General features: G+C 36.9%; 1 protein-coding gene across 1 annotated transcript; it reads right to left on the reverse strand.

The window, feature by feature from the left end:
• Positions 1–34561: 34561 nt before the first annotated feature.
• LOC111883217 (protein LATERAL ROOT PRIMORDIUM 1) lies at positions 34562–36507 on the reverse strand. The gene is made up of 2 exons (XM_023879560.3): positions 35203–36507; positions 34562–35109 (listed from the first exon to the last, which is right to left on the reverse strand). The coding sequence occupies exons 1-2, from the start codon at positions 35840–35842 to the stop codon at positions 34799–34801; spliced, it is 951 nt and encodes a 316-aa protein (XP_023735328.1). The 5' UTR covers positions 35843–36507; the 3' UTR covers positions 34562–34798.
• Between the last annotated feature and the right edge of the window lie 35582 nt (positions 36508–72089).

Genomic DNA, 72089 nt, shown 5'->3' on the forward strand with positions numbered 1-72089 from the left:
TAACAATGACTATCCATTCGCATTTATCCGCACAGATTAATGAGGCTCGACTCGAAGTCTTAAAGCCTGAGAATGTGACGGGAGAATCCCTGTGTGGAATAGATAAGAGTTTGGAGGTCAAGGGTGACGGAGCCTATTATCTCATGGACCGAATTTGGACTCCGCGCCACGGAGGTTTCGGAGACTTGGTCATGAAGGAAGCACACAACACTCGATACTCTGTTCAACCAGGTTCAGATAAGATGTATCTAGATCTCAAAAAGCTATATTGGTGGCCTAACATGAAAGCAGAGATTGCTACCTTCGTGAGTAAATGTCTTACTTGCGCAAAGGTCAAGGTTGAATACCAGAAGCCATCAGGTCTTCTCCAACAACCGGAGATACCGGAATGGAAGTGGGAGCGGATCACGATGGATTTCATAACCAAGCTACCCAAGACAACGGGTGGGTTGGATATCATATGGGTCATCGTTGACAGACTGACCAAGTCCGCGCACTTCCTACCCATCAAAGAAACAGACAAAATGGAGAAACTCACAAGAACGTACATTAAGGAGGTAGTACGACTGCATGGTGTCCCTGTATCTACTATCTATGATAGAGATAGTAGGTTTACTTCAAGATTTTGGCAATCACTACAAAAAGCATTAGGGACGAGGCTGGACATGAGTACAACCTATCACCCGCAAACTGATGGACAAAGTGAGAGGATAATCCAAACCTTAGAGGATATGCTACGAGCCTGTGTGATTGACTTTGGTAAATCGTGGGATACCCACTTGCCCCTGGTGGAGTTTTCCTACAACAATAGTTATCATACAAGCATCAAAGCAGCTCCATGTGAAGCCCTCTACGGCCGGAAGTGCAGATCCCCTCTATGCTGGGCTGAGGTGGGTGACACTCAGTTAGCTAAAGGACGAGTTCTTGATAGCACCCTCACGGGTCCGGAGATCATTCGAAAAACGACCGAGAAGATTGTATAGATTCGCGAACGATTAAAAGCAGCTAGGGATCGACAGAAAAGCTATGCAGACAAACGAAGAAAACCTTTGGAATTCCAGGTGGGAGACCGAGTCCTTTTGAAAGTCTCGCCCTGGAAGAGCATGATACGCTTCGGAAAGCGTGGAAAGCTGAACCCAAGGTATATATAGTGCCTTTTGATATTCTTGCTAGAATCGGCCCCGTAGCTTACAAACTCAACCTACCCCACGAGCTAAGTAACATACATCCTAACTTCCATGTCTCAAACTTGAAGAAATGCCTATCCGACGAGACTCTCGTTATCCCACTCGACGAGATCGAAGTCAACGAGAATCTCAACTTCGTGGAAGAGCCTGCGGAGATTATGGACCAGGAGATCAAACGAACGAAACAAAGCCGCATCCCAATTGTGAAGGTTCGATGGAACGCCAAAAGAGGACCAGAGTTCACTTGGGAGCGCGAGGATCAAATGAAGCTTAAGTATCCCCATCTTTTCGCTTAACTATATTATAATAACTTTATTGTTTGAACTCTAATTTCGGGACGAAATTCCCTTTAACAGGGGGATGAAGTGACAACCCACAACTATTCCGTCACCATAACCCGTTTTCCGTTATTAGAACTCGTACTTATTTAACTTTTCCGTTAACATTGTGATCAAAAAAATAAAAGTTTGTACTTTTATAATGACTTCGTAAGGATAGGAATAAATTAAGAATACGGGAAACACCCTAAATATCCTTTTAAGAAGTTTTAGTTACAAAAACATTAAATTGCGACAATTTAATCGGGTACGACCATAAGCCCCGTTTAACGTCGGTATCGGCTAGAATCCACCGTGTGTCAAACCTAAACCATATTTAAAGTTGAAATAACTTCATTATGAAACTTCTCACCCTCTGTCTACTCTCTCTCTACTCTCTCGCTAGAAAGCCAAGTTTGATCCAAAAATCATCCAAATCAAGCTCCAAATCGGTAAGATAACTATCCTAGCTCATAGTATAATATCTTTAGCATTCAATTTCGTATTTGAATCGTGGAATAGGGCCATAAACATGTGTTTACGGCCCTGGAACAGCCTTAGGCCGTGAACACATGTAAATGGGGGTTTTTGAGCCTTAAAACCCTTCCAAACCACCTTTAGAGCTTTGATACGACTTAAGGACTTATTGGATTGGAATTGGAACACCTTGAACTCATCATTTAGTGAGTAAACATGAGCTTACTGCCCAAGAATATGCTTGGGCCGTAAACACCCTTTCATGGGTAGTAAACTCCTTTTAAGGTGTTAAAATGCCACTTACACACCTCATAAGCCTTGATCTAATATCTAGAAGCAACCACAAACGAATTAGAAGCCTTAAACATGATGAAAGCAACTCCCGTAGGATTTCACGGCCGTAAACCCCCAAGGATGGGTTCCTGGGCCATAAACTCCTATAAATGGGTTAAATGATGCTCTAAATTCACCCCTTTGCTTGTAAAATGAGTTGGAATCATATGTGATTGACTTAGGACCACCAAAGCACACTTTGAATGGACACATAAGATTTTACGGCCGTAAACTCCTATGTTACTGCCGTAAACTCCTCAAATAGTCCTTAGAATGTCCAAATTACTTTCCAATGCCCTAGAACCAAAACTAGCATCACCCCTCAAATGTTATAAGGCCATTTGGCACCCTAGAATGCTCCACCATGATTTTACGGCCGTAAACTCATGGGGAGTGGGTTATTAGGTCCGTAAACTCTCTTGGGAGTTTACTCTTGAAGAGTAAACTCCATATCCAAGCCTTATACGTCCATAGATGTCACCCGGGTCACTCCAAACACTTGAAATGAAGTGTTTTCGCGACTAGAAGTGTATATCCTCAACTAATTAGTAGTTCAAAGTCTAATTAGATACAATTATATATCTCTTCATATTACATAGGAACCTCGCGTGTTCTCCAGTCCCGAGCTGACACTTAACCCTATCTGACACTTCCACCCGATCTACACGCTGCAGGTGAGTTCATACCCCTTAATAAACCTTTTTAAATGTTTTTACATGTTTTAGGGGGGGATACAAGTATAAATTCTACAAGTTTTTATTATTAAATCATATGTGATTCACAAATTATCACCAAAAAGGGATTTTCTACACTAATATATTTATATAAGTAAGGCTTGAAGGACTTAGGACCGCTAGCGCGCCTTATTTCCTGTTCTTGTTTGATGTTGTCTTAGGGTAGCGGTTATCCGTCCGACTGTCGTTGATTTCTTAGTTATATATCATATATATTTGTGTTAGATATGAAAGTCTTCATCTCACTCAATACCTTTGTTATTCAAAGGCAGGAAATCATACACTCTAGTTAGCTATAATAGGTATACCTAAGACTACTACTCGTTATCTCTACTACTACTATGCTCGCTATAACGGCTATTAATATAAGTTAATACTCGTACATGAGAACACTCTAAGAACTATAAAAAAGACTATTATACTAAAATACCGAAGAATACACGAATCCATAGTATAACACACTATCCCTCTATAAGACACTCTACTACGCTTACACCATGTGACCAGGGCTTTCTGGTTGGAAGGCAACACTACATGTATAGATCTATACGGGGCAGACATTACATCTCGTTTGCAAGCTACAGTCCGAGCCGACTAGGCTCAGGGGAGGCACTGCAACACTACACTACGCATGACCCGAAAGGTCATCGGGTTCTCTATTAACACTTCAGTCTGGTCACCTGAGGGGTTACACCTTTATCCAACCTAATACACTAAGACTTAAGTCTAATGCTAACATCCCGAAGTAAGTAAATATCTATTACTAATGGAAGTTTGTACCACTACTACTGTTAACAGGCATAACTTTTCTTCACCTATGTTACTCACATGAGATTTATTATTGTACCTTTACAACTAAAGGTTTTCAATGATATTGCTTACACACAACTCAAAGGATTTAACTTACAAAGTAATTTTCTAGAAAATGTAGGATTTTCTAGGGATTTCTACTACTTATAAACATAAATTTCAGTTTTTATTCTATAAGTTTGAAAAAAAAATTATACAGCAAAGACACCAAATTCTTATGAACTCACCAGCTTTATGTTGATATTCGTTTTCAAAATAACTTGTATCCTCAGGTCAAAGGTAGACAGGTACAGGTGCAGCTTTTGGAGAAGATGGAGCACATACAAGACCCATCTTTTATTTTGTTATACTTTTGGTGTGTATGAAATTTTACAGAACACGTTGTAATTAAATTTACTATATATATGTAATGGTTGTTGTCGCTTGTTTTTACTATTATGCAATTATTATGATACTGTACATGACGTCCTCCACCCTAGAACGTATTCCGTCGTTACCGGTTTTGGGGTGTGACACATAAAGAGTTTGATAATTTTCAAAAGCACAACACCCTAATGATACTTGGTACTACTCCTCAGCTTACATGTTACCTGAGAATGCAAGTTATTTTGAAAACGGTCAACATATGGAATGTTGGTGAGTTCATAAGCAAGTTTCATATGAAAAATGTTTTGTGTAGTTTCAAAGGAAACAACCCAAAAAATCCAATATTTTCTGAAAAGACCATTGTGTATATAAAAGTGTGAAGATCCGTAAATATATGCATGATGATTTCCAAACATGTATAGTCGAAAAGTTTCGTATTAAAAGTACTAGTGAAAATTGTTGAACTTCCCCGGAAAACCCGATGTTTTCCGACAATAAAAAAAATATCGTATAACTGTTCGAATTGTTATTCCATCACTTGAATGATTTTTGATTTGCCTTGATTACTTGATTATTATTGGATTTATTTATGTGAGTCGTTATAACCATGCATGATAATGACTAATTCGTCTGTCTTGGCACTTTGGTGAACGTCGGAATTGCTCTTAAGATTTTGTCACTCTAGACTGACCGAGTCTAACTGTAGCGAACAGCTGAGGTGTGGGGGAGTCACCCCCATATAGATCTATACACAAACTCTCGCTCTCCCTCCAAGAGACTTTGATTATAACTACAGACTACGACCGACACATGCTGGTGTCACCCGTTACTACTTACTAAATCCCAATTGACTTTGATTACTATTGATTATCGATCCGTATTTGTTTACTTGGATTGAAGATAGGCCTAATAAACGAGGAGAAGAGGATTACAAAATCCTACTAATCCCACGTATTATTTATAGCTATTGGATATACGAAGGACACGCTGGCCCATTTCGCATTTGATTCACTTGGACCTTACTAGCAATGCTAATGGGCCACTAAGGCCCAATAGCACTTAAAAGCCATTGAGGGTCCCTTAAATATGAAATTGAGTCATAGAAGGCCCAATAACATTTATTATTATCCTTTGGGCAAAAAAATCATGTTAATGGGTCACAAAGTCCCAACAAGCATGATTGGAACTTTCAAGCCCGAAGAATTTCATGTTTACTTGTTTTAGGTATAGTTTAATTGTTAGAAAGTTTGATTGTGTGATTGTTAATTTCGCACCGGAACAAGGCCGGTCGGTTATTTTTAACGATGTTGGAGTTATACGTATTTTCATCTTTTCATTTTCATGAAATTGCAGTTTGGTATTTTTATTTTAACTCAAATACCTTAAAATAAAATAATTGACTCAAAAATCTTGGTTTGAACCCCTTTCAGCCCTTCTTTGGTAAAATTGACTATTTTAGTCCTTTTATATATAAAAAGACATTTTAAACCCTTAAACCATTTTCTTGACACCTTTGACCCAAAGACTTGTTCAAGTGATATTTTTAGCTCAAAACTTATTCTTTGGCACTTTCAGCCCTTACAGAAAAGTATTTTTCAGTTAAAGCCCAATATTTTTGCAACTTTTACAATTTTGACCCGAAATCCAAAAAGTTTACAGTTTTGATCCTTATTTGGAAATTACAACATTATAACCCCTGAATTTGTTTTATTCACCCTTTTACCCCCTGTTTTGAGAAGTTTACCATTTCAACCCCTTGAAAGCTGTAATTTTCGCATGTTTTGGCTTAATGGTGTTGGGTAGCATAGGAATTATTTTGTATTGCGTCATTGGACTCGGTTTATAGTCCAGTTTTGCACTCCGGTTTGGGCCTGTCCAACCGTGAGCTTGTAGGGTTTACTATATAATAATGTGCTTGCATGTATATTAGTAAAAATGATCTAGAATACGATTTACAGAATTCCGATAGCTTTGGAGATTTCTTTATCGTTCTTGTAAACCTTTAATCCTCTACAGTTGTAGTTCTTCATCGAGCTCTTCTGAGGATTGTTTATAATCATTCGACATTGTTCGATTTATTCTTGAGTTGTTTGCTGTTTTCGTGTTCTAGCTGTTTACTCTTTATTTTACCTGTTTAAGATCTAATCGATCTTCAAGTTAGTTTTTAACTTATCAATTGGTATCAGAGCAGGAGGCTGTGTAATCGATACACTTCTTTTCTGAAAAAGGTTTTCGATTAGGATTGTTCCGCAATTACTGATATTTATTGAGCCGTCATCTCATTATTGATGTATCTCGATATTTATTGTTTTGCCCTTATTTGATTTATTACAAGTCTGATCTTTGAACAGGTTATTCGATCATTATGGACGAGTCGCAATCGAATCCCATCAAAATTTCAAACAGCATTGGATCAACAACGAAGATTCCCATTCTGTACACCCATGATTATGAAGTCTGGGCGCATCACTTTGAAGATTATGCTATAGGATCTGAGGATAATGGATACCTCATCTGGGAAGCAATCATTAATGGACCGTTTTCTCATTCTGCAACTTCAAGGATTATTAAAACTCAAAAGGAGTATAATGATCTTCTGAAAGATGTTAAAGATATTGCACAAGATGAAAAGGATAAATTTCAGTGCAATATCAAGGCGTTAAGATTGATCAGATTCGCCCTTCAGTCCGACACTTTCAGGCTGGTAAGTTCATGCACGACGGCAAAAGAAATATGGGACAGGTTACGTGAACTGTACTCTACAGACGAAGATCTAGAACACTCCATTCAAACATTACTCTTGTCTGAGTTTGATGAATTTAGGCAAGGAACTGAAGAAACCGTGACCCAAACGTTCGATTGCTTCAATCATCTTCTTAGCAAGATGATCAAACATGACATCGAAAGAAAGCTTATTGAGCATAAGGTTACATTCTTAAATGGTCTAAGATCAGAGTGGAGGGCAATCGTGTCCACAGTTAAAGCCCACGAGCAATTTAAATCATATTCCTTGGCGAAACTGGTGGGCATTCTCAAATCTCAGGAGAAGATTGTGTTGCAAGAGAAGAATGTGGTTTCAAGCCTAGGTTCGTTAGCCCTACTGTCCAAAAGTAAAGCTGTGATGGAAGACGAAGACCTCAACTTGGAAGATTATGACCTCACGTCTGAGGATTATGCTATGATGGTGTCTAACCCCAAGAGGTTCATCAAGAAGAGATTTCCCTCCAACAAAAACCGAAACTGGCAGGGGAGTTATAGTTCTGAAAAGGTTAAAGATGAACCGAAGGTTGAAGAGTCTAAGAAGGAACCGAAGGCAGAAGGTGATTCTGGAATAAGCTGTTACTATTGTGGTGGAAAGAACCACTATGCAAAGGATTGTGTCCTTAAAAGATGGCTGAAAAGGATGAGGAAGCTTTGCTGCAGAAAAAGCTTGATGAGATAAGGAAGAAGAAATCTACCGCTAACCCTTCTATGAACGCTCTAATTGTGCAGGGTTCATTTGCTGATGACGAGTTCGGTAGCGTGGAAGTTTGGTCAACCGACTCTGAAGACGATGAAGTGAGGAAGCCTTCTCATGGAAAGGCATGTGTGGCTAAAGAAGAAAGCAGTGGAGGAAGGTGTTTGATGGTGTCCGACGTATCTCAGATGAGGGGATACAACACTGATGGTGGGAGTAATGAACCGAAGGAGCAACAGGATATGTGCTTTACAGCAAAGGCGCTCAACGTGCAGTTCAACGAGCTCGACGAACTGATCAAGAAGGTACAATCCATCTTTGTCTCATTTAAAGTCCCACAAAGCTCATATGAAAAAGAACTAAAAAGTGTTAATTCAAGAATCTCTCATCTAGATAGTAGTTTAACTCAAACTCGAGTCACCAATTCTAACCTAACTGACCAATTAAGCAGGGTGTCTTCGAAGAGTGAGGAACGGCGCATGTGGATTGAACTAAAGGAGTCGGAATTAATCAAAACAAAAGATGAAAACATTTATTTACAGAGAGACAATTTAAAGTTGTTGAAACAGCGAAATGTTTTTTGTTTAATTGCCAAACGTCTTTACACTAATATTACTCAGCTTCATTTGGATTGTGAAATAGGACAAAAGATTCATCGCATGATTTTACCCTTCCTTGAATTTAAGGAGGATGAAATTGATGCTGAAGCGTATAATTGTGAGAGTGTTATTTCATCTGAGGATGTTAATCCGACGGACATGTATGGACTGGACAAAATAGAATCTTTCATTAAATCCAAGGACCATAAGGACATGCTTAAAAACCTTTTGGATGAAAATGATAAACTGAAATTGAGAACCGAAACCATACAAAAATTTGATTCTTTAAACGCCAACTTGAGCTCAAAAAATAAAATTGATGTTGAAAATGCATCTGAGCTTAATGAGGACGATAATATGAGTGAAATTTCTATAGAGGACACGGTTGACTGCTCAGAATTTGTAAAAAGCGAACCCGAAAACCACAAGAATCTAATTTCAGAAAATTCAGTAGAGTTCGCTCGTTTGTCCCAACAAAAGTCCCCGATTCTTGCAGAGAAGGCCGTAGTATATCAAAAGGTTAGAACCACTCCAAATCAGGTATACAAGGTCACAGGCGTAACCGAACATCAGACTGCTGAACTCACAACTATTGTAAACGAAGACAATGCTGATGGCTGCGATGAGTTCTTCTGGTCAGCTCCAATCGATAATGCTGATGAAACAGTAGGTTTGTCTGAAAGGACCTCATGGAAAAGCAAAGGGAGATACGGACCAGAACCCTTGAATAAACTTGATAACTTCGATGTGCCAAGCACAAGCGGTACGAAAGACATTCCTCAAGAAAAAGGAATTCCAGCAAAAGAAGTCACAACTTCAAGTGAAACTTCCTCAGTTCAGAGTGAACCAGCCATAGAAAAACCGAAACTGAAAGCTAATATCCATCATCAACCGAAGCAGATGAGAAATCAGAAACGTCAAAGGAATCAGAGATACAGGAAGAATCTCTCTGAAAGAAAACAGTTCTGGCAATCCCAGAATGCTTATTTCTCTCATCAAGACAAGAACCTAAAGTCTGAGAAAAATCCTATCGAATCGCAAGAGAGACACAACAACCGAAAGCAGAGGTTCGGTTCAGAAAATGATTTCAACCGAAAGCAGAAGTTCGGTTCAGAGAACTACACCACCCGAAAGCAAAGGTTCGATTCAGGAATCAAAAGAGATCAAAGCTCTAAGGTAAGTCCCACCAATGATCAAAAGCAAAAAGGTCACCTAGAGTCTCCAGCCAAGAAGTCATCTCAATCTAAGCTCTCTCATTCTATCTTATCTAATTCTGCTAATTCTTCCAACTCTTCTTCACCTCATTCTAAATCCCATTCTGCTCTTTCTCAAAAATCTCAATCATCAGTAGAACAAAAGGGAAAATAGAAGGTTTCAGCGTCTGAACCAGAGTCAAAACCAAAAGAACCAAATCCTAATAAAATTAAAGTTTTTACCATCAAAAAGATATATGAAACAACTCTAATTAAACGAACATATTTTGTTGACATCTCTCTTACTATTCCTATTCCTGTGAAAGGCTCACGAGGACCCAAGAAACTTTGGGTTCCTAAATCTACTTAATTTTTGCAGGTTATCAGTGACGAGCAGTTTGACGAAGAATGGTACATTGATAGTGGTTGCTCACGTCACATGACAGGAAGGAAGGAAGAGCTAAGGGAATACAGGTCTCTTTCAAATGGTGGAAACGTCAAATTTGGAAACAACTCCTTCGGCACCATAAAAGGATATGGAATGATTACTAACGGTGATTTCACGATAAGGAAGGTTGCATACGTGGAAGGGCTACAACACAACCTCATCAGTGTATCTCATCTTGTTGGAAGTATCGGTCTCAAAGTCTCGTTCGATGATGAGGGTTCTGAAATAATTGAGAAGAAGACGAAAAGAGTTATTCTCAAATCTGAACGCAAAGGTGAAATGTTTCCTCTAAACCTCAAACCCATCAAAGGAAACCCAGCTATCTGCTTGTTATCAAAAGTGCAATCTGACGAAAGCTGGCTGTGGCACCGAAGGCTCTCTCATCTTAACTTTAAGGACATCAACAAACTTGTCACTGGAGGTCACGTTCGAGGTCTTCCACTGCTCAAGTTCGATAGAGACCATCTGTGTGCTGCATGTGAAATGGGGAAGCAGAGTCGTCAAAGTCACCCATCTATAATAAACACTAAAGTTGTTGAACCACTTGAATTACTTCATATTGATTTGTGTGGTCCTTCATCTATCAAAAGCATCGGTGGTAGCAAGTATATTCTTGTTATTGTTGATGACTTTTCGTGTTTTACATGGGTGTTCTTTCTGAAGCGACTCCTCAGCTAAAGGTGTTCATCAAGCAGATTGAAGTACAGCTGAAAAAGGTCGTTCGCAACATCAGGAGCGACAATGGTCTGGAATTCAAAAATAGAGAATTTGAAGAATTCCTGGCGGAAAAGGGAATTAGTCATAACTTCTCAGCTCCCTACACTCCTCAACAAAACGGGATTGTCGAAAGACAAAACCGATCTTTGTGTGAAGCCGCCCGAACCATGCTAAGTTTCGCTTCCTTACCTCTTTATTTTTGGGCTGATGCTATTTCTGCTGCTTGTTTTACACAGAACAGGTCATATCTCAACAAGCGACTCTCGCTCACTCCTTATGAGATTCTCAACAACAGGAAGCCCAATGTGAAGTTTTTCCATGTGTTCGGTTCTAGGTGTTTCATTTTCAATTCCAAAGAACACTGAAACAAGTTCGATGTCAAAGCCGACGAAGGGATATTTCTGGGATATTCTCTCACTTCTAAGGCGTACAGGGTATTAAACAAGCGTTCGAGGAAAATCGAAGAAACTTACTACGTGACTTTTGATGATAGCTATGTCAAAAAGCTAAAGGCCAATGAAGACACAGCTGGGGAAATCTTTCCTCAAACTGGCCAAGTCACAATCTCGATCGCTAATCTATTCGAGAAGTTCATGGAGCTCTTTGATGAACCAGAGAAAGCCACTCTATCAGAAGCAGGCGCAGCAGACAACAAGGTAGATCACATGAAGCAAGTTGTTGAAGACGCTGCAAGAAGAATGAATGAAGGAGAATCAAGTTCTGACGAACCTCCATCACTTAATACTTCAGTCGAGGGGGAGGATCAACCATCGTCAACTCAGCCGACCTCACAGGTTGAGGGGGAGCCAAGCACTTTGCCAACCGAAAGCACTTCACCAACCGAAAGTGCCACACCATCCGAAGGTGCATCAACGCCTGAAAGCTCCACACCTCAAGAAACCTCTGAAGCTCAAAACATTCCTGAAAGCTCATCTATCGAGGGGGAGCATGCTGACATGTCTTACGACTATGAAAGCCAGTCCGAACCAGAAGAAATGATAAACGCTGAATTAGATCCAACCTTTGATCCAAACTACCCTCCTCTCACCAAATGGACCAGGGATCATCCTATTTCTCAAGTTGTTGGTGATGTATCTGAAAAAGTTCTGACTCGATCACAACTCAAGGCAAAACAGACTTCCTTGTTTTCTAAAGTCGAATTTTGCATGTTTAACTCATTCGTATCAAAAGTTGAACCAAAGACAGTTAATACTGCTCTTGATCACTCTGATTGGGTTCAAGCTATGCAAGATGAACTGAACGAATTCGAGAGGAACAAAGTCTGGCGTCTTATTCCAACTCCTCCAGATGCCTCGGTTGTTGGTCTTAAATGGGTCTTTAGGAACAAAATGGACAAGGAAGGAAACGTAATTCGTAACAAAGCTCGTCTGGTCGTGAAAGGCTATTGTCAGGATGAAGGGATTGATTATGAAGAAACGTTCGCTCCCGTAGCTAGGCTGGAATCTGTAAGAATATTTCTAGCCTATGCTGCCCACAAAAACTTTGAGGTTTACCAAATGGACGTCAAGTGTGCATTCCTCAATGGTGAACTCGAAGAAACTGTGTATGTGGAGCAACCTCCTGGCTTTGTAAATGAAAGGTATCCTAATCATTGTTATATTTTGGATAAAGCCGTGTATGGACTGAAACAAGCTCCGAGAGCCTGGTATGAAACGCTGACTAAATTTTTAAAGATGTCCAAATTCAAGCAAGGTTCAGTTGACCCAACCTTCTTTCGCAAGAAGGAAGGTAACCACCTTATGATCGTTCAAATTTATGTCGATGATATCATCTTTGGCTCCACGAATCCTAGCCTAACACCTGAATTCAGAAAGCTAATGGAGACTAAATTTGAAATGAGCTCAATGGGTCCTATTAACTTTTTCCTTGGTTTAAATATTAGACAGGGACCCGAAGGCATCTTTATCAATCATGAAGCTTACACGAAGACTCTCCTAGCAAAGTTTGGCATGATGGGACATTCCAAAGTCGAAGTTCCAATGGCGTTCGGCACCAAGCTCACCCCATCCCTGGACAAACCGGCTGTTGATATTACGCTTTATCGACAGATGATAGGCTCACTAATGTATCTCACTGCTAGCAGGCCTGACATAATGTTTTCTGTTTGTTATTGTGCTCGATTTCAGGCAAATCCACGCGAACCTCACATGCTTGCAGTGAAGAACATTCTACGCTATCTCAAGCGAACCACCTCTCTAGGTCTATGGTATCCTTCCAACTCAGGCTTCTTCGTTCAAGCCTATTCAGATGCGGACCTTGGAGGTTGTGGACTCGACAGAAAAAGCACAACTGGTGGCTGCCAATTCCTTGACGGGAAGTTGGTTAGCTGGCAGTCAAAGAAACAAACGTGTGTGTCTTTGTCCACTGCAGAAGCTGAATACATTGCAGTTGCATCCTGCACCTCTCAAGTGATTTGGATCCAGAGTCAACTCAGAGACTATGGACTCAATATGAAAAAGATTCCACTATATTGCGACTCTGAAAGTGCAATTAGGATCTGTCATAACCCAGTGCAAAACTCCAAAACCAAACACATGGCACTGAGGTATCACTTCATCAAAGATCATGTGGAAGATGGAAATGTTGAAGTACACTTTATTAGAACCACTGATCAACTGGCTGATGTCTTTACCAAAGCTCTTCCCGAAGCCTCATTCAACAAAATTCTACAAGGGCTAGGTATGATGGAATCAGAATCAGTACCACAAACTACCTCTCGATCTCAAACGTAAGAAGCGAAATTGACCGAACGTTCGGGTTCGGTTGCATCATCTGCACTCGCTCATCATTTCAAAGGTAGTTTTCTTGGTTGTAAATTTCTTGTACAAAGTTGTTTATCTATTCGTCTAAAGTATTACCTACTTGAATGTCAAAATTCCTTGGTTTCTAAAAAATTTTCAAAACCGAAACCTACCGAAGGTTCGAGTTCGGTTTTTCAAAATTTTTCAAAATCGAAGCCTACCGAAGGTTCGGGTTCGGTTTTCCAAAATTTTTCTCAACCGACACCAACCGAACGCTCGGGTTCGGTTTTCCAAAATTTTTCAAAACCGAAACCAACCGAACGCTCGGGTTCGGTTTTCCAAAATTTTTCAAAACCGAAACCAACCGAACGCTCGGGTTCGGTTTTTCAAAATTTTTCAAAACCGAAACCAACCGAACGCTCGGGTTCGGTTCCTAATCTTTCCAAAGTTTTTTTTTAACTCCTTTTAATTTCTTTCTGAATCTTATTTTTTTACTTTGTTATTTTTAATTTTTTTATATATATCCAAAATTCCAAAAATGTTTTGTTCTTTATTTACTTTTTAGTCTTTCATCTTATATGAGTGTTCGTTTGATTATGGGAAATTTTTTTTAATAAATTACTTGAGTGTCCCTAGTAGCATGCTGCTGTATGCGACCAAAGTCTCATCAGATTTTGAATAACAGCCTTAATGACTTGGTATACACAAACCTTGTCTTCCCAATTAGGCTATCACATTTATTCTAATCAAGAGCTACCTAACTCTCTTCTCACATGAGATAAGAGTTTTCTGCTTGGTCCTTCGTTTATAGCAGAGGTAATTTGATTTCTCACACCATCTCCATTACTTTCTCCATTACATTCATTTCATCAATGTAACCCTTGAGACTCTCAGAAATTACCACTGAGGTTTATGGTTACTCAAAATCTGTGTTTATGATCTTAGTTTCGTGCCACTACGAGCTGAGTGAAACCCAAAATTCAATACCAAATCTGAATTGACGGTCGTATCCTCATGAAATCTCAAGTTTTTTTTGTGTGATTCCTATGAAACTGTTACACACCATAACATTTCTTCCCTTGGGATCCAGTTTTAATTTTTTTTTTGTTAAGATTTCTATTTGCCAGTCACTTTAACATTATTTCATGCCTACTTATTCAATAGACTACACCGGTCTCACAAGTACTTTGTTCACTTTCTATCTTATTTCAAGAATAGAACTGTTGAATCAAAGCTAAAGCCACCCTAAGGAGCCTAATTAAAAGAAGCCTTTCAACACTTCTTCATAAGTGTTTGATCATTATTCAACGGGAAACCACACTAACACTTTAAGGTCTCTCTTGACTTTGAAGGAAGAGATTCGTGCCCGGGATCATTTGTTTCGTGTCATTATTGACATCACATTTATTCCTAAAAAGATTTGCTTTATTTCTTTTCTTTTTACACCCTTAGCACGAAAATCTATGATTTTCCAAATTCTGGTACTAATAATTACAGGCTGTTTTACTGAATTGGTGGTTAATTAAAAGACGTGGTCAAAATTAATCCACGTGGGCGTATCATTCAAAAGATGCCGTTACAAGGATAAGATGAAGGGTTGCTGACTCAGGCGGGAGTCTAATGGATTGAATTTCAAACGGCGGTAAATCGGGGACGCATGCGAAATTGAAACGTCCATTCTTTAACTGACACTATGGATGCGTGTGCGAATTTGAAGCGATTCCAATCTGGCACATAAAGGCGCGTGTGGATTTGAAACGGTTTCTTCAGAAACGGCGCTTGTTGGGCGGCGTGTTACAAGGAATCTGACATTCTCTCTCATGGTGATCATCGCATTCCTTAACTGTCACGCATCAGTCAAATTCCGGAGAAAACCTTTCGTATTTCGATAGAAGATTTGAACAGATTTTTCTCTCTCCTGCAAACCACTATAAAAGGCGACCTCATCTCCCTTTTACCTCTTTACCGCATCCAAATTTCCAAGAGAGCAAAAATTCCCTGAAAACCTAACTGTTCATCATCTTCTTCCCCACTTCAACAATGGCAGAATCATCGTCAGTTCACGCTACTTCCCACATCCTTCCCATTCGCCCTCAACAGTGTTTGGTGATCGATTTAACCCCTCAGGCGTACGATTCCTACATGTTCCCGATTATCGAGTGCCTGAAGTATTCCCCTATCGCTCCTGCACTTTCACGGGTGGAAACAGTGCCCATGGTGATATTATCGCGGATCTATGCGACTGCACATTATGACAAAGCAGTCGATAGAATCTTCTTCGAGGTTGCTGATCACAAAACCTCGATTTCCAGGCAACGATTTGGCTCATTGCTTGGGTTTGCTGCTGACCCTTCAAGGGTTAATCCGGAGACAATTCCGTTGGGCCATCTCTACAATATGTTTTATAATATTGGATACACGGAGGTGCTCACCTCCGTCGCGAAGTTCAAAAATTCATGTTTGCCGCCACAGTGGAACCGTATGTTCACTGTCCTCTTCAAGGGTCTTTCAGAACGGAGCTCAGGTTCAGACGGCTCCAGTCGGCTCTTTCTCTCTATCCTGTACAGGGTTTACAACGGATTCAATCTTGATTATGGGTTGGTTCTCTGGCAACAACTCATCCAGAGTTTATCCTCCTCTTCACGACATTTTGAGGTGTCGTATGCCAGGTTCTGGACCATCGTTACTAAATGGGCGATGGATAAGCACGATGTTCCCACTGCTGCCGGTGCATCGATGTCTTCAATTGGTACATTCCATACCACGAAGATTATCGTCTCAGATGCATCGAGGTTCTCTTTCATTGGCTCCATCCCGGAGACCATGTACGGTGATGTTCCAGGTAACAGCAGGATCATCCGGACTATCAAGGAGTTCAAGCAGTCTGGACCGAGGGAGCTCACACAGGAGATGCTCAAGTCTATACATGATGCCGATAAGCCTGTTTCAAGAGGCAAAAAGGCAGAAAAAGGAAAGCAAGTGGCGAAAGGGGCTAAAGGCCCTTCTCCCAAAAAGAGGAAGGCTATTAAACCTGCTTAGTCCCCGCAGCAGAAGAGGCGAAAGACAAAACCAAAGCGAAAGCTCATTATCGCTTCCTCTTCCGACGAGTCGGAGGGTGAGAGTTCGGATTCGGACGGCTCTCAAAGAGGCAACACCCCACCCAGATCACCTACTCCTGACATGGAAATCCATAACTCACCAATCCCCTCTCCTACTCAAACAATTCCCACTTCCATTCCCACCATAATCCCCACTACCAACATTCCTAAAACCTCTTTCCCTATACCACCACCCATTTTCACCGATGCAACAACTGCTACTGCAAAGGTTACAACCAACGTATCTGATACGGGGGTTCATATTGATGCAACCGAACCACCACCAGTAACCGAACCCAGACACACAACCGAAACCCAACAACCAACCGAACCTACCCCTCCTTAAACTCAACCTGAACCCACTCACACCACTACACCACCAGCTTCACCACCACCTCCATCTCTCGGTCATGCCTCTGACGGAGATAACCCTTTCCTTGGCGGGGAGAACATGCAATTTGATTCGGTCTATTTCAGTCCGTTTCAGGTCCAAAGCGACGATGATGAGGAAGCTCCAGTAACGAAGAAACATCTTAAGGAGTTGCATGAGAAGGTTGACCTGCTTATTGCTTCATCCTCCAATTCTCAATCCTCTCTCTCTGAAGCTGCTCTTCAGAAGATCGTTGATGCCTTTTCCCGGGCTCAGCAAGCTTCAGTCGCTTCAGCCACTGCCGCCATTGACGCCTCGACGAAAGCATGTGAGGCTGCGACCGAAAAAGTCGATAAACTATTCTCTGACACCTCTTCCCTGTTAAAGTCCTTACAGGAGAGTGCCGATGCCACAAAGACAACGTTGGAACCAATCGTTCAACAATTGGCCACGTTCGTCTCCACGGAGTTGAAGTCGTTCGCTACTCTTCGCCAATCAATTAGTGACGACAACTCGGCCCTTCGTGCCTCCATTGACGAGCGCCTCTCTAAACCCCAAGAGGATCTCGCTGCAGAAAACTCGTTGATGGACGCCCTTGCAAGCAAAACCACTACTGTCAAGGTCAAGAGCGCTCAGCTTTCCAACTCTCAGCAACAACTTGATGCTCTTCGATCCGAACGGGAGGTCATCAAGACATGTGTTTCGGATGTACACTCTGCCATATCCAACATCCTAGAAGCACACGATCCGATTCTCAACCACTCTGTGAGGCGAACCCTTGCAGAAAAACTTGCTCCTGCCCTGGACCTGCTCAGTAAATTAGAAGGGCTACCTAGTTTCGTGTCCACTCCGAAACAAGGGGGAGAAGTGAAGTCCGGATCGAAACCACCTCCTTCCTCAAAAGCTGCTCACACAACCGAACCTCCTCCTACTGGTCAAACTTCGGGTTCGGGTGTGAAGGATAAAGGAAAGAAGATAGCTGAGGAAGAAGATGAAGATGATCAAGAAACCATTGCTGACTTGATGAAACGCAAAAATAGTCGCAATGTTGATAATGACAACATTCGTGTGGCGCGAGAAGCTGAAGAAGCTGAACGCAGACAAAAAGAAGCCCACGATCTCCTCGAGAGCATGAAGACTCTTTTCCCTGGTTGCACTCGAGAGAGAATGATTAAGGAGGCTATCAATACTCCGAGCATCCTATGGCTCGAACCGGTGATGTCCTTCGACTGCTACAACTCTGTCGACTCGCAGTTCGACATGCCCTTAACCCGAAAGGCGTTCATCTTTCACGCCTTCGCCTACGTTGCCAAAGTCCCTCATCCTCATCCGGAGGTTGATCGGGAATTAATCGAGTTCTATCTGAAGGCCGCTCAACCACAGTATCAAACATGGAGCGCTCAGAAGATAGTCAACGTTCGGGTTTTGAAGCCATATACCGAAGGTAGATTCATCAACGTTCGGTTCAGGGTGATCCGAGGGTCTGCAAGAACCGAACATCTCATATCTTTAGCAGATCTACCGAACCTCAACCCCCATGACTGGATTGTTTTGCACAACATCCTCTTGACGAATGAAGCCGAATATGGTCCGATCATAGACCATCTCAAAAGGATGTTAGTATGCTATATCATGGAGGTAGCACTGATGGATCAGGAGATTGCCACTGTCTTCAAGAAGAAACCGAAGATATCTCCTGTTGGCTCGGCCAATGATCTGAACCAGATGAAGATGGGAAAGATTGACCCAAGGCGTAATTCGGTCATGTTCACTAGGGCTGAAGGACAGAAATGTCTCTTTGCCTTAGCGGATAAACATCTTTATACCACTGCTTGTCTTGAGCATGTGCTGGGGATCATCCATCGGTGTAAAGAGAATGCAGCGGATGATATCAAATACTTCAACGATATGATTCAGTGGTACATCCGATTCAGACAGACGATCCTTGCTCTTATCTCTCGTATGTTTCAGACTGTAAAGAAGAAGGTTCCTGCTGCTGCTGGCCCAAGCAAGAAGTAATGATCTCGCTCCAATTGACGCAAAGGGGGAGATTGTTGGGTAGCGTAGGAATTATTTTGTATTGCGTCATTGGACTCGGTTTATAGTCCAGTTTTGCACTCCGGTTTGGGCCTGTCCAACCGTGAGCTTGTAGGTTTTACTATATAATAATGTGCTTGCATGTATATTAGTAAAAACGATCTAGAATACGATCTACAGAATTCCGATAGCTTTGCAGATTTCTTTATCGTTCTTGTAAACCTTTAATCCTCTACAGTTGTAGTTCTTCATCGAGCTCTTCTGAGGATTGTTTATAATCATTCGACATTGTTCGATTTATTCTTGAGTTGTTTGCTGTTTTCGTGTTCTAGCTGTTTACTCTTTATTTTACCTGTTTAAGATCTAATCAATCTTCAAGTTAGTTTTTAACTTATCAAATGGGCCGAAAGCCCAAAATTTAGCCCATTAAGCTACAAATTACATTTCTAGCCCTTAAAACAGTATGATATTCATAAAAACATTTATTTTTACTGCTTTGACTCTTTTAGTCCTTAAGAAAACCGTGGATGGCAAATTTTCAACCCAACTTTTGTTTATTTGACAATTATGGCCCAAAAATGGGTTTTATGTTGCCATATGTTTGTTTTAATCTTAGAGGGTAATTTTCTTAATTTTTTTAGTGTAAGATGTTCTATATCATGTTTATCTTCCTCTCAGATCCATAGATCTCGAGATTTCCATTCTTTTTGTTACATATTTATCACATAAACACATGAAATCACACATAACATACACTTACACATAGATCTACACATTTTACTTGTATTCTCCCCCATAAAACATATGAAAACCGAAAATAAAGGGGTATGAACTCACCTTTCTTAGTTGTTCTCGGTTTGAAGAAGAAATGGGAAGAGGTAGAGGTGATTCTCGGCCCTAGCAAGTTTCTTGAGGTATTTAGGCTTAGATGGGTTCTAAGAAGCATGATCATGAATTTTCATGAGTTAAGATGACATGTTTGATGAAATATAGAAGTTAAGCCATGGATTCAAGTAAAGACCTACCAAGAATGATGATATTAATTGATAAACTCCTTGAAGACACACACCAATGCTTGAAAATTTGGAGAAAAAGGGAAGAGTTCTTGAGAGTTTTTCTTGTAAGAGTTTGATCATAATGAAAATGGTAGTGGTGTGTGGTGCTCTCGACCGTAGATAAGGAGAGGGGGAGGGGGAAATGAGCTTGCCTTGATACATGAACTTGGCATGGATACATGAGGGATATAACTTAGAGGTATGTTGGATAATCATGAGTTGTCAACATAAAAGTCAACTCTCTTAATCTCCTTCCCTTTTTTTTATATATATCTAGATGAGCCGAGAGGGAGAAAGAAGAGGGATGGAATGGGCCTTTAATGCTTGGTTCCAATAATAGGAGGCCCATTTTGATAGTTTTCGGCCCATTGGACCCTTAGAGGTGTTTACGGCCCAATTAGAATGAAAGAATGGGTTTCATAGCCCATTTAAGCTAATTAGGTTAGTTATGGCCCAATAAGGTCCATTAGGGTAGTTTATTCAATTCTAGGCCCATTATGGTCCAAAATGTTAAAATAAATGAAAGTGGGTCCAATTAGGGCCTATTTAAGAGTCTTAAGCCCAGAATAGTCAAATTGGGAGCTTATTGGCCCATTAGGCCCAATAAGGAAATCCTGGTCCAAAATGGAATTAAACCGGGATTTCTAGGGTTTCCAATTCTTTGTGGACTATTTGAAATGCTTGTATAGAGTGTTTGATGGAAAATTTGTTGTTATTAAATAAGCATCATACATGCTTTCACATTTTTGGTTCACTAATGTTATCATTGTTGTTGTTACATGGTATAGAATTCCTAGTTGTGACATCATCCCTCCGTTAGAGGGAATTTCGTCCCGAAACTCTTTTTAAAGCTAGATTTAAGAATGCGAGAATAGGTGAGGGTACTTCTGCTTCATCTGGTCTTCGCATTCCCATGTGAATTCTGGCCCACGCTTCACGTTGCACCGTACCTTCACATTCGGATTGCGACTTTGCTTAGTACGCTTCACCTCCTTGTCCATGATTTCGACTGGTTCTTCGACGAATAGGAGATTCTCGTTGATTTCTATTTCTTCGAGTGGAATGACGAGGGTTTCGTCGGATAAACACTTTTTCAAATTAGAAACATGGAACATGGGATGTACACTGCTGAGCTCAGCGGGTAGCTGCAGTCTATAAGCCACTGGACCGATTCGGGCAAGAATCTCGAAGGGTCCAATATATCGTGGGTTCAGCTTTCCCCATTTTCCAAAACGAATAACCCCTTTCCAAGTAGAGGCCTTTAACAACACCCGATCCCCGACTCGAAACTCCAAGGGATTTCGTTGTTTATCAACGTAGCTATTCTGTCGGTCACGTGATGCTTGTAGTCGAGCTCTGATTTGAATTATTTTCCCCGTTGTTTCGCGTATGATCTCCGGTCCCGTTAACGCATTGTCTGGTGTCTGTCCTCTTGCTAGTTGGGTGTCACTTACTTCAGGCCAGCATAACGGGAATCTACATTTACGTCCATACAATGCCTCGAAGGGAGCAACTTTGATCCTCGAGTGATAACTATTGTTGTATGAGAATTCGATTAAGGGCAAGTGGGTATCCCATGACTTTCCAAAGTCTATCATACACGCGCAAAGCATGTCTTCAAGCGTCTGAATGGTTCGTTCACTTTGACCATCCGTTTGCGGATGATAAGCAGTGCTCATGTCGAGTTGTGTTCCCAGCGCTTTCTGAAGTGATTGCCAAAAACGCAAAGTGAATCTACTATCTCTATCTGAGATGATAGATACTGGCACTCCGTGGAGTCTCATAATTTCCTTGATGTACATCCTCGTTAATCGTTCCACTTTGTATGACTCTTTGATTGGCAGGAAATGAGCGGATTTTGTTAACCTGTCGACTATTACCCATATGGTATCCAAACCATTTGTCGTCTTGGGTAATTTGGTCACAAAGTCCATGGTAATCCTTTCCCATTTCCACTCAGGAATTACTTGTTGCTGTAGTAATCCCGAGGGCTTCTAATATTCCACTTTTACCATAGCACAAGTAAGGCATTTGCTAACATAGGTGGCAATCTCTGCCTTCATGTTGGGCCACCAATAATGTTGCTTGATATCCAAGTACATTTTATCTGAACCCGGATGAATGGAGTATCGTTTCTTGTGGGCTTCATTCATGACCACCTCTCTAAATCCCCTAAGTTTAGGGATCCAAATGGCGGTTCATAAAATAATATGCTTCATCCTCCTTCACTTCAAAATTCTTTTCCATCCCACGTAACGCTTCGCTTGCTTTGTTTTCCGTCTTCATGGCATCGGACTGGGCCGCTCTAATTTGTGAGGTCAGGTGGGATTGAATAGTTATGGAGAGTCTTTACATGACGATTCAAGTATTCTTTCCGACTCAAGGCATCAGATACCACGTTAGCCTTGCCTGGTTGGTACTTCATCTCGCACTAATAATCGTTTAGCAGTTCAACCCATCTTCGTTGCCTCATGTTCAACACTTTTTTATTTAAAATGTGTTGGAGACTCTTGTGGTCTGTGAAAATGGTGCACTTTGTACCATAAAGGTAGTGCCTCCAAATTTTTAAGGCGAAGACCACAACTCCCAATTCTAGATCATGGGTCGCATAGTTCACCTCATGTGTCTTTAGTTGTCAGGATGCATAAGCTATCACCTTCCCACGTTGCATGAGTACACAGCGTAAACCCTGATTCGACGCGTCGCAGTAAACTACGAATTCTTCTGTTCCTTCTGGTAGCGATAGTACCAGTGCATTGTAGAGTGCTTGCTTCAGAGTTCGGAATGTAGTTTCTTGCTTACCTGTCCACTCAAAGGGTACACCCTTTTGTGTAAGCATGGTAGGTGGCTTGGCTGTCTTAGAGAAGTTCTGGATGAACCTCCTGTAATAGCCTGCGAGACCTAAAAAATGGCGAATTTATGTGGGTGTCGTTAGGATCGCCCATCCTTCGATGGCTTTGACCTTAGAAGGATCCACGTGTATCCCTTCTTGACTAACAACATGACTCAAAAAGTTCACACTATGGAGCCAGAACTCACACTTAGAGAGTTTTGTGTATAGCTTTTCGGTTTGCAGGGTTTCCAGGATTTATTGGAGATGTTGGCCATGCTCCTCTTCGCTTCGAGAGTAAACTAGAATGTCGTTAATGAAAACGATAACAAAGTTGTCGAGGAATGGTGGCAGATTCGATTCATTCGGTCCATGAATGCGGCAGGGGCATTCGTTAGACCGAAGGGCATTACGACAAATTCATAATGTCCATAACGAGTTCGGAAAGCAGTTTTGGGGATATCCTCTTCCCGGAACTTGAGTTGATGGTATCCAGATCGCAGATCTATCTTGGAGAAATAGCTTGTGTCTTGAATTTGGTCAAATAGATCATCGATTTGCGGAAGTGGATAGCGATTTTTGATAGTGAGCTTATTTAGTTCCCTGTACTCAATGCACATCCTAAAGGATCCGTCTTTCTTTTCAACAAAGAGAACCGGAGCTCCCCAGGGTGAGAAACTGGGTCGGATGAATCCTTTGTCCAAAAGCTCACTTAGTTGGCTGGACAATTCTTGCATCTCCGCAGGAGCCAATCTGTAGGGCGATTTGGCGATGGGCGTAGCTCCTGGCACAAGGTCAATTCGAAACTCAACTTGTCTTTCTGGGGGAATCCTCGGAAGCTCTTTAGGAAAGATATCCGGGAACTCACAAGCTACTGGAATGTCTTGAATATTAACCTCTTCCTTGGATTTATCCACTATATGAGCCAGAAACGTCAAGTCTTTCTTTCGTAGATACTTATGTGCCTTAATGCACGAGATAAGACGAAGGTTTATGTTGGGTTCGTCTCCGTATACAATCAGGGTTTCGCGATTTGGAAGGTGAAGGCAAACGACCTTCTCGTGACATATAATTTCAGCATGGTGGGGGCTTAACCAATCCATGTCAATAATCGCATCAAAACTCCTAATGGAAACAGGCATTAAGTTTATTTGAAAGACATGTTGGTTCAAGGTTAGGGTACATCCGATGTAGATTTCCCCATTGGATTCTGTTTTCCCATTGGCCATTTCCACCATAAAGGTTTCATTAAGCTTCTGGGGTTGTTGCTTTAACAAGTGTGTAAATCTATTGCTCACAAAGCTTCGTTCTGCTCCGGTGTCAAATAGGATGCATGCCTAAGTGTAGTTTAGGAGAAACGTACCGGTGACAACTGTGGGGTCCTGAACCGCTTCTCCCTGACCCATGGTCAGCACTCTTCTTGTTCCTCCATTCCCAGGGTTGTTGTTGGTGCAGTTTCGACAGAAATGCTCAGTCTTTCCACATCCATAGCAGGTGTGGCTCGGTCCTGCATTGTTGCCACTGTTGTTGGTGTTGGTGTTGTCTTTGCGGTTGTTGTTTCTTTGCTGCTGGTTCTGGGGAGGATAGGTCCTGTAATATTTTGCCGTGTGACCCTTTCGATTGCAACTGGTACAATGCATCTCCCTGCATTCGCCATTTTGATGGAGAGTGCACTTGTTGCACTTTGGGAGATTTCCGGAATATTGCCTAGGAGCACTTGGAGCAGCTGAGACTGGAGCATGTGGTGTGGAGGGAACTTGGGTGGTTGCAGCATTAACTGTCACTGTCTGTTGCTTCTTTGACGACTCCGAGCCATGTCGTCCCTTTCTCTTGTTATTCTTTCCTTTCTTGTTGTGACTCTCCTTTTTACCTTCAGCTTCCCCTGGCTTCTTGCACTTCTTGTTTTTGTGGTCATACAGTTTCTTAGCCAACCTCTTGGCACTGTCGAAGGTTTCAGGATTTGCAGCTATCACATTTCCTTGAATTGGGGAAGTTAATCCCCAGATGAATCGTTCGATTTTCTTTCCCTCCGAAGTAATCATGCCAGGGCACAACAGAGACAGTTCGCTAAACCTTGATATGTATGCGTCAATGTCGGAATTTTGGACGGTGAGATTCCACAACTCCTGTTCCATCTTCTGAATTTCACCTCGCGGGCAGTACTCGGCCATCAGCATTTCTTTCATCTCCGCCCACGGCATAAAGTTGGCTACGGGGAGAGTCATGGCTTCCACGTGTCCGTTCCACCAGGTGAGAGCTTGATCAACGAACGTGAATGCGGAAAACTTCACCTTCATCTCCTCAGGGAACTCGCATATCTCGAACACTGATTCCACCTTCTCAATCCATCTTTTTAGGGTTATCATTCCCCCAGTGCCATTAAAGGTTTGTGGCTTGGCATTAGTGAAATCTTTGTAGAAGCATGTCTTGGTAGGTCCTTGATTTATTCTGTTGTTCGAACTTCCAGCCCCTTGTCCATTGCCTACTCCATTGTTCCTTTGGTGAATTTTTTGCCATGGCTACGGTGACCGCAGCAGATACAACTGCTTGGAATGCAGCTGAATTGACTTCGGGTGGGGTTGGCCTAGGGTTTCCACGGGTTAGTCGTTTAGGCATCTTTCTGTCATGGAACAGAAAGATGTTGAGTGTCTAGGATTTCTACGAGTTTGTGGTCACACATATTTTTCACTGATAATATCCGTACTTTGATACATGAAAATTTGCTCACAAGAGCATACATAAGTGGTGCAAGTTTAGCAGTGTAACGACTCTATGAGTATTGTAATCACTTAAACATAGAGTCGACGGTACATACCATAGATCATAGTACTAGTAGGGTAAGTCTGATCCTAACACTCTAAGGAGTGCCCGATGACGGCAGCGAGGTAATACACCGAAGTGTTGTGCCAACAACTGGGCCATCTCAGTCATTTCTCCAACGACTTCATCTCTTTCTTGTTCAGACTGCACCGCTCGTGCTTCCATGTCGAATAGCTGTTGCCGTAGAGTAGCAATCTCAGCTTCTGGAGAGCGATTCTCCCTCACGGGATTTCCTGGTGGGGCGGGGTGGTCCTGCTACACCTCGCTGGCAGGTGATGTGGCAAAATCCTCGTATGTGTCTTGTTCTTCCTCAATGTCGTCATCGGTCCCATCAAACTCGTATTCAGTGTCCGTGTACTCGTCAGGCCCAATGTCGTGTGCTTCTCCCTCGGGCTCGTCCTCGATCATCCCGTGGACCACTAAGACCTGATGAAACTGAATGCCCTAGTGCTCTCCTTCCATGGTGACTAAGAGAAGGTATATGAATAGACTATCATTACTCCTACGACGTTTTAATTGCTATATGATTTGAGTTGATGTTCTCTTCTTGGTAATAAAGGGGTATGTTTTTAGGTTTACCAACCATCGCGATTTCCTCGGGGCATGTGATAGTTGTACTTCGGAGTAAATGTAGTTGATCAGGCTACATTCACTCCTTAATACGACTATGAACAGTCCCGGCTTAACCGAGATGCTAGCATTATCTTATTTGATTTGGTATTATGTTATTTTTCCTATATCGTACAAGTATAGTTGTTTTATCGTTGTGTTTTATTTGTTTTGTTTTGTTCAGAGTTGTTTTTGGTCCCTCTTTGGTTTATAGTTGAATATCAATGTGTGGTTAGATATGCTAGTTCACTATAAACAGTGTTCTCATACCAACATGTCACACCCCCGAACCAGACGGCGGAAACATCCGAGGGCTCACGTGACTTAAATTGAATATCATCACAATGAATATACATGAATCATAACATAAACATCACCATGCATCAATATTTTACAGCTGACATTGTTCACGTCAAGTACATTGTTTTAACATTACAAATTCATAACATAAAGAGTTTGATAGTTTTCAAAAGCACAACACCCTAATCATACTTGGTACTACTCCTCAGCTTACATGTTACCTGAGAATGCAAGTTATTTTGAAAACGGTCAACATATGGAATGTTGGTGAGTTCATAAGCAGGTTTCATATGAAAAATGTTTTGTGTAGTTTCAAAGGAAACAACCCAAAAAAATCCGATATTTTCTGAAAAAACCATTGTGTATATAAAAGTGTGAAGATCCGTAAATATATGCATGATGATTTCCAAACGTGTATAGTCTAAAAGTTTCGTATTAAAAGTACCAGTGAAAATTGTTGAACTTCCCCGGAAAACCCGATGTTTTCTGACAATAAAAAAAAATATCGTATAACTGTTCGAATTGTTATTCCGTCACTTGAATGATTTTTGATTTGCCTTGATTACTTGATTATTAGTGGATTTATTTATGTGAGTCATTATAACCATGCATGATAATGACTAATTCGTCTGTCTTGGCACTCTGGTGAACGCCGGAATTGCTCTTAAGATTTTGTCACTCTAGACTGACCGAGTCTAACTGTAGCGAACAGCTGAGGTGTGGGGGAGTCACCCCCGTATAGATCTATACACAAACTCTCGCTCTCCCTCCAAGAGACTTTGATTATAACTACAGACTACGACCGACACACGCTGGTGTCACCCGTTACTACTCACTAAATCCCAATTGACTTTGATTAATATTGATTATCGATCCGTACTTGTTTACTTGGATTGAAGATAGGCCTAATAAACGAGGAGAAAAGGATTACAAAATCCTACTAATCCCACGTATTATTTATGGCTATTGGATATACGAAGGACACGCTGGCCCATTTCGCATTTGATTCACTTGGACCTTACTAGCAATGCTAATGGGCCACTAAGGCCCAATAGCACTTAAAAGCCATTGAGGGTCCCTTAAATATGAAATTGAGTCATAGAAGGCCCAATAACATTTATTTATTATCCTTTGGGCCAAAAAATCATGTTAATGGGTCACAAAGTCCCAACAAGCATGATTGGAACTTTCAAGCCCGAAGAATTTAATGTTTACTTGTTTTAGGTATAGTTTAATTGTTGGAAAGTTTGATTGTGTGATTGTTAATTTCGCACCGGAACAAGGTCGGTCAGTTATTTTTAACGATGTTGGAGTTATACGTATTTTCATCTTTTCATTTTCATGAAATTGCAGTTTGGTATTTTTATTTTAACTCAAATATCTTAAAATGAAATAATTGACTCAAAAATCTTGGTTTGAACCCCTTTCAGCCCTTCTTTTGTAAAATTGACAATTTTAGTCCTTTTATATATAAAAAGACAGTTTAAGCCCTTAAACCATTTTCTTGACACCTTTGGCCCAAAGACTTGTTCAAGTGATATTTTTAGCTCAAAACTTATTCTTTGGCAGTTTCAGCCCTTCCAGAAAAGTATTTTTCGGTTAAAGCCCAAACTTTTTGCAACTTTTACAATTTTGACCCGAAATCCAAAAAGTTTACAATTTTGATCCTTATTTGGAAATTACAACATTATAACCCCTGAATTTGTTTTATTCACCCTTTTACCCCCTGTTTTGAGAAGTTTACCATTTCAACCCCTTGAAAGCTGTAATTTTTGCATGTTTTGGCTTAATGGGCCGAAAAGCCCAAAAAAATTGGCCCATTAAGCTACAAATTACATTTCTAGCCCTTAAAAGAGTATGATACTCATAAAAACATTTATTTTTACTGTTCTGACTCTTTTAGTCCTTAAGAAAACTGTGGATGGCAATTTTTCAACCCAACTTTTGTTTATTTGACAATTATAGCCCAAAAATGGGTTTTATGTTGTCATATGTTTGTTTTAATCTTAGAGGTTAATTTTCTTAAGTTGTTTACTGTAAGATGTTCTAGATCATGTTTATCTTCCTCTTAGATCCATAGATCTCGATATTTCCATTCTTTTTGTTACATATTTATCACATAAACACATGAAATCACACATAACATACACATACACATAGATCTACACATTTTACTTGTACTCTCCCCCATAAAACATATGAAAACTGAAAATAAAGGGGTATGAACTCACCTTTCTTAGTTGTTCTCGGTTTAGAGAAGAAATGGGAAGAGGTGGAGTTGATTCTCGGCCCTCGCAAGTTTCTTGAGAGGTATTTAGGCTTAGATGGGTTCTAAGAAGCATGATCATGAATTTGCATGAGTTAAGATGAGATGTTTGATGAAATATAGAAGTTAAGCCATGGATTCAAGTAAAGACTTACCAAGAATGATGATATTAATTGATAAATTCCTTGAAGACACACACCAATGCTCGAAAATTTGGAGAAAAAGGGAAGAGTTCTTGAGAGTTTTTCTTGTAAGAGTTTGATCAAAATGAAAATGGTGGTGGTGTGTGGTGCTCTCGACCGTAGATAAGGAGAGGGGTGGGGGGAATGAGCTTGCCTTGATACATGAACTTGGCATGGATACATGAGGGATATAACTTAGAGGTATGTTGGATAATCATGAGGTGTCAACATAAAAGTCAACTCTCTTAATCTCCTTCTCTTATATATATGTATATATATATATATATATATATATATATATATATCTAGATGGGTCGATAAGAGAAAGAAGAGGGATGGAATGGGCCTTTAATGCTTGGTTCTGATAATAGGAGGCCTATTTTGATGGTTTTCGGCCCATTGGGGCCTTAGAGGTGTTTACGGCCCAATTAGAATGAAAGAATGGGTTTCATAGCCCATTAAAGCTAATTAGGTTAGTTATGGCCCAATAAGGTCCATTAGGGTATTTTATTTCATTCTAGGCCCATTATGGTCCAAAATGTTAAAATAAATGAATGTGGGTCCAATTAGGGCCTATTTAAGAGTCCTAAGCCCAGAATAGTCAAATTGGGAGCTTATTGGCCCATTAGGCCCAATAAGGAAATCCTGGTCCAAAATGGACTTAAACCGGGATTTCTAGGGTTTCCAATTCTTTGTTGACTATTTGAAATGCTTGTATAGAGTGTTTGATGGAAAATTTGTTGTTATTAAATAAGCATCATACATGCTTTCATATTTTTGGTTCACTAATGTTATCATTGTTGTTGTTACATGGTATAGAATTCCTAGTTGTGACAAGGAAGAAAATGGAACTTCTTGAAGAGTCATTGTTTAACTTGGAGCTTTTCGATCCAAGCTTTGTACACCTAGATCTATCTTCTGGAGGTATAAAGTTTCAACTTGAGACATATATCTAGCTTGTTCTTAACCTCTTACTATTCTTGAACATCTATAACACATTTAGAAATATTAGTTTAACACTTAGTATCAAGTAATCGAGTATTAGATGAAAAGTAAAGTTATATCATATAAATGCTTGAACAGGGCCGGTCCAGATGGTGGGCAACCCCGGCGACCTCCCAGGACCCACGCCTCCAAGGGGCCCAAAAATTCTGGGCTATGTAGTGTATATATATAAAAAAAATTATATCCTAAATGATTTTTTGGGCTTAAAGTTGATTCAAACTCAAACTAGTTCAAAAGATAAACAATTTGGTTTGCTTGTTATTGCTAATTAAACATGTTTATAGTGAAGAATAAATGATATTTTTTTTAATCTTTATTATATTTGTCTTTAAGGGACCCTTTTTTTTCTTTTCGCCCTGGGCCCCATGTACGTTTGGACCGACCCTATGCTTGAAGGGCCAGTATAGGCATATTTATTGTTAAATATGGGCCCAGTATAAGGCGTGATACATCGATTGAATCCTTAAAATGTTTCGACCATGTTTTATAAGCTTCTATATATGTGAGAGGGGATCAACAGGAAGTAGATGGATAAGTATATATAACTTCCCTTGTGTCTGAGAACCATTCTTAACCTTCAGTGTTAAGTAAGAAAGTTGTTAGTGTATAGTTTTTTTTATTAAGGATGGATCGTACGCGTAAGATATTCAGGGTATTAGCACTTTGGGACATATAGAAAACATTTACAAAATTCATATAGTATTTTTAATATTTAAATCTTTAACGATTAATACTCTTTATGTATCTAAAACATTAATTCTTAAAGTATAGGACCCAAGTTGCAAAATAAATAAATGATTAGGTATCTTTTATCTCATTTATTTAATCTGACAAGATAGATAGCGGTTATCAATTATATTCCAATATAATTCATAGGAGTATGTGATCGCTAGCAACTTTTGTTAATTAACATGTTTGATCTCATATATGCCTCGTGTCTCTTAAAGTTAGATGTCCTTTATCGTAAAATAATCATAATCAAATCATCCAATTAGAAAAAACATTTGAAAGTGACACATAACCAATAGTTAGGTATCATTTATCTCACTAGAAACACCAAAACCGCCTCGACCATCAAAAGATAATAAAAGCAGTTAGGTGTCATTTATCTCACAAGTAATGTACAATTGGCGTGCAAGTGTTTTTGAAAAAGACGGAACAAATTTGCATTTTGAAAAATAGATTTTATATGTTTTATAATTATAGTTTTTTTAAACTATGTAATACCATGGTTCTTGCATGCATTCACTAAGCAATGATATCTTTTTTTTTTAAATCATATTTTATTGTTAGGTTCTTTATAAAATGCAATTTTATATTTTGACGCGTTAAAATTTTACAATTAATATCTTATATTAAAATTTGACGATTGAGTGCGAAAAACCCAATTTTAAACCTTTGGGTAAATGACACTGTAGCCCTACAATGTTTTAGGTTTTGATCGAATCAGTCCCTTAACTTAATTTATTATTTTTTAAGGGAATAAAATGTATGTTGACCTGTTTATTTGGTCCCCTTAACTTGGAATAACCGGTTCTATCTTCCAAACAATCAATCGAAGATGACGTGGCTTGTAAGTCAAAATTAAAGAATTGTAGAATGGAACATATAAACATACATACACCATTACTGTTCACACCGACTTATCAACTATCAAGCTTCGATCATCACGTCATGAGTTTAACCCCCCCCCCCCCCCTCTCCACTGGAAATTGTTACAACCGTTTAGCTGCTTTTGTTCTCAGACATGCTGATCTCCCCTGTTTTTGAGCTTTTACCATTTGCATATGTTCGTAATAAAAAACCGAGAAATTACAACACAAATTGTCTTAATCTTCCTTCAAGCAAATAATAGCGCTACTGTTTCGAAGATTTTCTATAAAACACACTTACAAACTTCCCTTGATTTCAAGTTCAAAAGCAAATACAAAAAGAAACATTACAGACACACACACATGCATAAATAATACGAGAATTATGAAGTCGATAGTGCTTCAATACACAAGAAAAACATTACAGACACACCCTACTGGCACCCAATTCACCTCCAACAACCACTATCGGTACAAACTCAAAATCAAACTAACACAAACCTCATATATGCAATTCAAACCTCAAATCACAATTACAAATTAGAATATACTTAACACAAACCTCATATGGTCATATATTTGCTTAAAATATGATGAGAAAACTAATCACAAACTAAATGCTTCATCATGGAGTTTGCAATATTGATGCTGGTCTAAAGGTTGGCGATGGTCAAGAGGCCGAGGAGTGTGGTGGATCCCTATGGACCCTAACACTACCTCATTAAAGATATCTCCTCCTATTGGAGAACTGTGATGCATGGATTGAGAAACAACTTAGAGACCTAAACATCATCGATGATGGTGAACAATCAAGGGAGGCGTCGAAGGCAATCTGCAACCACCGCCGCCAGTCCGACATGAAATGTGGAGGTTTCAAATGTCGCTCCATGTCGTTCGATTCTTTTTTAGGTTTATGGAGGTTGGAGATATAGGAAGTGGAACACAGATTTGGATTTGTTGAAGAAACAATTTTGATAGGCGGAGTTGTCGAGGGTGGAGGGAATTTTTCAAGGGAGATAGTGTTCTTTTTGAGATAAGGACGATGGACCCAATGAAAGACAATAACAGAAGATAATAAATGGAGTAATAAGGTGAAAATGAGCTGGAAAACATATTTGATAATTCATTTAACGAGGTGGCAAGGGGTAACCGGTTTACCCCTTCATATTTTACAAAATGGCCAAAAAGACCCGACAAAATGGACTTTATTCAAGTTAAGGGACTGATTCGACTAAAACCCAAAACATTATAGGGCTACAATGTCATTTACCCTAAACCTTTTAATAAAACTTCATTTTATTATTTAAGGTTTGGCGTTTGAATAAGTCTCTAAAATCATAAATTTAAAATTATAATTTTAATCATCAAAATTTGTCATTATAGAGTTTTAAATGATAAAACTCATTTTGTTTTAAACTCATTTTATACATCTTATGTACAAAGAAAATTTTATTAAAAAAAACAAACTCGATGTGATTACTTTTTATGTTCAATGTATTACCTATCAATCATTATTTCTTTTATCAACCAAGCATAATATCAATATAAAAAAAAAACATCAAAAGCATAATATGTGTGCATAAAGCAAGCTATAAATTAGTGAAATTTTTTATAAGACATCACAAAATGTCAAGTCCGTTTTTAAAGTACATTAACAACACAATTTCATGCTTCCACTTGCTTAAACTAGTAGTAGCAAGTTCTTGAAAACTCCATGAAGAGTTCTAAAAACTCTTTTAAATCGTGGACATGGTTGTTTGCTTGTACACGATCTTCAATCATATTATACTTTTAAATAATATGAACACTATTTATTTAATTATTACATTCAATATAAATAAATAAATATTTCAACATACTTAACAACTCAACAAAATCAATCACAAATGGTCTATGACTAGTTTATGCATTTTAAATAAAGATCTAGATAAAAGCAACATTTTGTTATTTTAAGATAACTTTTATGATCAAAAAATATATGTTAACTTTGGTCACATAAAATAACAAATATAAACATTTTAAAATTTTTATAAAAAATATGTACGATATTTTCTTACAAAAAGAATATCATTTATGTTTTAAAAAAACAAGATTATCTAAATAATCTTATAATCTAACAATGCATAAAAAAATGATTAATAATTTATAAATTTCGGTTTCTAAAACGATAAAATTAACAATAGCAATATAAGTTCAAATAACATAAAACTATTTTATTTCCACCGAGATCATTTTTCATGTATAGAAAGATTAATACAGCGATAGGAATCAATAATAACAACATTTGAAGTCTTTGATTATTCGAGGGATGTTTGAAAGTTTATGGAGTAATGACAAGAGCACAAAATGAACTCCTCTAGAAGTATTCGCCAACAATTACCAAATTGACTTGGATGCTATTGAAAGATTAATACATCAATGCCTTATTTGGATGCTATTGAAAGATTAATACATCAATGCCTTATCTCCCATCACTGATCAGAAGAATCCATGACATTTGATCCAACAGTGAGATTAATACTTTTTTCGATTCTCTTGAATTTAAAAGTTTCTTTACCACACATAGAAGATCTATCATATATATACACAATCCTTAGAAAATACTAGTAGATTAATTGAAATCTATCTATCATATATCATATATACATAATCCTTAGCAAATACTAGTAGATTAATCGGAATCATGAGTACGGATGTCTCTCCACCTTGTTAACTTTACTTCTTTGATGTGGTATTAAGACGACCTCTTCGATGTCGTATTAATGGTGTGCTCCGCAAAAATAGCTAGTAACGGGTAACCTGTAGCGAATTGCAGATAGCATTTTTCTAAACACCACCTGAAATAGCATTTGTATTTGGAACTTTTTATTTAAACTAAAATATAGATAATACTAACAAACGAAAATCAAACATTTTGTCAAACACTAAAAACTCTAACCGCTCCTAAACATTCCGCGCCTAACAAGCCTTAAGACATATGAATCAAAAATAGTAACCTTACCAAAAACTAAAACTATTTCACTGGAATAGGTTGCGTGTAGCAACATATACAAAACAAGTCGCAAATTAACGTGTTTTGCGGGGATTTCGCACAAAACATGCACACAGGATACCCGGATTTTGTCACAAGCAATTTGATTGGACAACAAATAGTACAAAGACATAGGGATTCCATGAAACTTTGGGCTTAACTAAAAAAAATACATGATAAGATATCAGTAATTAATAATGGTGTCAACCAAGCAATCCGCCACCGGAGGAACCGTAAACCGGAGGTGGTTCAAGTGGCTGAGAAGATAAAGAACCACCTACATTACGCCCTACGCCACCACCCAAATGCAATTCAGATAAATTTGGTATGTTGGAATTGTCTCTTGTTCCAGCTCCCTGATCATACAGGAACCCTTTGAACAAATGACCACCGATTGTTACGCATGCTTGGTATGCATATTCGTCGTCTCCGTCTTCTACAGCCGTTACTCTCACACACTTGAAAACCGCCGGAGCACGCACTTGAACCGGCAATGATTGCATAAAACTTGGATCTAAGTTTTAAAGAAACCATTTTGTTAGTGCCCCATAAAATGATGAAGCGATATAATTCCGCCATTAACTAAAGATGATGGTTTGTCAATTACCTTGGTGATGATGACTAGAACTAGTGTCAAAGCTTCTTGGAGGTGTGGTATTTGAAGTTGAAGTGTGTGACGGAGTCGTGGTGCGCGAAGTGAGTCGAGGTTTCTTGGTGACGGAAGTAGACGCCGAGGAACCTGCTGCAGCACCGCTGGTGGATGGCATGAGCTGACGTTCGCGACGGCGAGCAGCTGGGACCCAAGTGCTTTTCACGTGGGTAGCACAATCAAAACCTCTACTTTTACAGCAAGTTCTACACCGTCGGTGGTTGCAGTCTTTCTTAGCTTGGTTTCCGCAGTCTTGACAAGTCAGGGTGGATCCTGACGTTGACGCCGACCCAACACCGCTGCCGCCTCCGCAAAATCCATGATCGGAAACTAACGATTTCTTGAAGTAACTTTGTTGTGGATGCGATTGCCATAACTGAATGCTATTACTAGTAGTGTTCGCGTTGTTACCTCTAATCCCACGATTACCCACCATACCCTCATCTAGACAAGGGGTGGCGGTTATAAGCGGGATTACACCAACGCCAAGCGCCGTCGCAGTGGCGGTGGAAGCATTGGAGAAAGGTGCGTTGAGAGAGTGAGCATGCGCATGATCAGAAAGATGATGGCTCGAGGGAGCAACCACAAACATACCCATTTCAGCTGGTACACCATAGTTGATTTGCCGAGCAGAGGCTGACGACCAAATACCCGTCGAGCCTCCACCGGGGGCGGCGGAACAGGCATTGAAGCCCAAGGAGAGGTCCTGATCAGAAGGTCTGAGAGCAGAGGAAGACGAAGGATTAGCCACCCAGTCTGCAAACGCACCTGAATCAGAAGGCAGCCTAGTATTCCTGCTAGAAGCCACAACTACAATATTTATTATAACTTCCTGTAATCTTCTTCTCACTGGAACTTTTATCTTACAATCTACAAACCCTTTGTGACATAGGGCTGAAACATACAAATCGAAGATCCGAGAAGATCTACTTTAGCTTACAAGCGCAATTATTAGATTTGCAGACAGCAAGAGATGATATACAGAGATTTTCAGTAAGATCAGAAGATACTGCCACTGCAACAAACTAAATCATAAATTCATTGGTTCTTGATCTTCTCCGTCTCGTGAGCTTTTATGGCGTCTTCTTGGGAAGCGAGAGACTTTTGGTGGGTTGGGGTTTAGTTTCTCTCTCCAATAATCGAAGAGTGACGGGTATGAAGAGTTTCTTTATCTAGTTTTTTTGTAGTTTTTTGTGGATGGGAAGAGGTTTTAAAGTGACATGAGAGAACCCCCACACTACCCTCTTCCATTCTCTAGGGTTGCTACAACTACATCGCTAGTACTGTCAAGACTGCTGCTAACTTCTCAAACAACATAAATCCTCACCTTTTCTCAAGCGCGTAAGGTACAACACATATTGTATTTTGTTATATTTTTACGTGTAATTATTTTTGGTAATATATTTCTTTAAGATGATTTTTTAGTAAATATAGTTATATTTTCATTAAGGTACAACACATATTGTATTTTGTTATATGGGATTATTACTTGTTAAGGTAATTAACTTTTTGATATTTTTATATATGGGTAATTATCTTTTTTTTTGTATATATCTAGGTAACAAGCTTGTTGGAAGTGTTTACATATGATCATTATGACCTGCTATAGCAGGTAAAATCCTAGATGTGAACGTTTTCAACAAGTTCGTTACCTAGATTTATAAAAAAAAAATGAACAAAATAAAAAGTAAAATTAAATTACACGAATGGTCCTTGTGATTTGGGGGAATTTGTGTTTTTGGTCCCTAACTTATTTTTTTTTTTAACTTAGATGGTCCATACTGTTTATTTTTGTTACGCGTTTGGTCTATGTTTTACCTAAAAAGACTATTGTGCCCTTATTAATTTATTTTTTAATTAATTTTCTTATTTATGTATTTATTTTTTTACATATTTAAAAAAATAATAGACCACACATATTTGTATCTCCTCGGATGATTTCTACTGTTTATTTTTAATTAACTTATTTTTTTTAACTCGGATGATCCCTACTGTTTATTTTTATTACGCGTTTTGTCTCTATCTTACCTAAAAATACTATTTTTCCCTTATTAATTATTTTTAATTAATTTTCTTATTTATGTATTCATTTTCTATAAAAAGAAAATTAATATACCCAACATATATATATCTACTCACCGTAAACTTGAAACCATATTTGAGAAATTTAATTTGGGTCTTACCGGTCACCATCTCATCTATCATCTTCCTCATCTTCTATTTCTTTTCCATCTTTAGTAACATCGATGTCTTCACCATCCTTCTTTTTTTTGATACTTCAACTCTGGAGAACCAACACCATAACCTATTATCTCTTCATCTTTAGTGGGTTTTGGTGTTGATTCGACGGAGTTGAAGGACCGAAAAAAGAAGTGATGATGAAAACGTCGATATCACTAAAGATGGAAAATAAATAGAAGTTGAGAAGGATGAAAGATGAGATCGTGAGGAGATACATATATGTGGGGTCTACTAATTTTTCTTTAATATATAAAGCATAAGTACATAAACAAGAAAATTAATTAAAAAATTAATAAGGGCACAATAGTCTTTTTAGGTAAGACAAAGACCAAGTTCGTAACAAAATTAAACAGTAGGGACCATCCGTGTTAGAAAAAAATTAATTAAAAAATAAACAGTAGTGATCATCCGAGGAGATACAAATATGTGTGGTCTATTAATTTTTTTAAATATGTAAAAAATAAATACATAAATAAGAAAATTAATTAAAAATAAATTAATAAGGACACAATATTCTTTCTAAGTAAGACATGGACCAAATGTGCAACAAAAAAAAACAGTAGGGACCATTCAAGTTAAAAAAATAAGTTAGGGACCAAAAACACAAATTCCCTCAAACCACAGGGACCATTCGTGTAATTAAATTTTTACTTTTCATTTTGTTCATATTTGGGTAACTATTTTTTTTGTACGCATTTAGTTAACGAATATGTTGAAAGCGTTCACATCTAGGATTTGACCTCATAATGGTCATATGTGAACATTTTCAACAAGTTTTTGTTACCTACATTTGTACATAAAACAGATAGTTAACCAAATGTAAACATACCGAAAAATTAATTACCTTAATAAGTCATATTCCCTTTGTTATATTTTAGGTGTTATTATTTTTGGTAATATATTTCTTTAAGATGGTTTTTTTAGTAAACATAGTTATATTTTCATTAAGGTACAAGTACAACACATATTGTATTATGTTATATTTTTACGTGTTATTATTTTTGGTAATATATTTTTTTAAGATGATTTTTTAGTAAATATAGTTATATTTTCATTAAGGTACAACCCATATTGTATTTTGTTATATTTTTACGAGTTATTCTTTACGATGAATTTTTTAGTAAATATAGTTATATTTTTCATTAAATTTATAACAATATTTATGAAATATCAAAATAGAAAGTTACCAAATATTACATAATCGTTCTTAGTTACTTTTTTGCGCCAATTGGATCTTGAATACATTTAACTTTATAATGATGGTTATATTTTTGTAAGGATTCGATATATATATATATATATATATATATATATATATATATATATATATATATATATATATATATATATATATATATATATATATATATATATATATATATATATATAGGAGTAGGATCAAATGAGAACACCAAAAATGTTGAGAACGCGAGAACAAAATATATTCATTTACGATTTCATGTATACATTTGTGGAGAAAATGATAAATTTTTACGACTTTGATTTCAATTGAAGAGAAAAAACATATTCATGTTGATTGTGCGTAAAAATTTATCATTTCTCCACAAATGAATATATGGAATCACAAACGAATATATTTGTTCTCGCGTTCTCAACCTTTTAGGTGTTCTCATTTGATACTTTCCCTATATATATATATATATATATATATATATATATATATATATATATATATATATATATATATATATATATATATATATATATATATATATATATATATGTTCAGGTTCATTTGAAAACGATTCTAATTTTGTGAGACCGGGAAACCAAATCTAAAAATAATTTTAAAATGCAAAATAAGTGGAAAAATCCAAAAAAAAATTTAAATATTATTTTCGAAACTTGAATTAACTAAAAAAAATTAAAAAAAATTAAAAATAAATAAAAATACGTGAAATATTCTAATAGAATATTACACTGACATATTCTAAAAAATAATTTTAAAATGCAAAATAAATGGAAAAATCTAAAATTTATTTTTTTAAATATTGTTTTCGGAACTTGAATTAACTAAAAAAATAAAAAAATTAAAAAAAATTAAAAAAATCCCATTTTTTTTGAAAAATACATGAAATATTGTAATAGAATATTATACTGTACATATTCTAAAAAATAATTTTAAAATGCAAAATAAATGGAAAAATCTAAAAATTCTTTTTTTTAATATTATTTTCGGAACTTGAGTTACTAAAAAAAATAAAAAAATCCCTTTTTTTTTAAAAAAAATACGTGAAATATTCTAATAGAATATTACACTGTATATATTCTAAAAAATAATTTTAAAATGCAAAATAAATGGAAAAATCCAAAAAATCTTTTTTAAATATTATTTTCGGAACTTGAATTAACTAAAAAAAATTTAAAAAATAAAAAACAAATAAAAAAATAAAAAAATGCGTCTCACGGTCTCACAAAATATAGGTGGTCTCAAATAAACCTAACCCTATATATATATATATATATATATATATATATATATATATATATATATATATATATATAGAGAGAGAGAGAGAGAGAGAAAGAGAGAGAGAGATGGTTCAATATAGAAAAAAAAAACGTTGAGAATGAGATAATCATTTTTAGCCAATCATTTAATATGAGCACAAAAAGACACGGTGGCAAACTTATAAATATGATAATAACCTTCAATTTTAAATACATAACTGTAAAGAATTAGATAACAGTTCAAACTCATTCCTAATCGATCGTTCATCATCCAAATTTATCCTCCAACCTTCAACAATCATCCAGATTTCTTCTATTAAATCATCATTAACGTCATCCAGTGTTAATCAATCATCAAACTTCGTCAGTAACACGTTTATCAACACCATTCAACAGTTAACAATAAAAATTCATTTTTGGTTCTTTTAATCTAACCTTCAATTCTGTTTGAATATGATCAAATCTTCAACATCTACGATTAATTATACTCCCAACGTCATTAGATCAACATCATCGATAATCAACAAAAAATCCACTTCATATCATTCAAACTTCGATCATCAAATAAAACTTCAAAATTAAGGTTAGAAAAAAGATAAAATCGTTTTTTATTTTTGAAAATTTTCATATAATTTTCTATCAATCTACTATTTTGTAAGATTTAAATAGTCAAAGTATCATGTTTTTAATATTTCTAAAAAAGTTAATTTGTATGCACTCCAACTGTTTGGTAAAATGTATAAACTAAATTACCACGTTATATTCACATATGAATATGTTTTTTTTCTCACCTGAATAGGTATATGATTATTAAAACACAAAACAAATATATAAATTTGTATGTTATTCATATATGAATAACATATAAAAATTATATATATTTGTGAAAACACTTTCTAATATTCATATGTGAATATACTGTGTAATATTCATAAATGAATATATCATCTAATACTCACAAGTGAATATATTATGTAATATTCACATGTGACATACCATATAATACTATGTAATATTCACATATAAAAATATCATTCAATATTCATAAGCGAATATACTATCTAATATTCACAAGTGAATATACTATGTAATATTCACAAGTGAATGCATCGTCTATATATTTAAATACAAATATACTATGTTTATTATATGTTATATTCATATATGAATGATTCTTAAATTGTAAAAAAGATTAATCATATTTTTTATTCATAAATGAATAACGAATGTACTGTAGTAAAAACTTGATGCATTTTTATTCACTTATGAATAACAATAGCTGAAAATATAAAAAAAAATTATTTTAAAACTATATTAATATGGATGTCTATTTATAGAGAATAAAAAACCATGAATTTTGGTATATTTAAAATCATTTTTCGATAAAAATAAGTTCTTAAAGATTAAAAAAAACGAAAAAAACTATGTTTTTGTATATATTAAGATAATGTTTAACATAGTTTAAGAAAACATGTTTTGTTGGAAAACACATGTCTATTCTTTTCCCATTTCCGTTGGTAGGACGGAGGCTTTTGCGGCAAAAATAATTGATTGGCTGAGAATGATTCATCTATTATCAACATTTTTTATTTTCTCAATTGAATTTACCTCTCTCTCTCTCTCTCTCTCTCTCTCTATATATATATATATATATATATATATATATATATATATATATATATATATATATATATATATGGTCCGGTTCATGTGAGGACTCATTTTAAAGTGAGGACACCTTAAAAAAATTGAAGAAAAAATACAAATCATAAAATCGAGCATAAATCTATGTCCGGGAGAAAACAATTTAAAATTTTTTTTGCATCATTAAAATAGAAGTAATGTGAACGTATATAAATATTTCACTTCCCCCAATAACACATTACGAAGAATGTCATTCATTAAAATCTAATTCCCAAAATCTCAAAACTAGAATTGATGCATAAGGTAACTTTATCATTTACCCATTTGCTACAGACATCTTGTTGAACATGAGGCTTGGATAACAATCAATCTCATTTAGTGTTTAACTTTAGGTAACACACGTTAGATGTGTTTCTCTCAACATATAAGAGGAACAAATCCCATCTTAACTACATAAGCCTCTTGCATAGTTCACACCACACTTGATAATGACTTTTATAATTGTCTGGTTAATGATCAACATTTGACCACATCAAATCATAACACTCCCTACACTTAAGTCCAACTATATATCTCATGTATTAAGGATACAAAGATAATACATTTTTATCAAGTATCACTCACAAAAGTGATCCATGGGGCGATCTTGATGTCGATCCGTCAAATACCAGTTCTCGTACAAGTATCTATTAACCTTGGTTACAACCCATTGCGCAATTTCATCTTATAAGAGTCAACCAATCCAATTTATATTCGTCTTACTTCATAATTGCTCCTAAAATTATAACTCGCTATGAACTTTTAGAATAAAAAGATTATTTATGGATTAAACATGTTAATATAAAACACACACTACAAAAAATATGTCTTTTAGTGGCACACAAAAAGTGTCACTAAAACCCCAAAAAAATTCCACTAAAAGGATGTCAAAGAATCTGTGGCACACATAATAAGTGACACTAGAAACGCTCTCACTAAAACCTTTTAGTGACACATTTTACTTTTGCCGTTGTAGAAATTTGGACTTTTAGTGACACTTTTTTATTTGTCACAATAGAAGAAAAGTTTTTGTGGCACATTTTTTGTGCCATTGAATTCTCATTTGATTCAACAATTCATTCTATATTTAGTTGCACATTTTTTTATTTTAGTGGTACTTTTTATTTGCCATAAATACAAAAAATTCTTTTATGACACATTTTGCATCTATAAATACTAACAAGATTCTAGAATTTAGGCTATTTATATCTATATTTTTTTTTATCAATAATATACAATAAAATAAATAATTAAATTATAGCAAATAGACAAAAATAAAAATGTTATTGTTTTTCATCAATGGTTTTAATCTTATTGAATCAAATATCTAAGTAAATATCAAATATGTATAAATGTGAAACCAAATACATGATAAACATAAAGTAAACAACAAAAGTAAACTAATAATAATAAACAAATAAATAAACTTGAAACTTAATTGCATATGAACTTCCCCAAACTCCATGTTAGGTTGAATAAAATCGTGTTATCTCATACTCTAAAATCAATATTAGCAATTTCATGTCCAAAAACAAACAAAGACAATTCAAAATATAGTTACATCATTCATAGTTTAGAAATAAACAATTTAGCATTAAGAACAAATAAATTATGTCTGTAAGAACAAATAGAAGACGAAAGCACATAAAATTGATCACCTTCATTATGGAGACATTCAAAAGGCGATCTCGGTGGTTGAATGAATTAGAGTTGCATAGAACTATAGAAGTGCTACATGGCATTTGAAATAAATTAATAAAAATGTAAGTCACTACTACTACTAGTTTACTATAATGCTATTGTTCAAAAAATTACCAAAATATCCACCGTACCATATATACCATTAGTCTCTAACTCTCCATACCTTCTACTACTCTTGTATGAATGAACCAAAAGAAAGCATAACTAGATTACTTTGAAAGAATGACAAAATAAACATGGCATTCCCAATGTTTTTGTCCCATTTTGAAAGTAGTAGCAATATACTTTCAAAGTAGATTGATATACTTTGAAAGTATAGCAACCTACTTCTAAATTATGTTGCTATCACTTTGAAAGTGTGACAAAAAACATGACAGTCCAACTGTTTTTTAACTAAGTTTCTTTCCAAAGCCAAAGACATAACTAGATTATAAAATTTAACTTAAATATCTAAAAAAATAACGTTTAAAAATAATTCGTTAGCAAAATACGTAAGTCATTTGTGACAAACAAAGAATATTTCTCGTTAGCAATTTCTTCACATCTTACAGTTGCCACCATCACCAAAATTTTTGACAAAAGCTTTTAATCTTTTTACAGAATGTCATATTTTATAAAAAGAGTCTACAATTATTAACTTGTGAGTTGGAAGATAAGGGCTTTGTTCTCCTTAATAGATTTCTAGATTTTTTTTGGTGTACTGAAGGAAAAACCAAAAGAAGGAACTACCCCTCGCCTATCACCTGCTAGACCACCAGGGGAAATAGAATGTAAGAACCTCTGCCTCAAATCAACCACATTCAAAGAAAAATAAATAAATAACTAGTATAATTTGTATCTTAAATGGGTATAATTGTAAATATTTTTAAAAGAGGCATACATACTCTTTAAACCGTTCTTCCTTTTCTTCATAACTAGATAGTGCAACAACTTGAACTTAGTCATGCAAGTGATAAGTTATGATATTGTAGATATGAAATTGTTTTATATAAGGAAAGAGTAAATATAAAAAAGAAAAAGATTACTGAAATTTTGAAATGCTATATTTTGCATCTTATATTGAAAATTTCACTCAGGCTATGTGTTTGTGGCTTATGGCTTAGGAACATAATCCCATATCTATAAAAAATGACATATCATTAAAAGTTGTACTTTAACGAAATCATAAGATATACGCAAAGCAAAAAGATACCTTCTGGATATCTTCCCTCAAGAGAAGCTCTAGATTTTCAACAGGTGTCTATATATAAATAAAAAAAGAATACTTGCATCAGATTATATCAAATACAAATATATAGGTGCAAAAAACTTATCTGAAAAACAGTTTTTAGAAGTTTCAAAATAGGTTTATTTGCCGCCTGCTCACACCCAATATCATGACACCACCTGTGTAACATAAACTTATTTAATAAATAACTTCAGTCTACAAGAAAAGAAAAAGGAAAATATACATGTTTATAAGAACTATATCTGAAACAACAAGCGCAAAAAACACACTTTGTTTTTTCAACACGGTATCAACCTGAAGAAATAACATAATGTTAAAAAAAACTAAAGCACAATGAAACTTATTCAAGAAAATAGCAATAAAAAAAGAACATAAATTTTTAAAACAACATATCCTCACTCTCATCCATCATTAGCCTTAAGATCCATTACAATGTTGCAAGGTTAATAGCACGACATCTTGTTTTCCAAATACCTTTAGTAGTTTGAGACCTGTTAAAAAAAATCAAAAATTATATTCCAAGAAAATAAAATAAAAAGAAAGAAAGAGAAAACATGCCTCCCCTACATGCATCCATTTCCCTAAAGTTGGTATATAAAAGATGATTGAAAAGTGTGTTATTCCCAATGTTGATTTTGCTCTATTCCATGAGCTTCTCCCTTTTCTATTACTTGTTATTATATTGTTATATACATATATTCAAAATAACTATATACTAATATAGATATACATATTGGCAAATATTAAATCGAGTTCTTTTTTCTCTTATAAATATGCAACACCCATAGTCTAAAGTTACAAAATAGCCCAATAACCTCAAGCACACAATTCTTACTTTTTATCACCCAAATTTTGACAAAAAGGTTTTACTTAGAAACCTAATTCCATATTTGACTATTTGAGGACCAATTCATAGATGCAGCGGTTGGAATCGAACCTTTCCCAAATCCACCAACATATAACAAAGACTACAATATACAATTATCACCTGGTTAAACAAACACTAATCCAAAACTGATGCAAACTTAATTAATCAACTCTCATGAATCAATAAGGGAAAGTAATCAACCAAACTTACTTGTTTGGAAAGAACACCACTAACTTGAGAAGTGATGCAATGAACGCCTCTCCAGAGAGAAAACTCCAAGTGATCACTAGTAACACTATCTGGAAACCCATCAGGGAGCATCAAGCACATGAAGAAAGTCCATATTATGCTAGGTTTACTTGATTGAAACCAAGTCCAACTGCATTGAAAGTCATGTTGATTTATAATGATATATGAATTTTAGTCATTAAATTGCACATAATCATGGTGAATCACTTACCATAAGGAATGTTGGGAGTGTGGTCATTTGTTGAATCTACAAAGAAGAAGAACAGGGGTCTGAAGTTGTCAAATATTCAAAAATTATTAACTAGTAACAATAAAAACTTAAACTAAAATTCTCTTAACTAAAAAACTCTTCACATTTAGATTCTGATTTAAACAAACCCTAACTAACTGTTAACTACTAAGTACTAACAAGTAGGAACCAACAAAAAAACAAGTTGATTTTCAACAAGGAGTATCTTTCTTGATAAGAGATTCATCTAGAATAACCCAAGTTTAAATGGTTTGTTTTGATTCAGATTTCAAGAAAGAACATAAAACTTTCGATTCTTAGAGTCAAAACTTATGCTTATTGTTTTCATAAATAGTGTGAACTAGTTACAAGCTTAACAACCTTTCTTTTCAGTTCTTTTGTAGCCAAAATTGGAAATATGTTTTACTTTATATGTGTTTGAATCACACTAAACCTTCCATAGATAATCAAATAGTTTAGGTTCATCTAATCTTCATTTTCTAATTTTAGATCTCCTTATCATATTTTGGAAGCAAGTGGTAATCACAGTATTCCTTACTCTTACACTACCAACAAAACGAAAGTAAAGGTTAATAGATTAGAACATTAGGCATCATTAAACAAAACTTTTGTTTCTAATTTTCTGTTATATGTTGACTTGTTGAGTATTCTGTTGTCAAGATAAAAAGGATTTCTTTATTTCTTAATTGGAATTTGAGCCCATGACAAGACCTTCAATTTTTCTAATGGCACTATAGGACTCACATAATGAAATGGTAGTCAAAGAAATCCATCAGCTATATAGTTATATGCAATAGCTATGAATGCCTAAGTTAAACTGCAGGAATCTACTTTTAAATACTAGTCAGGCCAAAATCTCACACGATTCTGTTACCATTCACATAGTTTTCTCATAATTTGTCACACCCCCAAACCACGGATGGCGAAAACGTCCAGGGGTGGAGGACTTCATGTACAGTATCACAACAACGTGTATAATAGTGCTCAAAGTAAATACAACCATCATAAATATAATTGAAAAAGTTACATCAAAGTATATGTTTACATGTTTCAAAATCAATTACATTATGATGACAAAAATAAATTGTTGACGGTTTAATGTCCCATCCTCAAAGCGCTGAAGTTTTCCTGTTTCACTGATTTCCTGAGAATACAAGTAGTTTTGAAAGAGTGTAAACAATTAAGTTGGTGAGTTCATAAGAGTTTTGTTTGGAGTAGAAACCGTTTTCCTTTTTAAAATCGATAGAGTTGATTTCCAGAAAATCCAATATTTTCTTAGTTAAGTGTAAACAGAATATTCCTATATGATGTATTAATGAACCCTAGATTGACCCGTAAATTTCCCCTATAATCGTCCAGCGTATATAAGTTATATAAGATTTAGGTTAGATAAAACGTTGAATATAATGGGTCTGCCCTAGGTCCACAACCAAACAAGGAACAGGAGATGAGGCGGGCCCACCAATTCTAAGCCAATCACGACTAGATTCTATATAACTCTATCATATACACTTAGAAATTATAGCTGAAAACTAACAATGCGAAAGTGAATGTGGACTTAAACCCAATAACCGGAACCAATCCTAGTGTAGTGCACGAAATAGTAATAGTGACTGTGAACATAAACTCTACATATCATAGTTCATCGGATAGTGATAGTGACTAGTGAACATGAACTATGCATAGTATAGTTTACCAAAAGTGGTGGTGATGGTGAATATAACCTATACATATCATAGTTCACCGGATAGTGATAGTGACTAGTGAACATGAACTATGCATATTATAGCTTATCAAAAGTGGTGGTGATGGTGAATTCCTTTCTTGTAATTAAGTTAATAGGGTAGATGAAACTTAAACTATACCTATTATAGTTTATCACTTTGTTTGTAATATATATCTATATGCCATAACTATACCGATTATAACTAGCGTGTTCGTTTGTGGGAGTATAATGGCTTATCTATGCTTATTATAGTTTATCATAATTATCCATAGTGGTAATAACTCTTTTGTATGTGTAAAACCTTTAATAATGTGTTTGTTATGTAAAATAACCCTAAACTATACCTATTATAGTTTATTAATTATTTGTGTGGGTAGTGAGCATAAGCCTTACTTGTCATAATTTACCAATGTTTATATTTTAATGGATGTAGCCTTGTAATATCATTTATATATTTACCATACTTGTGGAGGTATAAATCCATTTGTTTTATGATGTATGTCTATATAAGAATACAAAATTGTCATATATTGCAACAACACATAATCACATAATGATGTATACCTTGCTCAACATGTTACAAGGTGAAATGAAATTTATAGTGTTTTTCTGTTAATAACCTTTTCTGTAACTGTTATTGGCAAATTTGTAGAAAAATCATAAAATGTCCAAATCAAGTTCTGCAACTTCTGAGAGTTTGGAAAATGAGTCTAGTTTGTTCATAAATTTTATTATAATTTTTAATGACCTCTTACTTGTGTGAAAAAGTCCATAATCACAGACTGGTCCGGATTGATATTTGAAATGATAGGCAGTTTTGTAAAAATCACCATAAATTGTAGAAAAATCATATGGAGATATGCAAGTAGTCATTTTAAAGCTAATAAGTGGAACTACATGCACCTAAAACAGTTTTGAAAACTAAAATGTTTAAGATGTCCAAAACAGTCCGTGAATGGAGTTGAACTTTTCTGATGAAGGCTGTTAGAAAAGTGTAGTTATGTTCTTGGTGTTTTAACTTGTATTTCCCCCCCCCCCCCCCCCTAAAAACTTGAGAAAACATGAAAATATGGGGGTATGAACTCACCTTAAGTGATTTCAGTAGGTAAGTGTTGAAGAAGAGAAGTGTTCAACCCAAAAACACTTGAAGATTCGAAGATCTAACACAATTATGAGAGAGTTTGTGTAAGATATCCATGATTCGAGTAGAAAGAAGTGAAATAATCATAAAGAGAAGGGATTATTCTTACCAAATGTGGAGGAAAATCCCAAGATCAGCCCTCAAATCTCGAGTTCTAGAGAGGGAAAATGAGAGAGAAAAGAGTTTGCTCTTTTTGGTGAAAAGAGAGAAAATGAGAGAAATGAGGAGAGAGGATGAATATTCAGCTCTCAAAAACGTGGGAAGGAGTGATGATTGAGTGGAAAGGACATTGATGTGACTTAGGTAAGGTGGGGAGGTGTGGCTGGTCATAGAGTGGGTGTGGGAGTGGTTGCTTGTGTCATAAAGTAAAGCAAAGTCAACACTCCACCTCTTTGAACTTTATCCACTTGCTTTTATTATTTAAATAAAGATTTTTATGAAAATATGATTAAATTGTGAATATTAACGGTTTATTATGTTAAAATTTGATTTTGGGTGAAAACCCCGCGTTAAAATAATTAAAAACGGGCCTTAAACGTAAAACTACGCGGAAACCGGGAGAAAATGAGTTCCCAGCGAGACCTCTCGGTCCTAGGCCGAGGTTCGGTCCCTAGGCCGAGGCTCGGTCCATGCTGAGGATTGTAGCCGGAAACGAACAGGGAACCGAAGGGGCGAGGGGTCCAGTCTGAAGGCTCGGTCCGAAGGGTCAGAAGCGAAGGTGAGGTTCAGTTCGGAGATAAAAGGCGAGAAGTCAGAACCGAATGAACTGTAGTGAACAGTACCTTCGGTTCGGTTCAGCAGCCTTCTTCATCAGGAGGGTTCGGTTCCTAAGAGGGGTTTCGGTTCCTAAGAGGGGTTTCGGTTCCTAGGGTCCGTTTTTCGCGTAGACTTCCGTTTTTTGGGCTGTTTTCGCCAAATTCAAGGGTCGGGATGCCCCGAGTGATTATAGAAAGTTGGGAGAGATTTCGAGAGAGATTTGAGAGAGATTCCACATACTCAGAGAGATTTGGGAGAGATTTGACATTCTTGGAGAGATTTCACATACAAAGATATATTTGGGAGAGATTTCACATACTTAGAGAGATTTGGGAGAGATTTGACATACTTGGAGAGATTTCACATACAGAGAGATATTTGGGAGAGATTTCACATACTTAGAGAGATTTGGGAGAGATTTGACATACTTGGGGAGATTTCTCATACAAAGAGAGATTTGGGAGAGATTTCACATACTTAGAGAGATTTGACATACTTGGAGAGATTTCTCATACAAAGAGGGATTTGGGAGAGATTTCACATACTTAGAGAGATTTGGGAGAGATTTGACATACTTGGAGAGATTTCTCATACAAAGAGAGATTTGGGAGAGATTTCACATACTTAGAGAGATTTGGGAGAGATTTCTGATAAGAAGAGATGGAGTGAACACGATTGAGAGAGGTTTCATTGGTGACCTTTTTGAGTGTTCGGCTTCGCAATGCAGGGTCCATAAGCCCCGTTAAGCCTTGTTTAAGGATCTTGCATACTCCCGATGAGTATGCAACTTTGTTTTATCGGTTTGGCTCACCATGTACCACAGTTTTTAGGTTAAGGAGATCTAGATGTACGCACTTTTCGATTTATGATCTCTCATTAGAATAGAGAGTTGTTTAGAAATTACATAACGTAAACTCTAGTACCTACGGGCAAATTGAGTTGGCCTGTTTGACTTGTTGACTATAGTTGACTTTGACTTGACCGAATATTGACGGTTGTCACATCATCCCCCCGTTAGAGGGAATTTCGTCCCGAAATTTGAAATCAGGCAAGGAGTTTGTGAATGACTAAGGTCGGCTCTACATTATTTTGATTCTGACTAAGAGATGAGTTATTATACATGAAAACTTAGCTTATACACATTATGATATAACCAATACTGGGCGGATAGTAAAATGCGTGATTCTACTTCAGTTTCACATCCCAACGAGGAAAAGAAACTAAGTCAGAATTCTCACATTCTATTATCTACCAGGTATTCGTTATATATAACTGGGGAATGTATAAGTGAGGAAATCATAACAAATAACATTCTTAGTAATCCTTCTTAATGAATTAGAGTTCCTAGTCAGGGCTATCATTGAACCTAGATGTATTTCAACCGTTCACCTATAGAGTAGAAGTATGTTCTCGAAGGTTTGACCTACATCCCTATGATGCAGTCCCATTACGGAGTCGAAGTAAATTCATAGAATGGTCTCATGACGGCCTTGGAATTTCTTATTGTTTATGCTCTCAGTTTAATCCTTGGCATTACTACTATGCATGCTTTAATCGATGCTAGACTTAATCAAATAAAGAAATTTGGAATTTAGTCATCGATGTTAGAAACATATACTGATGTTTGCAGGCGGTTCCGGGGTGGTCTCTCCTTCGGTGATCGCAAGCACCCTTCCACCACCACTGGCATCTCTTGCTCTTGGGCAGTTCCTTTTAAAGTGGCCTGTTTCTCCACATTTGTAACAGGCTGGGCTTACTCCAGAGCCGGGGAACTGGTTGATGAGTCGTACCGGTGCCCTACAGAAACGGGTAGTGTGCCCTTTCCTATTACAGTTCATGCAATGCAATTCTCTACAAGCCCCAGTGTGATGGAAGCTACACTTGTTACATTTCGGAAGGGTTCCAGCGTATTGTTTCATGGGAGTTGGCGTGGTGAGGGTTGTGGCCGCATGAACAGCAAAAATTGGCGTGGTTGTCGTAGTGTCATGGCTGGCACGATGGTCGATGAGTTGTTGTGCCAACTCCTTGGCGCTGTCGAAGGTAGTTGGTCTGGAGGCCAATACACTATCATGAATCTGGGATGACAGCCCCCAAAGGTATGGTTCTACCTTTTTCTCCTCTGGGGTGACCATTGCAGGACAGTGGAGTGCTAGGTCATTGAATCGGGCAGTATAAGCTTCGAGATCCGTCCCTGACATCTTGAGATTCTAGAGTTCTTCTTCGAGTTTTTGTATTTCTCCCCTCGGGCAATACTCCTTTAACATCAACGCTTTTAAGTTTTCCCAGCCTATGGAGTTAGCCACTGCAGGAGTAAGTGACTTAACTCGGCCATTCCACCAAGTAAGAGCTTTTCATGTGAAAGTGAATGCTGCATACTTGACTTTGCTCGCTTCGGGACAAGCACAGATTTCGAAGACTGCTTCGGTCCTTTCGAACCATTGCATCAGCGCGATGACGCCCCCGCTTCCGTCGAAAGGATCGGGTTTGCCATTCGTGAAGTCTTTGTAAGAACACTTCTTAGTACGCCCTGTGCTGTCCCCCTTATTCGAGTTAGTATTCCCGGATCCGAAGCCGCCGGAACCATTTGTACCCATTTGCGACATTGCTGCCGCCACGGCTGCTGTTACGGCAGCTTGAAACATTATGGGATCAAACTGCGGAGGGGGCGGTGCTGTGCTTCCGGAGGGTCTGGACTTTTTCTTTGGCGGCATAGTCCTGTCATAAGTTGGTAGAGACGAACAAACGATAAGTTTTTAATAGTAGTGACAAGTCAGATGTTATCAAGCCAGACTTGTCTGTATTATGTTCTGACTTAAAAGTATTTTGCATGTGATTCATAACAAAGCCCTTATGAATGAATTTTAGTGGTAGTGACTCAAATGCAACTTGTGATTTGTTTCGCCTGATCCCTTCCTAAAATCACTTCGTATATATTAAGAATTTCTTGGAGTTACCATATGTAAATTGTTTGTAATATAGGGTTCGTGGAAAATAGGTCTACATCTCATTAACGTAAGGAAAATTTTGGGCAATGCTACAGTTCTCTTGAATAGTGTAGTCTCTGGATTCTAAAGGATTCGAATGTCTCCATTTAACAGCCTAGGTTAGTCGTGTTCTTCGCTCCAGGTTTCCAAGCACTCTACCCAAGGAGGCGTCGGGCCTTGAAAAACCGGACGAGGGATAGGATTCGGAACAAGAGCCATCAGGGTAGGTTCTCCACTTCAGGGTCGGAGTCAGAACCATCAGCAAAGCCTTCAGCTTAGTGACCATCCAAAGGGATCCGGTAATCATTCACTGGCTCCTCTACGAGCCATTCAGTATTGCAGTGGTTAGGGTAGTACGGGTCGTCGTGGGGATGGAATTCAGCCATGATATCTTCGCGAGAAATGGGGATATAAGAAATAACTAAGTAGACATACTAATTAGATAATTATAAGATGATCTTTATCAGGTACATCAATATATTGTTTAGTGCATACTGGTCATATGTATTTGGGACAGGATAGACCTTTGAATAAGCGATCCTAACTCTAAATCCCCAATCCAACGAGAACAGGAAGTAAAGCAAAGATCCACAGATTCTAAGTCTATGACGTCCTGGATACATATAATTTTAATGTATCCACTAGGCAATTATTGACCTATTGATAAAAATCTATTTAGTTCTCAAATAAGTAATTATAATAACACCAAATACCCCTATGGTATTTCATTGTGGTAGTGTTGGTAAGTTTTAGACTTGTTGCAACACCTACGACCATTCCTGGGCATATGCTAATCACTTCTGGGTGAGACATAGTTGATCAGGCTATGTCATTCCCAGACCTGACTATACATCCCCAAGCCTACTCGTATTGTTCAACAATCACCACTTTTGTCCCATCCCACCATGATACTGACCCTAGTGTGTGTGCACATGCTCCTACTTTTACCGAGAAATTATTTGTTTCTAAAAGTATAGTTGCTTTGAAAACTTTAAATCAGAGACTTTCAGTCCCAATGTATTTATAGTTTGTATATCTTATGTGGTTCGATATACTGAGTTCACTATAAACAATGCTCTGATACCAATCTGTCACACCCCCAAACCACGGATGGCGGAAACGTCCAGGGGTGGAGGACTTCATGTACAGTATCACAACAACGTGTATAATAGTGCTCAAAGTAAATACAACCATCATAAATATAATTGAAAAAGTTACACCAAAGTATATGTTTACATGTTTCAAAATCAATTACATTATGATGACAAAAATAAATTGTTGACGGTTTAACGTCCCATCCTCAAAAGCGCTGAAGTTTTCATGTTTCACTGATTTCCTGAGAATACAAGTAGTTTTGAAAGAGTGTCAACAATTAAGTTGGTGAGTTCATAAGAGTTTTGTTTGGAGTAGAAACCGTTTTCCTTTTTAAAATCGATAGAGTTGATTTCCAGAAAATCCAATATTTTCTTAGTTAAGTGTAAACAGAATATTCCTATATGATGTATTAATGAACCCTAGATTGACCCGTAAATTTCCCCTATAATCGTCCAACGTATATAAGTTATATAAGATTTAGGTTAGATAAAACGTTGAATATAATGGGTCTGCCCTAGGTCCACAACCAAACAAGGAACAGGAGATGAGGCGGGCCCACCAATTCTAAGCCAATCACGACTAGATTCTATATAACTCTATCATATACACTTAGAAATTATAGCTGAAAACTAACAATGCGAAAGTGAATGTGGACTTAAACCCAATAACCGGAACCAATCCTAGTGTAGTGCACGAAATAGTAATAGTGATTGTGAACATAAACTCTACATATCATAGTTCATCGGATAGTGATAGTGACTAGTGAACATGAACTATGCATAGTATAGTTTACCAAAAGTGGTGGTGATGCTGAATATAACCTATACATATCATAGTTCACCGGATAGTGATAGTGACTAGTGAACATGAACTATGCATATTATAGCTTATCAAAAGTGGTGGTGATGGTGAATTCCTTTCTTGTAATTAAGTTAATAGGGTAGATGAAACTTAAACTATACCTATTATAGTTTATCACTTTGTTTGTAATATATATCTATATGCCATAACTATACCGATTATAACTAGCGTGTTCGTTTGTGGGAGTATAATGGCTTATCTATGCTTATTATAGTTTATCATAATTATCCATAGTGGTAATAACTCTTTTGTATGTGTAAAACCTTTAATAATGTGTTTGTTATGTAAAATAACCCTAAACTATACCTATTATAGTTTATTAATTATTTGTGTGGGTAGTGAGCATAAGCCTTACTTGTCATAATTTACCAATGTTTATATTTTAATGGATGTAGCCTTGTAATATCATTTATATATTTACCATACTTGTGGAGGTATAAATCCATTTGTTTTATGATGTATGTCTATATAAGAATACAAAATTGTCATATATTGCAACAACACATAATCACATAATGATGTATACCTTGCTCAACATGTTACAAGGTGAAATGAAATTTATAGTGTTTTTCTGTTAATAACCTTTTCTGTAACTGTTATTGGCAAATTTGTAGAAAAATCATAAAATGTCCAAATCAAGTTCTGCAACTTCTGAGAGTTTGGAAAATGAGTCTAGTTTGTTCATAAATTTTATTATAATTTTTAATGACCTCTTACTTGTGTGAAAAAGTCCATAATCACAGACTGGTCCGGATTGATATTTGAAATGATAGGCAGTTTTGTAAAAATCACCATAAATTGTAGAAAAATCATATGGAGATATGCAAGTAGTCATTTTAAAGCTAATAAGTGGAACTACACGCACCTAAAACAGTTTTGAAAACTAAAATGTTTAAGATGTCCAAAACAGTCCGTGAATGGAGTTGAACTTTTCTGATGAAGGCTGTTAGAAAAGTGTAGTTATGTTCTTGGTGTTTTAACTTGCATTTCCCCCCCCCCCCCCTAAAAACTTGAGAAAACATGAAAATATGGGGGTATGAACTCACCTTAAGTGATTTCAGTAGGTAAGTGTTGAAGAAGAGAAGTGTTCAACCCAAAAACACTTGAAGATTCGAAGATCTAACACAATTATGAGAGAGTTTGTGTAAGATATCCATGATTCGAGTAGAAAGAAGTGAAATAATCATAAAGAGAAGGGATTATTCTTACCAAATGTGGAGGAAAATCCCAAGATCAGCCCTCAAATCTCGAGTTCTAGAGAGGGAAAATGAGAGAGAAAAGAGTTTGCTCTTTTTGGTGAAAAGAGAGAAAATGAGAGAAATGAGGAGAGAGGATGAATATTCAGCTCTCAAAAACGTGGGAAGGAGTGATGATTGAGTGGAAAGGACATTGATGTGACCTAGGTAAGGTGGGGAGGTGTGGCTGGTCATAGAGTAGGTGTGGGAGTGGTTGCTTGTGTCATAAAGTAAAGCAAAGTCAACACTCCACCTCTTTGAACTTTACCCACTTGCTTTTATTATTTAAATAAAGATTTTTATGAAAATATGATTAAATTGTGAATATTAACGGTTTATTATGTTAAAATTTGATTTTGGGTGAAAACCCCGCGTTAAAATAATTGAAAACGGGCCTTAAACGTAAAACTACGCGGAAACCGGGAGAAAATGAGTTCCCAGCGAGACCTCTCGGTCCTAGGCCGAGGTTCGGTCCCTAGGCCGAGGCTCGGTCCATGCTGAGGATTGTAGCCGGAAACGAACAGAGGGAACCGAAGGGGCGAGGGGTCCAGTCCGAAGGCTTGATCCGAAGGGTCAGAAGCGAAGGTGAGGTTCGGTTCGGAGATAAAAGGCGAGAAGTCAGAACCGAATGAACTGTAGTGAACAGTACCTTCGGTTCGGTTCAGCAGCCTTCTTCATCAGGAGGGTTCGGTTCCTAAGAGGGGTTTCGGTTCCTAAGGTCTGTTTTTCGCGTAGACTTCCGTTTTTGGGCTGTTTTCGCCAAATTCGAGGGTCGGGATGCCCCGAGTGATTATAGAAAGTTGGGAGAGATTTCGAGAGAGATTTGAGAGAGATTCCACATACTCAGAGAGATTTGGGAGAGATTTGACATTCTTGGAGAGATTTCACATACAAAGAGATATTTGGGAGAGATTTCACATACTTAGAGAGATTTGGGAGAGATTTGACATACTTGGAGAGATTTCACATACAGAGAGATATTTGGGAGAGATTTCACGTACTTAGAGAGATTTGGGAGAGATTTGACATACTTGGAGAGATTTCTCATACAAAGAGATATTTGGGAGAGATTTCACATACTTAGAGAGATTTGGGAGAGATTCGACATACTTGGAGAGATTTCTCATACAAAGAGAGATTTGGGAGAGATTTCACATACTTAGAGAGATTTGGGAGAGATTTGACATACTTGGAGAGATATCTCATACAAAGAGAGATTTGGGAGAGATTTCACATACTTAGAGAGATTTGGGAGAGATTTCTGATAAGAAGAGATGGAGTGAACACGATTGAGAGAGGTTTCATTGGTGACCTTTTTGAGTGTTCGGCTTCGCAATGCAGGGTCCGTAAGCCCCGTTAAGCCTTGTTTAAGGATCTTGCATACTCCCGATGAGTATGCAACTTTGTTTTATCGGTTTGGCTCCCGACGTACCACAGTTTTTAGGTTAAGGAGATCTAGATGTACGCACTTTTCGATTTATGATCTCTCATTAGAATAGAGAGTTGTTTAGAAATTACATAACGTAAACTCTAGTACTTACGGGAAAATTGAGTTGACCTGTTTGACTTGTTGACTCTAGTTGACTTTGACTTGACCGAATATTGACGGTTGTCACATAATTTAATCAAAATCAATTCAAATTTGATGACAAACTAGTTAAGCACTCAACGATTATGTTCTTTATCTCATATACAAAGAACCCTAAAACCGATATCAATATTAATCAAAATATAACAAAGACTACAAGATACAATTATCACTTAGTTAAACAAACACTAATCCAAAACTGATGCAAACTTAAGTAATCAACTCTCATGAATCAGTAAGGGAAACCAATCAACCAAACTTGCTTATGTGGAAAGAACAACACTAACTTGAGAAGTGATGCCATGAACGCCTGTCAAGAGAGAAAACTGTTGGATAAGGTGTCTAAGTCCATAACTATATTTGGGATGTACTTGACCCGACCCGGCATGGTCTATTTGGGTTGCACTTCACCGAAACAATTTATATGGATAATCTTTTGAGAATAGTATAATTTATGATTTATTAATATATTATAAGTTATAATATATTAATATGAAATCATATTAATTAATTAGTATCGATCTAGAATTAATTTGGAATTAACTTAGTGATCAAAAGGTAACTAGTTAAATATGGACTCTTATATTTATATAGAGTGGGCCAATGCTTATTTAGAATAAGCTAAGATTGCATGGAAAGTCCATGGAGCTTTAACCCATGGATCTTATGGAAATGAAAGGTCATGGGTATTAGGGTTTACATGCATGTAACCTAATCCTCCACACTATATAAAGGGGTCATTGGCACATGAAATGACACTAGTGTGTGAGTACAAAAGAGTGGGCCGATTTCTACTTGGTGCTAACTATTCTCTCAAGTCTTCCAAGGTGTTTTGGTGATTTGTGATTCCACTTGAGGCATCCACACTATTGGTGCTAGACTCTCAAGACTCCAAGCAATCAACCATAAGAAAAGGTATGTTATTATACTAAAGTTTTATCTTACTAGTACCCCATAACATGCTATTTAGGTTGAGAACCTTGGAAATTCTTATTTGCATGTATGATAGAGAAAACATAGATCCAAGGTTTCTAGGGTTGCATGTACACCATAGGAGTGTTAGAATGCTCAAAACCCTTCAGTGGTATCAGAGCCTAGGGTTGTTTTCAATTATACTTGATGCAACTTATTTTTCAAAACCAAGAATTTGCCCATACTGAAAACTCGACGAGTTCTGGGCAAAAACTCGACGAGTTCCTTATAGAACTCGACAAGTTGGTCTTCCAGTTTGTAGATTTTCGAATTTAAGCTGAAATTGGACTAGTTACATTACACTAAACTGTTTTGGACTTATAAGACCTGTTGTTGAAGTGGTAATGATTATGATAATCCAATTTCAAAGGTTATTATCAAAATTTCAAGTTTTATGTGTGTTTATATGATTCTTGAAATTGATGATATGAATGTTCATACACTTATAAGTCTTGGTAAATCATAGGAATGATTTGAAAATTATTTGTTAGTTTAATTCTTGATTTAGATGTTTTTAATGGAGTCCATAATTTGTCCTCAAGTTATGGATTACCAAAAGTCATTTCTTTTAAAGTCCATTAAAGAACACATAAGTTACACAAAATGAAGAATCTTCATTTTAATAAATCATTAACTCATAAGTTATGAAGTTGAAGAGTCTTGAATAGTTTCAAAACTTGCCCTCAAGTCTTGGAATTTGTAAAGTCTCACACACACTTTAATTCCAAACCCTAGAATTTTAAAAGTTAAAATTAACCCTTATACTTTATAATATTATAAGTTAATAATATATATATATATATATATATATATATATATATATATATATATATATATATATATATATATATATATATATATATATATATAAGATCAAATCAGTTTTACCGTTTGTAGGGGGGTATAAGGTTGTTGCCTATAAAATGGCAACTTAATGGGTGTCCACTCCCACCCGCCTCTTCCTTGACTAGTGGAGGGTCGTTAGCCGAACGGGTAGCACAAGGACTATAATTCTCATTAAAATTATAATGAAAATATAAAGTAACTAAATTTTTATAAATTCCCAATCTTAGTTACTTTAGGAAAATGTGAAATTGGTGTTATCCCATGAAATTACACTTTGTACCTTACCAAGTCGTTGGTGGAGCGTGTGTGGGTAACCGGAACTCTAACATGGACTAGTAAGGGTGGCAAAGGGTGACTTAATGTTTATCATAGATCGGTGGAGTGCATGTGGGTAACCACACATCGATTAGGTGATAATATTAAGGGTACCAAGTTAATTTGCATGGTTATTCACACCTTGTTGTGATCCTCGACATCCCAGTCACAAACTTGAGAGGGCACAATCGAGATTTAAACATGCCATTGAAAAGTTCAATGAATCTTAAAAGAATCTAGGATTTTCAATCCAATTAAAACCTAATAATTTATTTCGATTTTCATGGTGGAAAATGGTGAATCGTCATTCGCCTACCTTCAAATATTTTATAGCTTGGATTACGACATCCCTCTTCCAATTTATAATGTATTGTGTTGGTTCCTAGCCTTAATATTACATTTGGGCGTCTTATTAAGGATTCTAAATCTAATCTAAACTTGACTTTCTTGTTTTCGAATGTCTTCTAACAATGCTACTTCTGGCTCAAACCTTACTGGCTCCTTCTCTCTCATGAACCTTTGTGGGAGAGTAATCTTTGATGGTTACAACTAAAATGATTGGATCAGAAACATTAGGATGGTCACGCATTACGAGAACAAGGAATATGTCCTTGACAAGGAGCTGAAGGATATTGATGAGTCAACTACTACTCCAGAGGAGATCGCTCACTTCAGGGCACATGAGAGAGATGCTACCAAAGTGGCATGTATCATGTTGGTCACAATGACAACTGAACTCTAAAAGTCCTGTGAGGACTTTTACCCTTTTGAGATGCACATGGACTTGATGGACTGCTGCCATCAAATTGCTCGTCAAGAGAGGTATGAAATCATCTCATCCATGATAACAACCCGAATAAAGGATGGTGAATCCATCACGGGCCACATGCAGAAAATGCAAAGGTTTGCGGACCATTTGCTGAAGTTGAATGTGAACTTCCACGAGGAGTTGGCTATTTATATCATATTGCACTCCTTACCTACTTGTTACGATCAGCTCCGTATGACTTATCACATGAACAAGGAGGAGGTCACACTCAACAAACTTCAAGGACTTTTGAAGATCACCGAAACCGGTGTCAAAGGTAAATCGGTTGTTACTACTCCTACTCCTAACACCCCCCTTTTTTGGCAATCAGGCAAAGTAGAGGGAAAAAGAGGAAGACCACATCGAAGGATACCAATGGAAAGTCTCTTGATGGCTCCTCTTCAAGTGGAATGAAAGGTGGTTTTGTCACTCCTTCTTCAAACCCAAAGGATGCTGAATGCTTCTATTGTCATTATAAGGGGCACTGGAAACGAAACTGCCCCAAGTACCTGCAAGATGTTAAGGATGGAAAGGTCAAACCTACCCATGCATGTATTTACACTATATTGTCTAATAACTCATTACATTCTACTTCTTGGGTTCTTGATACAAGTTGTGGTATTCATATATGTTCTGATTTGCAGGGCCTAAGAATAAGTGAGGATGTGGAGCACGGAAAGATAAACTTGATCATGGGTAATAGGAAAGCTTCACCTATGACAACCTGAAATTTCTATTTGTACAAACCCTACAGTCAAAAACTTCAAATAGAAGTCAAATTCATTCCTGCTAATTTTTAGCTCGGTTTAAAGTCCCTTTGAGTATTTTAAATATTTATTCTCCAAAATAATAAACGAAAGGAAGTATACTTTATGATTAATTGCACAACATTTAAGTCACAAAACTCCAACAGTTAAGAGTTTTCGGCCCAAATAGTGTTTGGACCGAAAACCCTCAAGGGTATATAAATGACACTTAGTCATTTTTACCATTCTTTTTCCATTTCCAAGTCAAGAACAATTCTCTCTCAAGTATCATCCTAATTTTTGTCAAGATCTTCAAGATTGTAAGTGTTTCCTTCCTTGTTTAGTTGATCTCTTCCATTATCTAGTGATCTTACATGATTTCATCCGTGAAATCATTCCATTTTCTTAGATCTTCAAGTGTTCTTCAAGAACACCAAGAACACACACTAGTGTTTTGGGCCGAAAAACATCTTCTTTGCTTCCATATTGTAAGTATCTATCTCCTATACTTGTTATCTAGTAAGGATACTTAATTTAGAGCCTTGAAAACATCCATTTATCCAAGAACAAAGGTGTTTTCGGTCTAGTGCATCTCCTTAGACCGAAAACCCTTATGAAAGGTGCAAAATGACTTTAAGCCTTCCTAATGCTTAGTATTGAGTCTAGAACACTTCTTGCTTGCTGGAAGCCCTTGGAAATCACCTTATGCATCAAAGAACAAGAGTTTTCGGCAAACCTTTTGGACCGAAAATCTCTTGGACCGAAAGCCATATGGACCGAAAGCCATATGTACCGAAAACCACAAGAAACATACCACTTGGACCGAAATCCCCCTTAAGTGGCTATACAACCCTTAGATGCAACCCTTGTTACTTCTAGCCCTTTAACCAAAGTGTTTTTCCATGTCCTAGGGTGTCTTAACTTAGTTAGTTAATTGTTAAATGACTAATTGGATACATATATGTGTTATTATATGATAAATAGGATCCGTATGTGTGCTCAAGTCTTCACTTGACACTTAGCATCCTATACCATCCGTTCAATCAAACCACTCACTACAGGTGAGTTCATACCCCTTAATTAACCTTTAAATGTTTCTAAATGTTTATAAATGCTTTTATGGGGGGAATACAAGTTGAATCACGCTAGTTAGTACATAAATCAAATGTGATTAATAACTAGCATATAAATGAATTTACTATACTTTTAGCTGTTCACCAAACAAATTAATTCAAATGACTTTCTCAAATGTTTTTACATGTTTAAAACTCTTTATCAAACTATCTTACATACTGTATGTTTCCTTTTAAACTCTATTACAATGGTGTTTCAAATAAAGTTTTCCTTGTACTTAAAACTATTCTTATCAAACAAACTGCTTTCAAATCGTTTTACAAACTGACATCAAGTCATCATTTTCTTAGTTATTAAACTTTTCAAAGGTTTTACAAAATTTCTTTTATACTTTTATGTTGTCAAATGCATGCCTATATATGTATAGTTATATAAGTAATGTTTAAAGGGCTTAGGACGGCTAGCTCGCTTTATTTCCTTTTCCTCGATGGGATGTGGCCTTAGGGCATCGGTTATTCGTCCGAATGTCGTCTAAATATTAGTTATATATCATGTATACTTATATAGACATAAAAATTCCGTAAGTTAGTTCAGTACCTTTGGGTAGCAAAGGCATACTTCGATTATACACGTACATTACTAGTAACTATAATAGGTATAGTTAGGAGATACTACTTACTATTGCAAGTACAAAGAACCACACAAGAGTCAGTTCATTCATGATTCTATACTAATACAATTACAAAAGTATAATTACAGGCATACTAATACATTACATACTATATGAAGAGATACTATTACATACTATTACATAGATACTATTTCATAAATACAATACAAAATAACATAAGAGAACACACAATAAAGAGAAACAGGGAGGAAGATACAATACACGATAACTGAACAAACATAACAGGGTGCTATAGCATGGAAAAATTACAGGATCTAACTATACCAATGAATCACTAACGCGTTGTTTTAAACAAAAGGTGATAGTTATATTGGGTATACATGATCATAATAATGTGGATGTTCACGACTTGCAGCATTGCAGGGGTCGCGTTTGGTTCCCAGAATCTCTTGACAGGGGTGCGTTTAGTATGGGATCTAGCCATCACATTATGTCTTAATACTCAGTTAAGGCAATTAGTACAATAGTAGTCACGTATTACAAATACTACATTACTTACACTTCACATACAACAAATACAAAAGGATTACAAACCCAGTTTTTATATTATTATTACCTTTACTTTGTGTCACATTCACATAATCGATGAGGTAGTTTAGATTTGAATAATAATAGTTGTAGAAGGAAAAACCTTCACTTAAGTAGAGGTTTATACTTTCAAACAGTCGGGTCTTGGTAGAAGGCTACTTTCAAAACAGCCGGGTCTTGGTAGAAGGCTACTTTCAAAACAGCCGGGTCTTGGTAGAAGACTACTTTTTATAATAGTAGGAAATATGGGATTTTCTAGGGTTTTCAAACGTTTACAATTAGTTACAAACATTTTCGTACTTATACAAATTTTTCATCAAACAATTACAAGTTTTTCCTTTACAGTTTTTACAAGTCAAAAGACACATAAATACTTATGAATTCACTAGCTTTATTGCTGATACTCGCTTTCAAAATAACTTGCATTCTCAGGTCATATATAGACAGGTACGACGACCAGATTTTGTGAAGACGGAGCAGTCAAGACTCGTCTTTTATTTTGATTATTCATTATGTTGTTTATAACTACACAAAGAACACTTGTAACAAAAATTATACTATTAATGAAATGGATGATATTGTTGCTTGTTTACTGCTTTGCATTGTTATGATATTTTACATGACGTCCTCCGCCCCAAAACGTTTCCGCCGTTCTTGGTTTTGGGGTGTGACAGATTGGTATCAGAGCATTGTTTATAGTGAATTAAGTATATCAACCCATAAAAGATATACTAACTATAAATACAATGGGATTAAAAATACTCTGACCAAGAGTTTATAATTTTAAATAATAAAATATTTAACTAAGTATACATACCTGCATTCATACTAAAATCAGTGTCATAATGACAAAAACAAAAGTATTACGATTGTCGAATATCACAAGTAAGCTCGGGGATGTATGGTTAGTCCTAGGAATGGCATAGCCTGATCAACTATGCTTGTCCGAGGAGTGATTAACATATGCCCTAGAATGGTTGTGATATGGCAACAAGTCTAAAAACTTACCAACACTACCACAATGAGAGCATTAGAACAGAACATAGGTCTAAAATACTATGGGAGTATTTTGTGTTACTATACTTACTTACTTGAAAACTAAAAAGATCTTCATTACTAGATCAATAGTTGCTAAGTGGATACACAAAGGTTATATGTAACTAGGATGATATAGACTTAGAATTTGTGAATTTTTGCTTTACCCCTGTTCCTTGTGAATTTGGAGTTAAGGTCACTTATTCGAGGGCCTATCCTGTTTTGATTACATATAACTGGTATGAACTTTACAAATAGTGATGAAACTAATGAAGATTATCTAATAATTATCTAGATAGTTCGTCTAATAATTATTTCCTTACCCCAATTCTCGTGTAGATAACATGGATGGACTCCATCCCCACGGCAACCCGTACCTTCCAAACGAAGGGAATGCTGGATGCTTTGGAGAAGAACCAGAGGATGATCATCTAATCCCTTTGAATGATCACCATGCTGAAGACCTTTCAGATGATGCCAACTCCGAGCCCGAACTTAAGAACCTGCCCCTGGTAGCTCCCATTCCAAATCCTAACCCTCGTCTGACTTTTCATGGCCCAACGCCTCCTTGGGTAGAATGCTTGGAAACATGGAGCGAAGAGCAAAATCAATCTATGCCGTTTAATGGACATCGAAGCTTCTACAACATAGGCGATGGAAGCTCAGTAGACAAAGTTCTTCCAATCCTGGTCCGTAGAGTTGCCCGAAACGAGATTCAGAGCAGGATAGCTCTCCATCGTATCGCAGAGGTTGATGCCAATGCAGGAATGCATACCATCCACACCAATCGCCTTGAACACACTCACGAGAGATCTGAGAGAGACCATGAGACCCTGCTGCAAGCACTAGCTGAAACACGAGCCGAAGTCATAGAGCTCCGAGTACGCTAGAGGGTGTACGAAAGACACCTGCTTGATATGGAACGTCAACTAATTGAACTAAGGGTTCACCATAGGGGTGACCATCACCAGTAGGAAATGCTTTATTTTGCTTTCTTGTTATAAAGGAATTGTTTTCCTGTCTATGTCCTATGTGGCATTTTTCTATGAAACTATCTTGTACTGTAAGTACTTTTAGTTAGGCCTTTATGCGGCCGAAACCTTTCTACTTCGGATATGATGTAAGACTTTCTACAAGGTCAATTTTTCCCAAACTTATTACGTCATGAATATCAATGATATTGAAAGTTGGCTAACTTCTGTGTCACTCATTATTCAAATACTTTCATCATACTTTCGTTGGGGCCTATCTGAAACCCACTCTAGTCAAGTTATTGGACTAGGGTAATTTAGCTCAGGGATCATTCCCAATTCTCTTTTAAAGGTTGGATCATGTTATTCACCAACCATGGAACCCCGGTTTGAACGACAAACGTCTTATGACCATTCTACGAACTTACTTCTAATCTTTACTAGGACTGCATCGTAGGGATGTATGTCAGACCCTCGAGAACATACTTCTACTCTTTACCTGAACGATAGAAATACATCTAGGTTCAACCATAATAGCTCACGAACTCCTTTTCTTTCGTGTTACAGAATCATGTTGCCGAAGAAAAGTAATCAACCCATCGGCCAAACACCAACTCTTCAGATTGATGCAGCTACCTTTCAGACTACAGTCACAGCTGCCGTGATAACTGTTCTGACTCACCTTAACGCTAACAACGCAAATGTTAGCGGAATGGTTTTCAATAATTCCAATCCAAGTAACAACCAAGTACACCCACGAGTAACAAAATACCACGACACTCCGAACCTCGAACCAAAGAGCAATAAACAAAAATTTTGGGATAGAGTTATAGGAAAATTTCCCCGAGGGACGAACAAGAAACAATCACCGGTAGCAGCCTTCATGGCCATGACATCTGCAACTCCTACCACCATCCCTGCTAGTATCCCAGTTATCCCAAACCCAGCCAGACAGTATGCCGGAAATCTACCAACGTGCAATAAGTGCAGCTTCCATCACCTAGGTAGTTGTCGTCTGTTGCACTGCTATAACTGCAACAAGAAAGGACATACTATCCGCTGCTGCAGGACTCGGATCCAACACATTACTTCGACCACCAATGTTGGAATCTCTCGGATATGCCATCTATGTGGCGTAATTGGACATTTCAAAAGAGACTGCCCAAAAGAGAACGGTGACGGGGGAACAGGAGGAGTTTGACCCCAAAACAACAAAAGACATTTAAGGACCCTACTATAATATAGGTTCACTTCCAATCGACAGTATTTATGTATGCTTTTGAACATGTTTAAAACTAGTGCAACTCGAGTCTTTTCTTTTGCGAGATCCCGTCAGTAAAGGGACTCACGTGCTGCGCATACTTGTCTTTTGTAGTATACCTTGTTCGCAACAGTATTCCTATAGTAAATCTAAAGTACTGTAACTCTGCTAAAAGTTGCACTGTTGTGTTTTGTCTGTAATGCCTTTATGATCAAATCAAGTGCCTTTATTTTCCCAGTGTTTCCGATATTATCATTTAACTTGAGTCCATTCGATCCTCTCAATACCAGTTCGTGCGTATATATCTTTCTCTGTAACGTCTTTCTAGCGAAGCCGTCATTTCAGAATTCCAAAGTACTCATGCGTAGAGTACCTCATGTTTCTTATCCTTTCCGAAGAAACCCCAAAAAACCTCCCCAGAGTACCACTCGTACAGTACGTCAAGTTCAAACCAAGGACCCTTACGATTGATCTATCATTGAAGAATGTATACACAGGGGTGGTATATAATCAAGGTTCTACAGGTTTAGAATTGATGATTCCACTTTAACTTCTTTTCCTCGTTGGGATGTGAGCTTAAAGAAGAATCATTTATTCGACTACCTTTTCAATCTTAATTATATACGACTCGTATACACATGACTGTGATTGATGAACCACATATGATTTCTAATATGAAATTCAAGACGGAGACTACCCAAGACTACGAGTAATCGCATCGTCATGCGAACAAACTTAGAACCCAATACGACTCCTACACCCATGGAGATACAAGAACCGTCCAGACAACTGAGCGAACTACTCAGCAATGGAATTGAAAGACCAAGCTCCTCGCCTTGGAGAACTCCTACCTTATTCTTCAAAAAGATAGACAGATTGTTTCGTAGGAGCATCGACTAATAGAGACTTCGACAAGATTTCCATTAGAAGTCATTGCCCTCTGCCTCGCATAGAAGGATGGGTTGACCAACCGCAAGGAACGATTTACCTTTCTGAAATAGACCTGGGATCCGAATATCACTAGTTGCTAGTATTAGAGAAGGATGTTCCGAGGAAAATCTTCCAAACTCGATACGGATGCTATGAGTCCGTAGTGATACCCCTCGGATAGGACCAATACGCCTGTGGTATTCATAAACTTAATGAATAGGGTACGCCTTTCTTACTTGGATCACTTCGTCATTGTCCATGTAAATGACTTACTTATCTACTCTTGTAGTAAGAAGGAAATCATAAAGAGCATCTACAACAAACCATGGAAACAATACGATCAGAGAAGCTTTACACAAAGTTCTCTAAATACAAGTTTTGGAATTGAAGAGTCGAATTCCTAAGACACACTATTAGTGATGTGGGAATTCTTGAGGACCCTTCCAATAATCAAAATCGCTGAGAATTTGCCAGCACCAAAGACGCCGACGGAAATTCGCAAAATCGTAGGTCTTGCTAACCTACTATCATAGTTCATTCAGAACTCCTCGCGAATTACGGAAACCTCTTACGACTTTGACCCAAAAGGGAACGACCCTTGACTGGGAAGAGAAGAAAGAGGATGAAACCTTTGGAATTCCATGTGAGAGACCAAATTCTTTTGGAAGTCTCACCCTGGGAGGGCTTGATACGCTTCGGAAAGTGTGGAAAGCAAATCCAAGCTAGTTTGGACCTCCGAGATTCTTGCCAGAATCGGCCCGGTAACATAAAAATTTAACCTACTCGCGAAATCAGTAACGTACATTTTACCCTCCACGTCTCAAACTTGAAAAAGTGTCTGTCCAACGAGACTCTTGTAATCACACTCAACGAGATCGAGATTAATGAGAGCCTCAACTTCGTGGAAGAACCCTTAATGACCACGGACCGAGAGGTCAAGTGAACGAAGCAAGGTCGCTTCCCATTAGTGAAGGTTCGCTGGAATGCCAACAGAGGACCTGAATTCACTTGGGAGCGTGAGGAATCAATCGATTAAGAAGTATCTCTATCACTTTGCTTGATTATTCATATATACTCTTTTACCTAAATTCTAATTTCGGGACGAAATTCCTTCTAACGGGGGGATGATGTGACAACCCGAAATTTCTATTTGTACAAACCCTAGAGTCAAAAACTTCAAATAGAAGTCGAATTCATTCCTGCTATTTTTTAGCTCGGTTTAAAGCCCGTTTGAGTATTTTAAATATTTATTCTCCGAAAGAATAAACGAAAGGAAGTATACTTTAGGATTAATTGTACATCATTTAAGTCACAAAACTCCAACATTTAAGAGTTTTTGGCCCAAATAGTGTTTGGACCAAAAACCCTCAAGGGTATATAAATGACACTTAGTCATTTTTACCATTCTTTTTCCATTTCCAAGTCAAGAACAATTCTCTCTCAAGTATCATCCTAATTTTTGTCAAGATCTTCAAGATTGTAAGTGTTTCCGTACTTGTTTAGTTGATCTCTTCCATTATCTAGTGATCTTACATGATTTCATCAGTTAAATCATTCCATTTTCTTAGATATTCAAGTGTTCTTCAAGAACACTAAGAACACACACATTAGTGTTTTGGGCCGAAGAGCACCTTCTTTGCTTCCATATTGTTAGTATCTATCTCCTATACTTATTATCTAGTAAGGATACTTAATTTAGACCCTTGAAAACATCCATTTATCCAAGAACAAAGTTGTTTTCGGTATAGTGCGTCTCCTTAGACCGAAAACCCTTATGAAAGGTGCAAAATGACTTTAAGCCTTCCTAATGCTTAGTATTGACTCTAGAACACTTCTTGCTTGCTGGAAGCCCTTGGAAATCACCTTATGCATCAAAGAACAAGATTTTTTGGCCAACCATTTGGACCGAAAGCCATATGGACCGAAAACCACAAGAAACATACCACTCGGACCGAAATCCCCCTTAAGTGGCTATGCAACCCTTAGATGTAACCCTTGTTACTTATAGCCCTTGAACCAAAGTGTTTTCCATGTCCTAGGGTGTCTTAACTTGGTTAGTTAATTGTTAAATGACTAATTGGATACATATATGTGTTATTATATGATAAATAGGATCCGTATGTGTGCTCAAGTCTTCAATTGACACTTAGAATCCTATACCATCCGTTCAATCAAACCACTCACTACAGGTGAGTTCATTGTTGGATTAGTGTCTAAGTCCATAACTATTTTGGTATGTACTTGACCCGATGGTGCATGGTCCTTTTGGGTTGCCTTCACCAAAGCAACTTGATAGGATGAATTATGGAGAGAAAGGATTAAATATGATTTATTAATATATTATGAGAATAATATATTAAAGGAGAAATCATATTATTTAATTAATATTAGTCAAGAATTAATTAGTAATTAGTTTTGTGACTAAAAGAGATTAATTAAACTTAAGGGACTGGAATTGTAATTATAAGATAATTGCAATTTGGGCCATGGATTGCCTTATATTAAGGAGTCGACGAATTCCATGGGGAAACCCATGAGGAAATTGTCCAAGGCCTTAAGGAAAGGGATCCATGGGTTGCTTAGGGCTTAAGCATCCAAATTAGGGTTTCCTTGTTAGATAACCCTAATAGCCTCCTATATATATATAGATCCCTTATGACCCAACAACGTGTCTAAGCATCCTTCTAGGGTTTCACACGTTTTTGGGCAGCCTCCATCCTCTCTCCTCCTCATCCTCTTGCTCTTGGTGTTTGTGAACCATTAGAGGAGTGACATTTGTGACTCTAAGCTTTCTAAAGTCAATACAAGGAGGAATTGAGATTGTTATTGCTACATAACAATCAAGGTATGATCTAAACCCATTCTTATGTTAATATGATTACTTGTATGCTAGAATTAGGGTTTACAGTCTTGGATAACTTGCATGTACAATAGAGAAACCTAGATCCAAGCATTAGGGTTTGTATGAGCACATAGGATGTTCTTATGACCAACACCCATCAGTGGTATCAGAGCCTAGATTGGTTTCTATAGTATTGATGCCTTGTATGTTGAAAAAAATTCATTTTTTGTGGTTCTGCTTGCTGAACTCGCCGAGTCTATAGATGAAATCGCCGAGTCCATGCTGACTCGACGAGTCCATGCCTGACTCGACGAGTCGGCTGGTCAGAATGAGGGAAAACCGGGATTTCTTGCTGTTTTTGCTTGAGGATACTTGCCTTATCAGATCAATATAAATCCGATTTTTTAAAATATATGACTATATTCTTGATCTAATTGAAGATATTTATCAATTAATAAAATATTTGTTTCCTTATGTGATAATTGATTAATTATTTTGATTAAATTGGTAAATTGTTTTGCAAGAAATCATTAAATAAATCAAATATGGATAATTATGTGATTAAATGTTAATTTAGATTATTTGTTATTTGATCCTTGTGTTATGAAATGTTTCATATTTTCCCCTTTAGGTTTTATAGTTTAAATTTGACCTCAAAAGTTTTGTTGTTTTGAAATTTAAATAGTTGAAACCCTAATGTTTTGAAAAAGGTTTCAAAACTTGCCCTCAAGTTTTGGAATTTAAATTTTGATTAATTGTTTAATTTTGATGTATATTTAAATTCTAAACCCTAATGTTTTGAAATGTTTCAAAACTTGCCCTCAAGTTTTGGAATTTAAAAGTTGATTAAAAGTTTAATTTAGGAATGTTAAATTCTAAAACCCTAGTAATGTTTTGAAAAGTTCAAATCACTCCCTTATGGTTTTATTAATTAATTAAGGTGTATAATTAAAAGAGGTTCAATAAATCCAAAAAAGTTTAGGTTAACAATTTCATTGAATTAAAAGTATAATTGTTAAATTAAACCACCTAGTATTTTAAAAGTGTATAATACACCCTATACTATATATATAACATTAAAAGTCTAACATTATATATATGTATGAGTAAAAGTCAGTCTTATCGTTAGTAGGCCTCATTCACGAAGCTGGTCTATAAGGGGTGTTTAAGGAAATTGCCTATAAAATGGCGATTGAATGGGTATCCACTCTTACCCACCGCACTCTTGACTAGTGGAGGGTCGTTAGCCGAACGGGTAGGATAGGACGAAACCTTCCATTATAAGTATAATGAGTTATTAAAGTAACTAAATGTTTTCATAAAATTCTCAATCTTAGTTACTTAGGCAAAAGTGAATTGATGCAATTCCATGAAATTACACTTTGTGCCCTTGCAAAGACGTTAGTGGAGCGTGTGTGGTTTACCGGCACACTAAATGGTTCTAAGCAAAGGTAGCAAAGGGTGACTCAATGTTTGTCATAGTTCGGTGGAGCGTGTGTGGTTTACCGGCACATCGAATAGGTGACTGTAACATGTGAGGGCACCATGTAAGTTTGCATCGTTATTCACACCCGCTTTGTGATCCTCTGCATCCCAGTCACAAACAAGAGGGGCATATCAAGATTTAAAAATGCCATTGAAATGCTCAATGAATCTCAAAGGATCTAGGAGTTTTCATAGATTTAAAACATAAATTTCCTTTTCGTTTTTCATGGTGGAAATTAGTGAGTCGTCATTCACTTACCTTC

Source organism: Lactuca sativa, chromosome 3 (assembly GCF_002870075.4).
Source record: "Lactuca sativa cultivar Salinas chromosome 3, Lsat_Salinas_v11, whole genome shotgun sequence".
Taxonomy (NCBI): Eukaryota; Viridiplantae; Streptophyta; class Magnoliopsida; order Asterales; family Asteraceae; genus Lactuca; species Lactuca sativa.

What these genes read in the sequence shown, in the direction of transcription:
- LOC111883217 (XM_023879560.3), bottom strand. Translation starts at nt 35,842, where the DNA reads ATGGGTATGTTTGTGGTTGCTCCCTCGAGCCATCATCTTTCTGATCAT. An exon ending in TTCTAGTCATCATCACCAAG is followed by an intron (nt 35,110 to 35,202) that starts GTAATTGACAAA and finishes TTTAAAACTTAG; the next exon opens with ATCCAAGTTTTATGCAATCA.